The sequence below is a fragment of the Cupressus sempervirens genome, chromosome 9, assembly GCF_028749045.1.
Source record: "Cupressus sempervirens isolate cs-2001-9-10 chromosome 9, ASM2874904v1, whole genome shotgun sequence".
Lineage (NCBI taxonomy): Eukaryota > Viridiplantae > Streptophyta > Pinopsida > Cupressales > Cupressaceae > Cupressus > Cupressus sempervirens.
In genome coordinates, this window is record NC_143126.1 from 422,534,294 (window position 1) to 422,606,382 (window position 72,089).

The 72,089-nt window shown below is 35.0% G+C and overlaps 2 long non-coding RNA genes across 2 annotated transcripts in view; both read right to left on the reverse strand.

Moving 5' to 3' along the window:
• Positions 1-10,587: 10,587 nt before the first annotated feature.
• LOC149539097 (uncharacterized) lies at positions 10,588-36,217 on the reverse strand. The gene is made up of 4 exons (XR_016355875.1): positions 35,691-36,217; positions 11,149-11,235; positions 10,957-11,023; positions 10,588-10,816 (listed from the first exon to the last, which is right to left on the reverse strand). It is a non-coding gene; the product is annotated as an uncharacterized LOC149539097 (long non-coding RNA).
• A 27,547-nt stretch (positions 36,218-63,764) lies between these two features.
• LOC149539098 (uncharacterized) overlaps positions 63,765-72,089 on the reverse strand; it is a 32,730-nt gene continuing 24,405 nt past the window's right edge. Inside the window, exon 2 of the long non-coding RNA XR_016356161.1 lies at positions 63,765-64,170. This is a non-coding gene — a long non-coding RNA (uncharacterized LOC149539098). The remainder of the gene's footprint in view (positions 64,171-72,089) is intronic.

Here is a 72,089-nt window from a genome sequence, read left to right on the forward strand (position 1 = left end):
CTCTATTTATTGGGCCCTTAGAGTGGTCTATTGTGCAAGCTTGATAAAATGGTGTTTATTGTTGTTTTGTTGAAGCAGTCCATTATTGACAATTTTAGGTCATTGTGAGGCTTGGTAATGGAAATGGCATTTCTTGGTTTGTGTATATTCTTGTGTGTATCTTATTTTGTTTTGTGTGTGGTGTGTGTGTACCCTAGTTTGGTATCTAGTTCTCCTATCTCCTTGAAGGTTGTGTAGGAGTTGGCTTGATCCTTTCTTGCATTGTTCTATCTTTGCATCATCCATGGTCAAGGAGTCTGATGTAGAGCCAAGGAGGTAACAACAATAACTTCACAAAGTTGTATGATTTCACAAGGTTTTCTAGGCTTCTTCAAGGCACCTAATGGCTTCACATGCACACTTTTGGAATATACCTTCAGCTAACTATTCCAACCCCACAAAGCATTTTCCTAGACTCAAAATGACATTTCTAAATAGGTTTTAGAATCCCCAAAACAATTTCATGCATAAACCCAAGTTAGCCTCCTTGATTAGGGTATTCTCTTTTTTGGATCAGTAGACCCTGTTTTCTTGATTTTTCTCCCAAACTTTCCAAAACACCAAGAAAATAAATAGGCTTTCCAGATACCCTTTTCAGATTTTTATAACATATCCAAAAATTAGATATCACTCCTTTGGAAAGATTGTACAGAACAGGGCAGTTTGTGTCACAATTAGGCCTAATTAGACCACTTTTACAGAGCAACTATGCACAATACCTCTCCAAACTCCACCAAATTCATGGAATCATCATATTTCACGCCCAATTAGACAAATAACCCACCAATTTCACTCTATAAGGTCTTTTGATACAAAACCCCCAATTTCATGCCTCAAAACCCTCAAATCCTAGGGTATCATCAATCTAGGTCAATCACTCACTTCCAGGACCTAAAATTTAGGATTCACCATTCATTCAACTTATCTTCAAAGGTTATAAAATAAAAAGTATACCTTATTTAGCCAAATGTAAGGCTATGTAACAATTAGCACTCATTTAGGTACCTAAATCAATCCTTTCACCACTCAAACTTGCATATTCTTCACTTTAACCTGCAGATCTTCATTCCTCTTGCATATTAACAGTTAGTCAGACATGTTAGCACTATAGGTTCCATCCCATGGATTAGTTGTACACAAATTAAATGCATCTAAATAAGAAACTATCTCTAATCTACACCTATGGCTCATTTGTGTTCGTACGACCTATACCTTATCATTGTACGGACTGTCTCTAACATGGATAAATATTTCTACCCATGAATTCATCATCTAACTGCAATAAAAGGTGGCCACCAAGCCCTAACATAGTGAAAACAAGAGGGAAATTGAGGGGACAGTCATAGTGGGAATGATTTTCCTTAATGAGGGCAGGGTTTGAGAGTTGAATCTTGTTTATGGTGTTAAAACATAGAGGTCTATAACTTGAATTGGTCAAGTAAGGCATTATATGTGGGAGATTGACCATACCCTAGAAACAAAGGTTTTGAATGCATGCTTTGGGGCTTTTGGGGCTAATGAAGCCATAGACTGAAATTAATTATGTAATCGTCTAATTGAAGGCATTTGATGAGCCTATACAAATTTTGAAGTCCATACATGAAGTATTGCTATATGTTGCTTTGTAAATGCACTAGTTGTTCCATTATTAAAGACAGGGTCATTGTGAAGAAACTTTGATTTTTGCCAAAGGAATCCATCCAATCTTGACATATGTTTTGTATAAGGATAAAGGGTACCTTAAAAAGTCATTGGTTCAGAGAGTCACTTGGGAAAATCAAAAGATATCTGCCAATTTACCTTGCTGCTATTATAGAAATTGAAAATTGTCATTGACAACATTTTGGCTTGCTATGCATTTTTGCTCCAGAGGTGTTGAAACTTGAAGATGATGTTTGGAACATGTTAGATAGGCTAGAAAAAACCTATTAAAGCCTAAAAACATCCTAGAGTTGACTATTTATGGGATTTTCCTATCAGGACCTAGAAGGGTCACTAGGAACACAACCACAATCTTGCTCATTTTGGGTGGTTACTTGGGTCCATCACCCTATCCTCTACACCAAAAAGCTTGCTAATCAATCACATACCAACCACATCTCATCAAAAATAAATAAATCAAGTAACACATACATGAGGTATGCACAATCACTAACCATTCTATGCACTTTTTTATCACATCAATACATGGAACACTAGTGCAAAGCACCTAATCATTTTTCTTGTCTTGATGTATAAAGGTCTAGGGATAGATCTAATGATCTCCCTATGACCATCCACATTTGTAATGGACACAAGACCCCATTGTGCAACTATAAGCCTTGGCCATCAATTTGTCCAATAAAGTGGATTTTTGATAAATTCCATGTTTCTTAGGTAAGTCTAGATTTTTAGAACATTATTAGGGTCCCTAGGAGTTTTTAAAGTCCATTTGCAAACAAATTTGTAATAAAACTTGTCTTAGTGCAAAAATTACAAAAATTGCAAAAAGTTGCTTAGCAACTTTTGCAATTTTCTTGACAACTTTTCAAAATCTAACTTCTAATGGCTAGAACCATTCAAATCGTCAGTGCCATTAGCTCTAGGTGGGTGGGTGAACCCTAGTGACACCCTTGTTCTTTCCACAGAGACCATCCATCATCTGTGGGCACCTCGTATCGAGGAGTCTCCAAGGTGCTCTAAGTGCATTTCAAGGTTGATCTTTCGAGGGTCATAACTTGGAGCTCGTGAGGGCTATCAATGAACTATCAAATGCTACAAGATGGTGATACTGAGGCCTAAAATAACCTATCTCATTTTTGAGAGATCACATTTTATTTGGATTCAGCACATTGATCTCGCTTGATTCCAAAACTCGTAGTGTGCCTTAGTTCATCGGTACACCACAGCCTAACTTTGAAACCATTAATCTTGGCATTGAATCATTAGTGCCATTATCTTCAGGTGGGCGGCTGAACCCTAGTGACACTCTTGTTTCACCCACGGAAACCATCCATCATTCGTGAGCACCCCATACCGAGGAGTCTCCAAGGTGCTCTAAGTGCGTTTCGAGGTCAATCTTCCAAGGGTCATAACTCGAAGCTCGTGAGGGCTATCGATGAACTATTCAATGCTACAGGATAGTGATGCTAAGGCCTAAAATAACCTATCTCATTTTCAAGAGATCACATTCTGTTTGGATTCGGCACAACAATCTCACTCGATGCCAAAACTCGTAGTGTGCCTCAGTTCATAGGTGCACCACAGTGTAACTCTGAAACCGCTGATCTTGGCGTCAAATCATCAGTGCAATTAGCTTCGGGTGGGTGGGTGAACCCTAGTGACACCCTTGTTTTGGCCATGGAGACCATCCATCGTCCGCAGGCACCCCGTACCAAGGAGTCTCCAAGGTGCTCTAAGTGCATTTCAAGGTCAATCTTTCAAGGGTCATAACTCAGAGCTCGTGAGGGCTATCGATGAACTATCAAATGCTATAAGACAATGATGTTGATACCTAAAACCACCTATCTCATTTTTGAGATATCACATTTTGTTTGGATTTGGCACAGCCATCTTGCTCGATGCCAAAACTCTCAATGTGCCTCAGTTCATAGGTGCAGCATCGCGTAACTTTGAAATCGCTGATCTTAGCATCGAATCGTCAATGCCATTAGCTCAAGGTGGGCGAGTGAACCCTTGTGACACCCTTTTTTTGGCCACAGAGACCATCCATTGTCTGTGGGCACCCTGTATCGAGGAGTCTCCAAGGTGCTCTAAGTGCGTTTCAAGGTTGATCTTCTGAGGGTCATAACTCAGAGCTCGTGAGGGCTATTGATGAACTGTTGAATGCTACAGGACAGTGATGTTGAGGCCTAAAATAGCTCGAAGCTTGTGAGGGCTATCGATGAATCATCTAATCAAGTCTCTTAAGTTGATATATTTTGAGGTTTTGTTGAAATTGAAAAGTTGTAGTATGAGGATAGTAACAAAGTGAAGTGCTACATGATGGTAAGTCTGGACATGTTTCAGACACTTTTTGTGGGGTCCGTGACCCACCCTTGGATCTTGCCTTTGCTTCTCGTGTGTCAAGTTAGGACAAAGAGGAAAAGAAAGATTATGTGGAATCTAATAAAGTTAATTCCTCTGTTGGAGAAAAGGTAGGGTCCTCAGAACAGAAGACCTGGTCTTCACTTTTCGGCAGGAAACCAACTGGCAAATCTTCCTTCTCGTCGGTGACTTCTAAGACTAGTTTGGAGAAAGGTGAGTTCTAGGTCTTTATCCCTGACCCCTTAGTGGATTTCTCCATTTCCTCCATGGATTTCACGCTGGTGGGAAAATTTTTGGGGGCAAGACCAGGTCTTGATTCTCTAAGGAAAATGGTTAAGAGGAAATGGGCTATTCGTGAGGAGGTGGACATTGCTCCCATGCCAAATTGTTTCTTTCTATTTATTTTTAACTGTAACAAAGATATGAATTTGGTTCTTTGTGAAGGTCCCTGGTCTTTTGGAAAATGTTCTCTTACAATCAAAAAATGGGAGCCTAATATGGTTTTATCAGATTCCTTTTTCCTTTCTACCCTGATTTGGGCCAGACTTCCTAGACTCCCTCTCAAATTCTAGCATGAGGATATTTTTAAGGGCATAGCCAATTCCTTTGGTGAACTGGTTGCTCTGGATAATGCTATTGCAACCAGATCAACACTCCAAAGTGTTAGACTGTATGTGGAGGTGGCAGATCTGAATCATCTCCCTGAAAAGGTGGATTTAATCTCTAAGCTTGGTAAGAAAACTCAAGTAATCATTTTTGAAGATCTTCCTAATGCTTGTTATGCTTGTAAGAAATAGGGTCATTTGGTTAAAAACTGCCCCTCCAAGAGTAAAACCCACTTGAGTAGTGAGAAGGAAGTGAAAAAGACTAAGGTTCAGCAAAAGAAGTTTTTGAAACCTAAAGACATTCATCTCAAAGGGAAGAAAGAGACTAAGAACTCAATAGCTCCACTAGCTATTGTGGATATTGTCTGTGAGCTTCTTCTAGAGGATGGGGCTAGGCTCATGCCTGAGACGGAGAACATAAACTCTGAAAAAGAAGTGAATGGATCTCAACTTGATCCCATCTTGCCTAAACGAGGTATAGATAACCTGCCGAATTTATCAAAGAAAATTGTTCTTTATCAAAAGATGGAGGATAAATGGAGGATAAATGGCTGAATATGGAGCTCATAGAGAGGATGATGTAACTTAGCCTAGGGAGATGGAGGTTTTTGCCCCTTTACTTTCCCAGGATACCCTTTTTAAGGACCCTCCTATCTTAGAAGCTTTCAAAGAAGATGGAGTAATCTCAAAGCTTAAATTAAATTTAAGGAAAAGGGTTGAAAATAAGAATAACATAAAGGGGGTCGAGACTCGAAGCAATAAATTAGAATTGCATACTAAAGTGAATCCCAAAGCTTCAACCCCGGTAAAACCTAGGAGAAAAATGGATCAGTAGTCCAAGGTGAAACCAGATGTTGGGTCTCCGGATGGACGTGGAAGGAAATCTTCTAAGAAAACCAAGGAGTTAGAAAGCTTGCAGAATATTGCTGATGGTTGTCAAGCAACTATTCTGGATTATACCCCTAAAACATGGAAATGAAAATTATCACTTGGAATATTAGGGGGCTGAATAGTTACCATAAACTAGATGTTGTTAGGAATTTTGTTAGAGAACAGAAAACTAATTTTCTTCTACTTAAGGAAACAAAGATGAACAAAGAGAAAGCAGAGTAGATAAAATCTTTTAAAAATTACTCTATTAATGCTAGTAGTTTAGAAGGTGCTTTAGGGGGAACCATGATGCTATGGAAAAAAATTGCTTTGTTGGGACTATTTTGAGGGCTAGTAAATACTTTATGATTGCTAAAATTACTAGTGCTGATAAAAAAGAGGACTGTTATATTGTGAATATATATGCTCTCAACACGAAAAGCCAAAGGAAGAAGGTTTGGGACTCTATATCCAATTTTAAAATCATGGATTACTCTAGTAGGTGGATTATCATGGGAGACTTCAATGTCCCTCTTTATGACCATGAAAAAATGGGAGGTAATGCAACCCATCTCAAAGGAAGAATGGACCTTAGGGAGTTTATAAACAAAGAGGGCCTAATGGAAATGGATCTTCAAGGCATTAAGTTCACTTGGAGTAATAAGAGAGTTGGCAATGATTGTATTCAGACAAGGCTTGATCATGCTCTTATCTCTCCTGATTGGACAAAATATTTCATCTGCAAGTTGTAAACCCACCAAAAAATTGGTTTTGATCACTTCCCTCTTATTTTCACTACTAATAAGATTAGTCCTAAATGAATTTTCCTTTTAGATTTGAGAAGATGTGGAGGTAGCACCATCAGTTTGAAAGAAAAATGGAAGAATGGTGGAACATCAAAATTGATGGTACTGCTCTCTTCAGAGTGACTTCTAAACTTAAAAATGTCAAAAAAAAAGTCAAAATTTGGAATAAAAGATGCTTTGGAAACATTTTTGAGGATAAATCTGTATTGAAAGAGGATATCCAAAAAATCCAGGATATAATTCAGAAGGAGGGATATTCCCCAGACCTTCTTTTAGAAGAAAATGAAAAGCTGACTCAATACCATGACATCATTACTAAAGAAGAGATCTACCAGAGGCAAAGATCAAGCTTGATATGGCTGAATGAAAGAGACAAAAATACCAAATTTTTCCATCTATCCACTCTGAAGCATAGAGCCAAATCTCATATTTCACATCTTACTAAGGGAGATTTGAAGATTGAGGAGGATAAGGACATCATGGACGAGATGGTGAATTTTTTCTTTGGTCTTATGACAGTGGACCCCAACATCAACATGGAACACCAGGCAGAATTCCTTAGAGTGATCCCCACTTTGGATTCAAAGGATCAAAACAAATTGTTAAGCTCAATTCCTAAGAATGATGAAATTTTCAAAGCTATTAGCTCTCTAGGAGGAGAAAAAGCCCCTGGTCCTGATGGCTTTCCCATGTTTTTCTTTTAGAAACTTTGGAAAATTATTGGAAAAGATGTTTGTGATGTGGTAAAGGAATTCTTTGGGGCAAAAAAAATGCTTAAGGAAGTCAATTCCACCTTCTTCTGCCTGATTCCTAAGAAAATTGGAGTTGACTCACTTGATCAGTTCAGGCCGATCAGCCTTTGTAATTCTTTCTATAAAATTATATCCAAAGTGCTTACTTCTAGATTGCTTCTGGTGACCCCTTTGATCATTAGTGACCAACAAAATAGCTTCACCCCAGGTACACAAATCCTCAATTCTATGATTTTTTCTCATGAGAATATTCATTCCTTATCTTGTTCTAACAATCAAGGTTTTGTAATGAAAGTGGATGTTGCTAAGGCTTATGATAGAGTTGATTGGTCTTTTCTCTCAAACATTTTGCTTACCTTTGGCTTTGACAACAAGGTTGCTGGACTGATTCATCAGTTGATCTCTACTTCTTCTATTGTTGTTCTGGTTAATGGTAGTTCTTCTCATTTTTTTAATCCCTCTTGGGGATTGAGACAAGGGGACCCTTTATCCCCCATCGTCTTTGTTATTATGGCTGATTGTTTGGGGAGGTACATTGGGGATCTAGTGCATAAAGGAGTTATTAAGGGATTACAACCCTCTTCCCATCCTCTTATATGTTCTCATGGCCAATTTGTTGATGATACCATCTTTTTGGGGAAATCTGAAGTTAGGGAAGCCAAAAATTTGAAGCAAGCAATTAATCTGTATTCTTCTACCTTAAGCCAACTAGTTAACTGGAATAAAAGTGTTGTGTTTTTTCTCAATACCCCTATTCTTAGACAACATAAAATTGTCAAAATCCTTGGTTGTTCTATAGGGTCTTTACCTTCTTCCTATCTGGGTCTTCCTTTAAGCTTGAAGGCTCCAAATTCCTTCTAGGAAGACCTTATTAAAAAATTTAGTAAGAAGTTGGCTGGTTGGAAAGGGAACCTTTTAAGCCAGGCTGGAAAATTAACTCTTCTTAAAGCTTCTTTCCAAAGTATACCTACTTATGCTTTAAGTCTTTTTAAAATCCCCACTAAATTTACTGAGGCTATTGACAAAATTCAAAGGATTTTTTTATGGATTGGTGTAGAGGAAAAAAAGAGAATGCCTTTAATTTCTTGGGACCAAGTTTGTAAATCGATTAGGGAAGGAAGATTGGGCATCCAGAAGATCAGAAGCATGAATAAAGCTCTTCTAGCTAAACAAGGTTGGCATGTCTCTCATGGAAACAAAGAGTGGAGTACCATTTGGAAACACAAGTACCTTCTTAATTCTATTTCTCTTCTTGATTTCTTCTGTTCTTCTGATGTTGCTCATCCTTCCTCCATTTGGGGAGCTGTGCAGGGAACAAAGAAAATTCTTGGAGAAGGGTGCTCTTGGAAAATTGGTAATGGGATTAGGGTGAGATTTTGGGAAGATTTCTGGCTTAAGGATCACCCCCTAATTGAAGATGTTCAAGATATGACACATGTTGACTTATGCAAGCAGAGATATGACACTTTTGTTAGTCATTACTGGCAGAATGACTCTTGGGTGAACTTGAAGGACATTGATCAATGCTTCAATCACATCCAAGTTTCTCTCAATGCTATTTCTCTCCATCCTTCTTTTGAGGATGAGATTATTTGGTATGCTGATCCTACTGGGAAATTCAAAGTTTCTTCTTTCTTTTTTTCTAAGGAGAAGGAAAATCTTCCCTTTTGGGTGTAGGCTTGGACTAAGGGTCTCATTCCTAAAATTAACATCTTCTTTTGGGTCCTGCTTCAAAATAAAATTCTGACCCTTGATAATTTGCAGAAAAGAGGTATAAATTTGGTGAATAGGTGTATTTTATGCAAGAATGGATTTGAAGATAGAGACCACTTGTTTTTGAACTGCTCTTATTCCCAGCAAGTCTAGACTGAGATCCTTATGTATTGGAATTTGACCTATGTTCATCATAACAATAAGGAATCTTCTTTGAAAAGCTGGCAATGCCCTACTAAGAATCCCGATGTTCAATTCCTATGGAAAATTACTCTTTCTCATCTCTAGTGGGGTATTTGGAAAGAAAGAAATAATAGAATTTTTAGAAATAGAGAGGTTCCTGGATGGGTGCTTGGTTAGAATATTATTAGAGCTTTGAAGGAGAATTTTAGATCTCTGAAGAACCCTGATAAGACCTTTCCTATTGATAATCCAATGCATTCCAAAAATCCTAAACTTCAAATTGATAACCCAAGATTGACCATCACTTGGAGCTCCCCCCCATATGGTTGGATTAAAGGAAACTTTGATGGTGCTTCTAAGGGCAACCCAGGAAGTGCGGGTTGTAGAGGTGTGTTGAGAGATCAAAGTAGATTCCTGGATCTACAATGAAATGATGGGTTTGAAGAAAAAGGTTGAAAGTCTTCAACATAATCTGGATACTATCAATGTCAAACTTATCCAACTGGAAGGGCAGATGGGAGACATCCCTAATAAACTTAACAACTATGAGCAGAACCTCAGAATGCTAATCAAGGAGAGTGGCACTAAGATGGAACAGGTCACCTCGAGTATTTGTGTAGCTATTGCAAACCTAGGTAAAAAGGGCTAATGAAGATATCACTTTGGCTGAGGGTCTGAGCAAAAGAACAAGGCAGAGCTCGAGGAAGAGTGCAATGAAAGTTGTTGCTACTTTGGCTGCTGACACCATTCAAGAGATTGCTACAATTGGTAAGGAAGCTACTAAAATGATCTTGGAGCTGCAATAGTGGCTCTGGGTCGGGTTCCCTGGTTTAGTTTCTACTTGTTCTGGTTGTTGGTTGGGGTCTCTGGTCCTGGTTTTTGGTTTCTTTCATTTTGACTGTTTGTGGTTCCAGGTCCCTATAAAACCTATTTAGTTTGTTCTTGGACTTTTTTTGTGGTTTCAAGTCCCTGTAAAACCTGATTTTGATACTGTGCTTCAGTTTGTTTTAGGTTTCTTTTACCTGGTTGGACTTTATTGCTTTATCTTTCTACTTTTTGTAAAAGGGTTTTGGGGTCCCTTCAAAACTTGCTTTTACCGTAATCTAAAACAAAGTGAAGTGCTACTTATCAAAGATTATGAATCTATGAATGACTTGGTGGTTGAGAATAGAATCCATGGTTGAGGAGTGGAGTCATTAACTATGTTGAGATTAGATTTGAAGCCAAGAGTTAGTTTCAAGGTTGAAGGTGGAGTTTAAAATCAGATTTGGGGTTATCTAAACCTTGTGTAGGATGTTAACAAGTGTGTTTATGTTATGATAGCACTTAAATTTATACATTGCATCCAAATTTGATAATAAAGGTTGTTAAAATATTATTCAAAAATTATTACATTTGAATCAAATATAACAAACATAATCAAAACTAATGATATTCCATAAACATGAACAATACACATGATCCATGATAAATTGAACATTACTAGATACTAAATTAATATGTATATCATTGTGCACATAAATGAAAAAAAAAAATATCAAAATACATGTATCCATACAAAAAATTTTATGCAAATATATATCAAAGATCATGTATCCATAGACAAAGTACTCAAATATATATCAAAATACATAGATCCATATACAAAATGTGGCTAATCATGTCATCAGAATGTGTATAATATCAATGTTTCTGTATACAATGTGGCATATGCCATCTCAAAATTTCTCATGATGCATCCTACGAAAACTATATTATCCTAGGGTGTTGGTGGATGATCAAAATGCAACCTCTTCACTGCACTAGGTGGATCAGATGCCTCCTACATAAACACAAAAAAAAAAACCAAAAGTTAGACTACTAAATTTATATGATTCTTTATATCTAACATTGAATTAATCAAATGCATAATGATCTTTTTTGTAATGAATATTTATACTATCAAAATTTTATAATAAATACCTCTCTTGTCGACCTCCTGCATCGGTCAGGAGTCCTCTCGTATGCCATTGGCAATGATGGTACGTCACTGATTGTGGGTTGTATATGTTCAAGTATGTTTGTCAGATTAATCTACAATTTAAACTATAACACTATAACTCATCAATGCTAAATTTATAACATATTTAATCATGAATTCAAACTACAACTTACTATTGTAGGCTCCACCTGAGGAGAGAGTGGCCGCATCATCAAATCTACATAACTCTCTCATTGGACCTCATGTGCACTAGGAGTCTCCTATGAGATACAAAATAGTAGTTGTTAATATCACAAATATTAGTTTTGAATTTATTTATGAAGATAAGTGATGCAGGAGAATTCCATGCTCATCGGGGGAACATTGAAGATCCAAGGCATTACAGATGTCATGGAGCATCTCTTAAAGTCAATTGGGCAATCCCTGCACCAATTATGGCTCATGGAAGCATAAAAAGTTATAATGTTGGACTCATATGTGGAAAAAAGTTGTAATTGGGCATGAGATAGGATTTTAGGATTTCATATGGTAGATGAGTCATTTGATAGGTTCATGTAGGTTTTCATGATCATATCTTGTCATTAGACAAGTCAAAACATTCAATAAGCCCATTAAAAGCATAGTTTAATAGTTAGAAATTTGAATAGTAATGGTTATGTGTTTTTTGGAGGGAAACTCCATAATTTAAATTTTATGAAGAGTTAACAAATGAAACTGATTGGAGGTGGTTGAGGGGGTTACTAACCATCCCTTGAAACTTATAAATTGTGATTGTACGGCCTGGAGGGTCATATTTGTACGAACTATCTCAGAAAATTGAATGAAAGTGATTGGTTTTCAAGAGGAACTTGAAGAATCCTTTGTTTTGTAAGTGCTTTCTGATATTGGAATGAGTGGTAATATCATCTTAGATATCTAAATGCATGGTGAATGCTGAAGGAGAAGTTCTAGAATTGAGTTTTGGGGTTTGAACAAGCAGGCCCTAGTTTTTAAGCCATTTTAAGGAGGGTTTTGAAGTTGGGTGTTTAGGAGTGTGACCAAGACCTATAATCTTGAAAGTCCTTTGATTTAGATCATTAATAGAGACTATGAAAAAGGATTAAGTCAGATTGCAAGTTTGAAGGGTACTTGCTTTGTAAAAGTGGTCTAATTAGGCCTAATTCTAAGACAAACTACCCTGTTCTGTACAATCTTTCCAAAGGAGTGATATCTAAATTTTGGATATGTTATAGGAAAAATCAAGAAAATAGGGTCTGCTAATCCAAAGAAGAGAATAGCCTAGTAAAGGGAAAAACTAGTCTCTTTTGTATCTACTGAAGATTTGTGGGTTTGGAAACCTTAGAAACATGTTGGTTGAAGTTTTTTAAGGTGTGTAGAGGTGGAGGAAACACTTGGTGAATGTAAATCCAAGTTTGGAGTCTTTGGTGGCATTGTGTGCACTGGGAACACCATTGAACATAGGGGTTGGGTCCATATTGTGCTTGAATTTGCAAGTTTGTGGTTAGATCCTCCATCCTCTGCATCAAATGGTATCAGAGAATCAACGAGGTCTTTTGGGAGTAGTTAAGTTGTAGGTTTTTTCATCATAGGAGTCTTTGTCATCCATAGTGTGCTGGTCCCTTTATCAAAGCCTTGTAGTGCCTAATTCCTCCTTGTGTGTCCTAGAGTTGAAAGGTACATAAGTGGTGTCTAGAGATTTCTTGGTGAGGAAAGATAGAGAATCAGTGAGTTGGCCCTTGGGAAGGAAGAAAACTTGTTGTGAAAATGCCTCCTAAAAATAAAATGGCTAGAGAACTTGAAGAATTGAGAGAAGAGGTGGCAAGAGAGAAAAGAGAGAGGAGAGAACTTGAAGGATCTAGAGTGAGGGAAGAAAGACAGATGAGAAGAGAGAGGTTGCAACTTATTGCAAGGATAGAATCCTTAGAAAAGGAAAGGCAAGAACCTAGAGGAGAAGAGGTTAGAGGAAGAAATCATGGAGAGAACCATGAAGAAGAAGAGGTTGGTAATGCAAGGCAAGAGCATGAGACAACAGATGATCCTAAAGAAAGGAGATTTATGAGAATCATTAAGGCAGTACAACGTAATGGTGGGAAGAACCATATTGATTTTCCAATATACCAGGGTAAGATGGATAGTGAAAAAGTGCTAGGGTGGATAGAGGCCCTTGAGAACTACTTTGATCTTGAAGACATAGAGGCAGATAAGAAGGTAAAAGTAGAAAATGAAAGACTAAGAGGAACAACACTCACTTGGTGGACTATTGTTCAGAATGAGAGAGAGGAAAGGTGATGCAAGGTACCTAACCTATGTGGTAGGGGGGAACAAGTATCTATGTTGCCAAACACCTTTCCACTCCTTAAAAGCGAGGATTCAAGTAGATTAGGAAGTTGGAATAAGTTTGGTCCATATTTTACAAGTTAGTCTATGTTTTGTAATAAAAGCACATGTAAGGCCCACGAGCATTTTGGTGTGGTTATAAACCAAGTGACTGCATGGGACCAAAAGGCCTTAGAATAGGGTATTTATGTAAGGAAACTCAGGTGTGAAAATAGCTTCCTACACTAATCTCATAAGGAAAGTATGATGCAAATCCTATTAAAATCTTCTACACTTACAGATTCAATATCATGTAAACAACAATATTGCAGCCAACCATGCATACAAAAAATACACAGAGAAAGGAACACATAACACAAGGATTTTTCGGTGGGGAAAAAACTTTCGGTAAAACAACCCCACCCCTTCAGAACCTGCACAATGTATTATCTTCAACACAAGGTTACAATACACTTGCAATGCAAGTTCAACATCAACAACAAAAGACTCCAATAGCTACTCACGGTACCAACAATACACCCTTTTCGCATCGCCTCTCTTCACAACCCTAAAAATGCTTATAACATGTGCTTCACTTTAGGGCTACTCCCAAAGGTAAACCATATTAGGGTTTTACCATTGTTTGAGAAAATAGGAACCCCAAAATTTTTTTTGGGGTGATGCCCCAAACCCCACTATTGGGGTAGAGTGTATAGTACTCAAATATCTTAGTTGCCACATGTCTTCAGCTATCATTGAATCTTCCTAACATAGCTCTTACGTGTCATAGGAATCTATCATAACCGTTTTAGTCATGATCTCCTTACACACAATTCAAGATGTCGACACATCAACATTATTTGCAAGAAATACATTTTACAAAATAAATAATAATGAATAGGAATTATACAAGGTTGAGACACCTTATTCCTGACATTCTCTCACTTGTCGAACACCTTGTAAGAGCAATAGGAACATAACATGAACTAACCACTATAGGCCAAAAGGCCCATAGACTCTGAACACCATCTAAACTTCTCAGTGCCCATTGGTTTCATTAATGCATCTGCAAAATTCTTCATAGTATCTACCTTTTCCAAATTTACCTTTCCATCTTCCACCATATCTCTCACAAAGTGATACTACACATCAATGTGCTTCATTCTGGCATGGAAAGTTGGATTCTTTGCAAGGCAAATAGCACTTTGACTGTCACACCAAATAGTAATTTGTTCTGCATCAACACCAACATCAGGACATAATCTCTTAAGCCAAGTGGCTTCCGTACAAGCATGAGTAGCAGCCATGTACTCAGCTTCTGTAGTGGACAAAGCAACCACAGGTTATCGCTTGCTCATCCAACTGATGGCACCACCAAACATAGTGAACACATAAGCACCGGTGGATCTCCTGTGGTCAATATCACCTGCCCAATCTGAAGCCACAAACCCATGATACAAACTGAATGCTGAGATCCAGAAGAGTTATCATGATAACATATGGAGTAATCTGATGTACCCTTCAAATATCTGAATACTCGCTTAACTGCATCCCAATGTATCCGTCCATGATTAGCCATAAATCGACTCAGGACTCCCACTGCTTGGGCAATGTCTGGTCTAGTACAGACCATAGCATACATAAGACTGCCAATTGCACTAGCATAAGGTACTTTACTAATGTCGTCCACCTCACTAGTTGATTTTGGACAATCATCTACAGATAACTTTGTTCCCATAGGAATAGGAACACATAATGTTCTACAATCTGCCATGCTGAACCTGTCCAACACAAACTTCACATACTTACTCTGACTCAACCAAAGTTTTCTGTTAGACTTGTCTCTACTAATTTTCATACCCAAGATGTACCTAGCTGCCCCAAGATCTTTCATCTCGAACTGTGCTAACAACTGAGATTTAAAATCAGATATCATACCCTTACCCTTCCCAAACAACAACATATCATCAACATATAATGCAACAATAATAAGGCGATCATTTTCAATTCTGAAATAAACACAATGATCTAATTTTGATCTTACAAATCCAATTGACAAAACAAAGGCATCAAACTTAAGGTACCACATCCTAGGAGATTGCTTCAAACCATATAGAGATTTCTTTAATCTACTAACTAAGGATTCTTTATCTTTAACAATGTAGTGCTCAGGCTGTGACATATAAATCTCTTCCTCCAAATCACCATGAAGGAAAGTTGTCTTCACATCCATGTGTTCTATCTCTAAATCATATGATATAGCAAGAGATAACAGAAATCTAATGGATGTCAACTTTGCAACAGGAGAGAATATTTCACCATAATCTATTCCCTCTACCTGTGAATACCCCTTTGCAACCAATCTAGCTTTGTACCTTTCAACACTAACATCTGCACATAATTTCTTCTTGAACACCCATTTACAGCCAACAAATTTTCTCCCTTTAGGCAAAGGTACAAGGTCCCAAGTTTTTTTTTTCTCTAATGAAGCCATCTCATCATCCATAGCCTCAATCCAGGAACCTGCATCTTCCATGCCCAAAGCCTCTTTCACATATCTAGGCTCATCAGTGTTAGCAATCAAAGCAAAAGCACAACTGGAATCTAACATAAAATAACCAAACCTTTCTAGTTGCTTTCTTTCTCTCATGGATCTCCTCAAGGGCTAAGGTTGAGGTTGTTCTTCCTCTTCTTCTAAACTATCAGAGCTACTAGATCTCTCCTCATCATTAGACCCAACATGGTCTCTTTGTTCAGTCTTCTCAGGGGTAGGAGGCAACTGAACAACATCTTTTTCCTTTTCTTTTTCATTTGGTTGTAGCACAATAGGAGAAGATGTTAGGTCTCTAAAAATAACATTTCTGCTATACAACACCTTACTAGTCACAGGATCCCAAAGCTTGTATCCTTTCACACCAGCACTGTACCCGATGAAAATACATTTAACAGCTTTGTTTTCCAACTTAGATCTTTTCTCCTTTGGAACATGTGCATAAGCTTCACAATAAAAAACACAAAGATGTCTAATTGAAGGCTTCTTACCAGACCACACCTCCATGGGTGTCTTACCAACAAGGGCTGATGTAGGAGATTCGTTAACCGGATAGCAAGCAGTGGCCACAGCTTCGGCCCAAAACCTTTGTTCTAAACCAGCTCCACTAAGCATTCTCCTAGCCTTCTCCATCAGTGTCCTGTTCATTCTCTCTACAACTCCATTTTTCTCTGGGGTATAAGGAGTTTTCTTATGCCTCTCAATACCTTGTTCTTTATAGAACTGTTCAAACTCTGCTGAGCAAAACTCACCACCATTGTCAGTTCTCACACACTTAATCTTCTTACTAGTCTGATTCTCTACAAGGGCTTTAAATTCCTTGAATCGACTAAAGACTTGTGTCTTATTTTTAAGGAAATAAATCCATGTCCTTCTACTATAATCATCTATGAAAGATACAAAAAATACAGACTTGGAGATTGAAGGAACTTTTACAGGACCAAATAAATTAGAATGAATAAGATCCAAAACATCAGAAGATTTGTGAGAACTAGAGTAAAACTGAACATGATTTTGTTTACCATATACACAGTGTTCACAGAAGTTGAACTCGAGATTGCAATCATTTAACCCCTCAATGAGATTTTTATTTTTCAGGGTTTTGAGACCCTTCTCACCAATGTGACCAAATCTCAAATGCCACAACATTGTCTTTTTTGTAGGAAGCTTTCCTTCCAAAGTGTTTGCACCCTTAGGTACACTTGTTGCACTACCATCAGAACCACTAACCACAGTCTTCTTTACTACTCATTCAAATGGTGGGGATGAAGTGATAGCTACTATCTTCTTTGAAACAAAAGAACTATTACACTGAGAAATGTGTGCATCAAGCTTAAACAAAGTACCTCTCCTAGTACCCTTATCAAGCACCATAGCTCCTCTCATCATCTTACATCCATCTTTAGAAAAAACAACTTGCACACCTACATCATTCAGCATACTTACAGATAATAGGTTTTGTGCCAAACTTGGAATGTGCATAACTCCATTCATTTCCTTTACTCATCCATCAGGAAATTTGATAGTGACCCTTCCGTATCCAACTATCTTTAAGTGAGAATCATCACACAACTACACCTTTCCACCATCAAACTATTCATATTTAGAGAAATAGTTTCGATGAGAGGTCATGTGAAAAGATGCACCTGAGTCAACCAACCACACATCATCAGATGCATGGGCTGCCAAAGCTACGATGAATGCATCGCCATCTTCTTGAGATTTTTTTAGAACCAGAATTTGAGGCTTTCTTCTTCTTCTTAGGCTCTTTATAGTCTTTACGGAAGTGCCCAATCTTATTACAGTTCCAACATTTTGCCTTGGACTTATTGGAAGTCTTTGACTTCCCACGAGATTTGGATCTACCCTTATTGTCAGAGTTATTGTCATTTTTCTTTCCTCTTTTCGTGGATCTCCCACGAATAGCAAGGACTTCTTTTTTTGAAATGGAAGCCTTTCTCTGCATCTCCTCTGATAGTAGAAAAGACACCACATCATCCTTTTTGAAAGTGACTAACGTGCTTCTGAGAGCCATCACAAGATGGTCCCATGAATCTGGTAAAGAACACAAAAGTGTGTAGCAGCGATCCTCCTCCTCTAACTTGACACCAGCTGATGTCAACTGTGCAGCCAGTAGATTAAATGCATTTAAACGATCCGTTAAGGAACCACCTTCCTCCATTTGCAGAGAATACAACTTCTTCCTTAGGAACAACTTGTTCACCAAAGATTTTGCCTGATAAACGGCCCCAAGTCTCTCCCACAAACTATATGTAATTTTCTCATCTAGAACATTCAAAATGACTGCATCAATTAAACAGAGTCTTATGAGACCCTTAGCTTTATGGTCTTTGATATCCCAATCTACTTGAGCTATAGTTGCTGGTCTTGTAGCACTTGTAGTCGCTTCCTGTAGGTCACGATCTTCCAACATGTCTTCCATCTTGAGTTTCCACAACTCAAAATTAGTGCCATTAAATTTCTCCACCTCCATTCTTCCATATGATGAACTCGCCATCTCAATCTGCAAATAAGATTCAGGATGCTCTGCACAAGACTCCCACTCAACTTGAGATTAGCTCAAAAAACCCTACCCAACAACTAGGATCAAAAAGTTGATCAAGCTCTGATACCAACAATACACCCTTTTTGCATCGCCTCTCTTCGCAACCCTAAAAATGCTTATAACATGCACTTCACTTTAGGGCTACTCCCAAAGGTAAACCATATTAGGGTTTTACCATTCTCCGAGAAAATAGGAACCCCAAAAATTTTTTTGGGGCGATGCCCTGAACCCCACTATTGGGGTAGAGTGTACAGTACTCAAATTTCTTAGTTGCCACATGTCTTCACCTATCATTGAATCTTCCTAACATAGCTATTACATGTCATGGGAATCTTACTATATATTATAATATATTAAATATTATAATATAAGTGAAAAAAGGTCAGAGCGGATTTTGAAGCGCTTGTAGGCATCTTCATACTCTATTTTTTTCACATCGCCACTTTTTGGCACACCATGATCCTGCACATACCTAGCATAAGAAGGATCTCTTACATGTATGGTGTATTTTCATGCAAGAAACATTTTGGGTATTCTAGCACTTATGCTCTGATGCTTATGTTTGCTTGCTACATTAAAAGGAATAGATGTTCTTGTCATCCTAGCTTCTTGTACTTTAATGCTTAAATCTAATCCCAACAATACTAAGAAAAATGTCATATTCATATTCTCATGATTTCATTTTTAGTGAGGGTTGTATGGCATTCCTTGGTCTAACTAAACACTCTATAATGAAAAATATCTTATGAGTTTAGTAACCGGTCCTAGGGATTACATATATCATAGAGTTATATCTCATACTCAAATTACAGTAGGGTATAGCTTTGGTTACTTATGTACTTGCATTCTTCAACTTGAGAGGTTGGTGATTTCTTCCATGTATCACATTTTACCTTAACTCTCATGTCCCCTTTTCAAATAATTAAAAAATAATAATCTTTGCTAAGGCAGGCAGGCCCAAGAAAGTGAAGTTTCGAAAAAAAGGGGGTTAATCTTTGGAAACCGTTGGACTAATAAATGAAAATTATTATTAAAATATGTTTCATTAACCTCTCTTGGATGTGAGTTACAGTTATGCCCTCTTTTAAGGGGTTTTGAGGCATTTTGGGGGGGATTCCAGAACTTGATTTTTTCTCATTCTTTGTTATTCTTCAGAGGCTGCCAAACCTGTGGAGAAGGAGACCCAAGAACGAGAGTTTGCAAGTTTCTAGGGAGACCCAAGAATGGGAGTTTGTAGGTTTCTAGGAAGGCTAAGGATGGGAGTTTGAAGCCATTCCATGTGCATGCTCATATAGAGTTTGCCTTTGTGCTGAACAGTGTAGATTTGTGGGTTTTTGGGTGTGTTTTTTTGCATGAGTTTGGTGTTTTCAGTTGAGCATTTCATATCAATTTTGGTTGCTACTGTATTTCATACTTTAATCTGTTAAAATAGAGCTGAATATATGTATTGGGACGTGATTAAACTTTTCATATAGTTTATTAGTGTTTTTGTGGTGTTTCCGGGCATTTTTGTGTTAATTTCGGGAGCCCGATGAGCATAGTTTTTGTCCTACATTTGTGAGCTGTTGTGTAAAGGATATTTAGATCTGGAAATATCATTTTTTAGGCTGTTATGCTGCTGAAATTTTTGTAAAAATTTCCACTTTCAGATTTATTAATAATAGGTGAAGCTGTGAATCTTTTGGCACCATTTCTGGCATACTCGATTTGGGGTTTCTTGAGAAATTTGGAGGATCTTTGTGATATTAGTTGTTTGATCTTAAAGATCTGATTAAACATTGGAAATATCATGCAAAATTAGAAAAGGGGACATTTCAGTGGTATCAGAGCCATGATCTTGCCAGCCTGAGGGTTTGTAGAAGTTTGCATGTCAGTTTTGAGAACTACCCAAATCTTGCATGTCATAATTTATGGTTGCATGTTTCTTCTAATCAGTTGCATGTGAAAATTTATGGTTGCATGCTACTTCTAATCATTTTCATGTTAGTTCTTCGTGAATTTGGTGGTTGTAGAAGTTTGCATGTCAGTTTTGACAACTACCCAGATCTTGCATGTCAGTTTTGACAACTACCCAGATCTTGCATGTCATAATTTGGTGGTTGCATGTTGCTTCTAATCAATTGCATGTCAAAATATATGGTTCCATGCTACTTCTAATCATTTTCATGTTAGTTCTTGGTGATTTTGGTGGTTGTAGAAGTTTTCATGTCAGTTTTGACAACTACCCAGATCTTGCATGTCAGTTTTGACAACTACCCAGATCTTGCATGTCATAATTCGGTGGTTGCATGTTGCTTCTAATCAGTTGCATGTCAAAATCTATGGTTTCATGCAACTTCTAATCATTTGCATGTTAGTTCTTGGTGTTTGAAGAAGTTATATCCTATTGGGGTTACACTCTACTTTATCCAGAATGGATAGGTATAGTACAACGTCTCAGAGGAAACGATCTTGGACAATTGATATCCAAAGTCAAAATAGTAGAAAGGATGGTTATTTAGACATTCGAGATAAACTTATGAAAATAAGCCATGACATGTCTGAACAGTTGGTTGAGCACCACCGTATAATGAATGACATGTTGTCTGACCCAGCTAAGGTGGATAAGTTGACTAGATTTCTATTTGGAAGATTTTCTCATAGGACAGATGACACAATTCCCAAGAACTTGCATGAGGAGTTTGAGAAACTAGCTGATAGCCAGGTAGAGGTCTCAGATTCTACTTTGCCACAGGAGGTGGTGGGAATGGATATTACACAGATTGATAGTAACGGTCAACTTGATACTCAAATTGAGACAATTGTTTACAGGTCATCAAAGGGTGATGCCACAGGTATTCAGGATGGTATAGTTACAACAGGCAGTGACTACAGTGTAGTGTGTTCAGATGATGATTATGAGGACGTTGTTGTGCAGGATGGTGAGATACCTCGTAGAGATGAGCAGACATTGAGCATTCATGACTTTGCTGAGAAAGAGTACCAGGCACAGTTAGATGCTTCATCACATGAGGTTGAGGCTGGTAGTACTTCACATGATTTGTCCAGCCAGCTAAAGGTGAACAAAGATAGTATTGTGACTTCATTATCTCATCATGACAGGTATGTGGAGTTAGTTGGTATTGGTCATATTACTCAGGTGAGGAGTTTGCTTGAGTTACCAGGTGATTCTAGTTTACGGATATGGACTCAAGATTGTTATATTGGCATTTGGGATTCAGTTGACTGGAGATCTTTAACACTTTTTGGTAGCAGTGTTTGTTTGGGTGCTATCATGGATTTGATTAGCAGATTACACGGTGTTGTCTTTTCTTGTGCCAGTATCTTGTTTGATGTTGGTATTAGTTTTTATACACCAATGTTGGGCTTTGTTCATATATCCAGTCGACCATACTTGTTGGAATGTGTTGATGATATTTAATATTTGGCAGTGTGTATAGATGAGTCCCAGAATCATATTGGCATTGATGACATCTAGGAGGATGCAGTGGGCAGTTTTGAAGACTTAGTTTCCTTGGGTATAGAGGAGTTGGACAGAAATGCTAATTTTTTTGATACTCCGTATGTTGATATGAGTTTTAGATTTGATTCACAGGATATGGATGGTAATACTCTAGAGACTAGTAACTTTGAGGATACTCCTTTAGACAGGTCATCAAAGGAGGTTTGTAGGAGACAGTCAAGCCAGTGCCATCATGTGTCTAATCAGTTGAGAGTTAGTGACTGAGACATTGCTATCACTTGCCAGCATTTCGATGTTGCTCGTCAGTTGTTAGTAGTTTATGGATGGGGTTATCCTACTAGTGATGAGCAAGGAGGCAGTTATCTTTCCTTGACAGAGTTCCACTCTTTATGGGAGGCTATCCAGATTCTAAGACAGGATTATATGCAGTTGGTAGCCGACAGAGATTATCTTATGAAGTGGGGCAGTACAGCATATGATGCATTGTTAGCCAAGGAAGATAAGGTGAGTGAGCTTACTGAGCAGCTTGAGGTGACTTCTGAGATTCTTGAGAGTACACAGTTGGCTTTCAAGGAGTCACAGTTTCATTTGGCTAAGGTGACCATGGAGTTAGACCGACTACAGTCTTTACTTGATTCTATACAGTCACAAGCTGTGGTGTTTGGTGATTCGAGGATGTCCATGGCCGAGATTATCAAAGACAGTGGAGATGGGGATGCATCCATTCTTGATACTAACATTGGCATATCAGGTTCATTCCCACTAGAGTCAGGTTCAGTTGAGTTGGGTGTTGTAGCAGATTGTTGTATGCCTAACATGGTGGTGGCCTCTAGTATTGATGGCATAGAGACTAGAGATGTATCAAAGATCATGTGTGATGTTGGTGAGTCGGTAGTTGGCATGGTTCCTACTAGTAATACTACTCCCTTGGTGATATCTTCGGAGGTAGTAGTCAATTCCAACATGGTTAATGATCAATTGCAGTTAGTTTCATCTGGATTACAGTCTAAGCCACTAACTGAGATTGGTGCATTCTATCAGCATTACACTGTGAGGTATGCTCATCAATTTACCTTTGATGACCATGTTGATGAGATAATGATACAAAGATGTACTTTGGTTCCTAGTGCTTATCATCAATTATGGGACACTTTGATGCCTCAAGATGAGAGTTGTGATGGGCATGACATGGTGATAGGTTCTGCAGTTGACAACTTGATAATATGTGACTTAGAGTAGGTGTTTGGGAGTGATGCTTCAGTGGGTGTTGTTATTGATTCTACTCCTTTGGCTATGACATCTCCTGACTTAGCTAGTGATCAGTCACAGTGGGTTGTATCACTTGTTCATGGTGAGTTGTTGACTGAGGTTGGTTTTTTTAATCAACATTATATTGCAGGGTATGTACATCAGTTAGCATTTGATCCTTGTTTTGAGGAGTTTATGGCGGGCAAATTTGGTTTGGATTCCATTTCTTACTCTTTATCTTGTAATGTATTTTCACCATCAGCAGTGCATGGGAGTTATGGTTATGAGATAGTGGCCAGTGATTTGCAGAGTTGTGTTGACTACAGGAGTTTTACAGTGTGTGGATTCTCCATACTTGGCACAGTTTCATTTGAGAGCATTCACCATTGTTGCAAAGTTGGATTGAACATTTCGTATAGGCCAGTGGGATGCGTTGATGGTATTTACTGTGTTGGTAGTTTGATTTGTTCACTTTACTTGGATTCTGATGTTCTAAGAGTTTGTGTCTCATGGGTTTTTGACTATGGTAGTGGATATTTTGGAGTTTGGTTGAGCTATAATTGTCAGTTTGATTATGGATTCCTCTTGGTCATATTGCAGAGGATATTGCAGGAGCCTGTGTTAATTGGTAGTAGTATAGTTCATGACTACATTTGGGATCCAGGTCGATTGATTGGTTTATTGTTCAGCCATTTCTTGAGGACAAGCAATGTTTGGGAGGGGAGGACTTGTCATGTCCCCTTTTCAAATAATTAAAAAATAATAATCTTTGCTAAGGCAGGCAAGCCCAAGAAAGTGAAGTTTCGAAAAAAAGGGGGTTAATCTTTGGAAACCGTTGGACTAATAAATGAAAATTATTATTAAAATATGTTTCATTAACCTCTCTTGGACGTGAGTTATAGTTATGCCCTCTTTTAAGGGGTTTGGAGGCATTTTGGGGGGGATTCCAGAACTTGATTTTTTCTCATTCTTTGTTATTCTTCAGAGGCTGCCAAACCTGTGGAGAAGGAGACCCAAGAATGGGAGTTTGCAAGTTTCCAAGGAGACCCAAGAACAGGAGTTTGCAAGTTTCTAGAAAGGCTAAGGATGGGAGTTTGAAGCCATTCCATGTGCATGCTCATACAGAGTTTTCCTTTGTGCTGAACAGTGTAGATTTGTGGGTTTTTGGGTGTGTTTTTTTGCATGAGTTTGGTGTTTTCAGTTGAGCATTTCATATCAGTTTTGATTGCTGCTGTATTTCAGACTTCAAGCTATTAAAATAGAGCTGAATATATGTATTGGGACGTGATTAAACTTCTAAGATAGTTTATTAGTGTTTTTGTGGTGTTTTCGGGCATTTTTGTGTTAATTTTGGGAGCCCGATGAGCATAGTTTTTGTCCTACATTTGTGAGCTGTTGTGTAAAGGCTATATAGATCTGGAAATTTCATTTTGTAGGCTGTTATGCTGCTGAAATTTCTGTAAAAATTTCCACTTTCAGATTTATTAATAATAGGTGAAGCTGTGAAGCTTTTGGCACCATTTCTGGCATACCCGATTTGGGGTTTCTTGAGAAATTTGGAGGATCTTTGTGATATTAGTTGTTTGATCTTAAAGATCTAATTAAAGGTTGGAAATATCATTCAAGATCAGAAAAGGGGACATTTCATTAACTACACAAGCATTTGATTCCTTGGTCACTCTTTATGAATTTGATGAAGCACCTTTCATGACCAAGAAAACTAGAATCCTACATAAGATGTTAGTACATATACATTTTGCATTACCATATCTTTCATCTATGCATACATCATATCTCATAAATCACATTTGTATAGTAAGAATCTATCTCATCTACATTACATATTCATACATCAAATCAATTTGCATTGATCGCAATCATATAGCTACACATCTAATGTATGAACAACTATAAGAAAAAAAATGTGACAAATGCTATATATACATATTACTAAAATGTTAGAGATTTAGTAGGAATGATTATGTGTGTGTGTGTGTGTGTGTCTATGTGTGTGTGACCAATGGAGTCAAAATGCTCATTGATACAAGAATGAGTGCTACTCAAGCACTATCAATCTCAAAAAATAATACAAAAATGATGCGACTACATCATGATTAGAAGTAAAATAGAAGAGAGAAAACTAACTGCATCCTTCTCCTTCATCCTTGGGTGTAGCAGGAGGTGGAGGTGCATATGCTCTAGCTAGAGGGTGTGCACTCTCTAATGCATTAGCATACTCAAAAAACTGAGGCACCTACTTTTCCACCTCTAGGACTACTCCAAAAAAAGCTGCATAGTAATATGCTACTCTTGTTGTCTATACACAAGCCCCATCCCGCTGCTGCTCCAACTACTCTCAAAGCTTGTGGATCTCTTGATCTTGCTCTAATAGGCATATATCTTGAATATCTAGTTCAATCTCTAGATCTCTCAGCCACCATTGCTCTACCCTCACTTGATCCATTGATCTCCTAAGGGCATACTAGGTTTGTGCTAGAATATCTATGCCCTATGGCTTAGGAGTAGGTTGATCTTGCATATCCTCAACACTCACACCCTGCTTTACCTACTATGAGGGTTGGCCCTCCACCCTCTATCTCTAAGAATCACCTTTGATGGAACCCAACGTTCCCATCTCTCGTTGATAAATCCTATGTCTAGACATACTATCACTGACTCCTAGATCCACTCTCATCTATCAAGTTTAGATCAAAACCTATGTAGTCCACTATCTCAGACCCTACTATTGTGGTCATTGTGGTATTTGAAATTGATGTACTGGTACTTCCATCCCTACTAGATCCATTAATCTAGGGAAGGGATGACCCAAAAAATACTTCCCATACTTGGGAGTCATCCCTCCATCTATGACTACTACCATGTAATCAAAAAAAGTCAAAGTGATATCCCACACATCGGTCATAGTCCACCTCAGATCTAGCCTTACTAACCACCCATTCTTCACCTCCTTGGTGAAGCAGGCATATTCATATTACTCATGTACTTCCTTCACATGCAAGTCAATAGAAATTGCTGAATAACATGTATAAATGACCAATTAGAGCCTGAGAAGTGAACATATAACTGAGCTATGCTGAGGCTTCATTTCTTCCCTTTGTCTCTCGCCATAGCCACAATAGTAGTGCAACCAAATTATCTAACTATGCCTACCACTACTCTGTCTTACCTAGAGTAGTTTGGGTCATCTACCCTCTATATCTACAAATATAGGGCTCATTGGGTTGTTTCTCATCCTCACATATCAACCTCATGATTGGTAGGTGCTCCGATGCCCATACCTATAGAACATTGATACCTACTATCATGGTCACTATCTCTATATAGATGTTCTCGTGCATCTCATGAAACATATGGTCCAACATACACTGACCTGACTCAAAATATACTGGATGCTCTAGCATCCTCTATAGCAAGTGACCCCATCCACACTCTAGCCCATGCTGACCTCTATCAGGCATCAAATAACATGTAAGTAAAGCTCCCAAAACCACTACCAATCTTTTTGTCAGATCGTATACTTGTACTAGCTCCTCCCATGGGATGACTCCACCCATGATAATATCATCTTGAAATATGACTCCTAGAGCCAATCCCCCTAGTTGTGGCTATGTATCATACTCAATCTATGGCCTATGGAAATGAATCCATAGAATCCTACAGATATCGTTAGGTGTGATAGATGTGCTCCACCTATTCCTCTTTCTTTTCCCATCTATTGATCTTGTCTCATAGCTCCCATCTCACTTCTCACTAAACCTCATCCCTACAACCAGTTGTCTAGTCCACATATTTTCTCTATCCTTCCACACTAGCCTTTGGTCTATATTTTTGTGCAATGTGCATTTGATATAGGAGCCATCTAGCCACCTTGTTTAACCTATTGTAACATAAAGCTATCTCCATGAAATAGAGGGTTAGATTGAGTGAGGGTTCTCTAGAAGCCCTTGGATCATCCAAGTAACTTAAATCCACCATAGGGGAGTGTGGGTACATAGTTGAACCAAAGGAAAGAGGGGTTAGAAACTAGGACAACATCTCTAAGGTCCAATTGGTTTCAATGACTAGGGAGGCTCTCTTTGAATAATCTAAAACTTCCACAACTTTATCATTGGAATCACAAAACTCATCCTTTTTGTTCTTGGCTTTACAAGGAGGAAGGGTCCTAACCTTAGAAATAGAGGGAGTAGTAGTATTTTACTCAAGAGCAAGGTGGGGGGAGGCCTGAATCGTCATGTTCTAATGAAATCATAAAGCTTAAGCAAAAGCCCTTGATGTTTTGCCAGTGAACCTTTAACTTAACAATTTTCAATTGACAATGAAAGGGACGAGAAAATCCAAAAGCAACAATTTAGAATCTAGGCCATTCCTATAAAAATGATTCAACATGGGAAAAATCTAAGAATGAAATCTCTTATAGCTACCCTCACAAGTGTCAATTGGATTAGAACCTTTACTAGGGTCTTTCACACCCTATCCATCACCTCTTTGTTAAACCCACAATGTAATTTAGAGATTTTTTTCCTAGCTCCCTAAATCTCTCCAGAGCATCCTTGAATGGCATATTATTCTATCTCATAATTTTAACACATTACATAACAACCTCAGTGATGGAAGAGATGGACTCTAGAGTGATGATAAATGTGACAAATCTCATTGTGACCTTTCCATCATCCTAGGAAAGTGAATCTTTCTAAGAAAGTTTGTGGTTATAACCTTTTATGCCTGTGATGTAATGAGTTAAACCACCCTTCTCAAGGATGTCCCTAAGCTCCTTTCCTTTTTGATATTCTCGCCACTTGTTAGGCTCAATCTGATAAGGGTATGAACCCATCCTTCTATTGTGAGGAACAGAGAAAACACACACCACCTTAAGAACACACAAATCCATAAACAACAGCAACAATAAAGTCAAGATTTTTGTCACCACCACTTTCAACAGAAAAAATTGAAATGGCAATCCAAATCATTAAAAAATCAATGGAAAACAGACTATATTAAGAGTAATGATGGTCATATCATTACTACACAATTTGGACGTGATCAAGGCAGATTCGATCGTACACATCAGTAGAGATGGATAGAGGGTTGTCCCAAGATTTGCATCCTTTCATAAATTTCCCCATGCTATTCTATCCTCTATCATAAGAAATATTTACTATAGGGAACGTGACATTTAGCAAGCTAATTCTCATCTTTAAATGATGCAGCATAATAGAGGTCTGCTACAATCAAAAACTTGTAAAGAATTTGTACAATAAGGTGCACCTACATGTATAAAAATCATTACATTAGGTTTTTAATGCATAAGATTAAATGTGTTTTGCGTAAAGATTTAGGAAATTGTTAATTATTGAAGGTATAAGTAATAAAATAATATTTTATATGATAAGTGAAAATATTTATGTCAAGTAAGAAACAATCTAAACAATCTGACAATGATCTTGGCCAAGCTTTTGTAATTTGCAAGATGTAATCTACAAACACTTATTAATTCTTTAATTCAATATAGTGAATTATTCAAAGTAAAGATAAAAGATAGAAATTCAATTATCAAGGAAGGCTGTCAAGACAATAGCTATTACACAATACAAGTAATCAATGAGTTCCTCTCAAATAATGAATTAAATTGTTCACGACAATTTGTAAATTTATTAAACTATGAAGACATTAGCCTTTTACGGGTTTTATTTTTAAAAAAAAAAAAATGTGAATGTTTAAGATATTTTTCATTGATTATTAAATTAATTTTGTTAATGATTTTTATAGGAATAAGAATGTTTTAGTGAACATTTTTACTACATGTATTTAACAAGTATGTTTTGGTAACCTCCAACCTTTTTGTTATTTAGGATCAGTCCGGTCTTTTTGGTTGCTATCTAATACTTCAAAAAAAATGTTTTGAAGATATTTTAAGGGATTTTATTTCTAGAGGATGATGTAATTTTATGTAGATCTTAAAACTAATATATATTTAAATTAAGTAAAAATTTGATAATAATAAAAGGAAAAGTAAATTAAAATAATTTTATTTTCTAAGATAACCTTGAGGTAAAAATAGTTTTTTTTAAAAAGTTTTCTAATTATTTCATTATAATAAGTTTGGTCAATAGAACCCAAAATTTTGGAATAAATAAATTGAGTGAAAAATATTGAATATTTATATTTCTATTGAAGATAAACAGAATTTGAGGTTGCGTTGCAATACATAATTATTTAATAAATTAAAACACATCTTCACTTAATCCTCTTACCAATCAAAAAGGGGGGGTGGGAGGGAGGAGGGGGGGTGGGAAAGAAGAAGATAACATAAATTGTATTAGTATTGACATAGTGTAATTGTTAATTTTTTGTGTTTTAGTTATTCTCACCAAAGTTCAAACCTAATTTTTGTGTTATGGTTAAGTGTTTATAACACAAATAAGGTGCACAATTGGTAACTCTACTAAGTCATAGTTTTAAATTATTAAAAAAAAAGCATTTGAATAAATAAATGTTAATTTTTGTTGTTTTCTTATTTCAATAAGATAAAAGGTGATAACTATAATTTGTATATGTAACTTTTCTTTTAGATTTTATTTGTGTATATATCTAATAATCAATGGATTTGAAAAGATCTACGAAATCATTCCATTGAGATGAAATGAATCTCAAGAAATTAAAGGGAAGAAAATTATAATAATTACAACTAAAAAATATGAGGTAAAATTTTTAAATAAAAAAAAAGATTTCTACCAATGAAAAGAAGATTTTATTTGTTAAATTAATGTTATAAAAAATTATGAAGCAATATATCCTCCAACCTTTTTTTTTTGTTAATAGTTGTTCTCTTAACTTTCATATAGAAATGAGAAAGACAATCAAATTTTAGAGGCTCTTGTTAAGGCTAGTAGGAAGCCTCCATATTAGCCTTTGTGATTGTAGATGAAACAATAAGTAGACTATCCTCAAAGAAGAGGTGAATTGTAATAAGGCCAATGAGGTTACTAGGAGGGAATTAAATACTATACAAATGACAACTATTTACTTCTAGGGTAACAAAAATAGAATATTGAAGGATATGGAGGGCATTTTTTATTTCATCAAGGATATGCTCAAAAGGATCACAAAATCTACTTATATATCATAAGATGAATTAGTGACAATGAATTTGTGCGCAAGAGGGATGGGAATGTAATGGATGCTAATAGTTTTATGGACCTAGGTTGTAGAAAAAAACATAGAAGTTAATGATACTCATAATGTTACTCTCTCTTTGAAGAGGTCTCTTCTAACAATGGGTCTAAGATTCATGGATAAGATAGATATTCTCAAAAGGGAGTGGTAGGTCATGATGTGTGTGTATGAAGAAAAATAAGTTATTTTAAGAATATAAATTATAGGTAATAAGATGATTCCTCTCTATGCCATATTGGTTTTACTGATTTATTTTTAGTGTAGAAAAAGAAGAATTGCAGAAGGGTTATCTTTTATTGAGGACATAAAATAAGTATCCAAAACTATATTATTGTTCATTAAACTAAGTCAAGAAGGGCCTCACTGCAATCACCAAAGATAGTAATGTTGAAGAGTAATATAGTTCAATATTGTTAATCACTAAATTAGAAAGAGTCAAATGGCCTCCTGAAATAATTCACATGGCCTTCTAAATTCTTACACTAAGTTTTTCCTAAAAATTGAAAGTAATTTCAACCTTTCATTAATGACCACTTGAGAAAAATGCATATTGTCAACTTACAAAATTAAAATTATTGAATTAACCTATATGATAGAAGAGATTGGTTGAAAAATATCATTTAAGATGATAAAGTAAATATAAATTTTTAAAAATATTTAGATTTAAAAAAAAGGTAGAATTAGCAAACATTACAAATTCACACACTCAAAAAATAAAATGGAGATTATTAAAAGTAGATTTTTTTAATCCAAATAAAAAAGGATAGAATAGAGAGAAAATGAATACATTTTATAAAGGTAATCCTTTAAAAAAATTATTGAAGAAATCTCTCCAAACTATTAGTGATCTAAGAATTAAGTAAAGTTGTATAATAAAGCCAAAAAAGGAATACATTTTATAAAGACATGTCCATCAATACTTACTAAAAAAAATGTATTCAAATTAACAGTGACAAAGAATTAAGTAAAATTGACTACCAAAACTTAAGCAATGATGATAATAATCAAACAATAAAACTCGCATGTTTCATGATTTAATTACTATAAAATAAGTGATAAGTATATCTTGAGTATTTTGAAAAAAAGAGAGGAATCTTTAAAAAGGATAACAAAGGAATTCTAAACAATATTTCACAAAGGTTACGAGGAAGAACTTAAATGTGCAAGTGCAAAAAAAATTATTAAAAAAAAAATTATAAATATTAGAATGAAGTATAAAATAATCATCCATCAATTTATTTGTGTTAGATTTATATTTTAATAAAATGGTAACATTGCAAAAAAGAAACTCAAACTATGTATTATCACCTCAATTGTTGAAAATAAAGAGGCATGACATACTAAACAATCTCAATAAAATAAATTTTAGTTTGAAATAAAAATAGTAATACATATGTAATGAAAAGAAATCACACAAAAAAATCTTTCTAGGTACCTCATGTAGAAGTAGTTGATATAATTTGGGTATACAAGACTAAATAAAAAATTCATGAAGACATTAGTAGTTTTTCTTTTGTTTTAAAGTAGACCATAAACACATTGAACAAGAATGCATTGATCATTCTTAAATATTTTCATTTTTTGCATGGATAGATATCATCAATGTAACATAAAATTTGATAGCACAATATCTTAGATAGTTTGCCAAATAATTGTAAAAAATAACATATTAGTTTTCTTTATGAAAACTAGTTACCACTACATCAAAAGTTAGAAGTATCAAGAATGTACCACCAAAGAGGCTAGGTAGTTAAGACACCAATAGAAAGGGTTAGGGGTCATGTGTAAAAAAAATTCCCACCCAAGCCAATAGTTCCATACTAAACACAATCACACATGAGACAAGTACACTATCAAGGGTGGGATTCAATACTTCCCCATCAAAGTTATTAATTTTGTTAACAAAAATTTGTTGCAATGATACAAAAAGCTCAAATTCTAAATGGCAGTCCCATCAAAGAGGTTTTGGGAGTTATGGTCCTAAAGGAAAGCATTGTGAGTCTTACATGACTAAAATTGTATGGATACATGATCATTAAATTAAAACCAAATTTGATACTTTAATAGATTAGACAGTGCATGAAATGATCATGAAGAGCCTTGACCAATAATTATATGTGACATGCCCCAAATATTTTGAAATGTCTTTTAAACAAGATATTGTTTATGAATTTAAGAAGGAATTATATTCTTTCAAGAAAATGATAATTACATGACATACCAATTTTGTCTCATAACTATTGTAGAGTTTTTTTTTGTAAGAATCACTTAAATCCTAATCTTTATATCAAAAAATATGGTGGAGACTTGTTTTCTTAATTGTCTATGTGAATGAGCCTATATACACCATGAACAATTCAACTTAATTCAAAAAGTTTCAAAAAATTATAACCAAAATAATTTGAAAGAACATTTTTTTAATAGACACATGATATGTGGCAAAATGTCCCCCTAAATTATTAGAAATAATTTTAAACATTATAAAAAAAATACATTTAAATTTATAAAAACTAAAAAAATAGAAAATCCTACTTTCTTGATTGAGATTACAATTTATCAAGCTATTTTTCTCTCCAAATATCACTACACCTCTCTTATTAAGAGTTAATTTAAAGTCCTTTCCATTGGAAAGCTTCGTAAGATATTGGTAAAAGAAAAATCCATTAAAATAGAAATAGAAATTTGTTGATAGCAAATAAAGAAATTTAATGTCTTTGTTGTCAATGAATTTGGCTTATTTAGCATCACATAGTTTTTGGTAAAAGTAATGAAGGTTTTTCCAAGGATGCTCTACTCCTATGCTATTTTAACATATGGATTATCAAGTTGAACCTTAGAGAAAATATTGTTTGGCATTACCTACCCGAAAGCTCTATTAAAGCCAACTTTGATGGGGGATTCAAACGGTAATTGTATTGATGTTGGGACTTGTCCACTTTAGTCTGAATCTAGCGACATGGTTGATGATAGTTAAGTCCTCCTTGTTATTAAACTAGCCAAAGCTACAAAATCCAACTCCCTTTGGGTCAAAGGTGATTCAAAAAACATTGTAAATTGCCTCAATGAGATAATGAAACCCACATGGACAATATCGTCTATTATCAAAGAGGCTAGATTGATTTTAAATAACTATGAGAAAGTAATTATTTCCCATGTTTATAGAGAGGCTAATGCATGTGTGGATAACATTGCCAACCTGGGAGTATGAGAGCAAGGAGGGATATCATGGCAAGATAATCTCATGAGAGATTGCATTTTGAGGGGCAAGATTTATGAGGACAACACATGTTATCTCATTGGTAATTAAAAAAGGCACGAAGAATTCATTAAAAATGTATAAGAGTCACAATAATTTACTGAGGTGGAAGGAGGGCATTAAGAAGTGCAACTAATCACATGCTTTCTATGTGATTTTGATGCCTCTTCCCCTTAATCACAACAGTTTGTAGAGACATCTAAATTGCATATAAGATAAGTTTTCTCGTAGAATAATGGGTGGTGTGCCAAAAAGGAAGGATCCCAACAATTTCAATGAGTGGAGGGATGAACTACTAGTATGGGAGCTACTAGTTCATAGTGGTGTGATGTTGTATTTGGAAGGTCTCCATGGTTTTTATTTAGAGGCAATGAAGGAATTTTATGAAGGATGGAAGGAGCACAATGTCACTATGTATGGGGTTTCTTCCCCCCTTAACACCAAATTCATCTTTGACATCACAGGACTACTAAATGAGAAGAATTTTTTCAATGAAAGGAATACAACTAGAGAGGTGCTTAAGAATTTTTTGAAGGATAAAATAGACAAAAGACCCTTATTAAGATGGGCACTTCTTTTTCCTTTAAGAAAATCAAACCCTTATGGCATTGTGTTTAGAGTTGCATGAGACATTATTTCACCCAAGATGGTAGGATTCAAGAGGGTGCACTGCTTTTATTTTGTGTTTTTGAATTACTTCTGCTATGGGGAGAAAACTCCTTTCCCCTACTACATTTTGCACTCCCTAAACCAAATCATTGCTAGTCTTAGGAAGAAATCATCCCATTCTTTTCTTTAGGAGGGCCTTATTCTCCTCTTTGTAGAGTATTGTAAATTCAAAACTCCTATTGTGAGCCGTAATATGAATTTAGAAAAGAGAAAAGTCAAATCCCCTACTAATAAGAAGAAAAAAATGAGGAAAGTGATGATACAAGAATGGATACAGATGAGGAGGAAGAGTCTATGACTCTCAGGAGGATAGGGTTTCTAATGATTTATAGGGTGGAGATGGAGATGGTATGGAAAGAGGGGAAGAGAGTGATGATACCCCTCCCACTAAAAGTAATAAGAATCCCTCTATATCCCCCTCTAGAAGGAAGATTTCTAGAGAGGACAAGAAGGAGGAACATATTGGGGATGTTTCTAAAGAAAAGAATATTAAGATAGAGGACTCTCCAATTAAGAACATAGTTGGGTACCTAGTGTTCGATTTTGAAGATGATCCTACAGATAATACTGTGAAGGAGAAGAAAAATATTCCTTCTATTTCTATCCAAGGTGATCTTGATAGCATTGGTAGGGTGAAGGATAAAGTGGAGGCCTTGATTTCATTTGATAATTGGGTCATCAATGAGATTAAAGCCATCAAGGAGGAAGTAGGTAAAATAGTCAAAGGTTTGCAACAAGAGGTCAAAGCAAAGAAAAAACTAAAAGATGTTATCCCGAGATAAATTTAGGACTTAAAGATCATTGGAGATAGTTATACCAAAATCCAAGGCCTACTCCAAAAACTCATCACTATTAAAGGAAAAGTGGAAGTTGAGAGCATTAAGGTTAGGGAAGATTGCACTAGAGAGTATAAAGGCCAGGACATGGACATTGTGGGTTGACCTAGTAAAATAACAAGAGGGAAGTTGAACAGAAAGGCAATTGTTGTTGCCAAGACAATAGAGAGCGATCCAAAGCTTGCTGAGGTCCATGTGGCCAAGGTCTTGAAGAAGTTGGCCTATTTTTGGCTTTGTTTTCTTTTTTGGTCTTTTTGCTTTCGCTGGTCTAGTTCGTGTGCTGATTAGTTGCCTCTGACTAGCTATTAGTTTTTTGAAACATTTTGTTTTACACTAGCATAGTTGTAATTTTGGACATCATCATTTTTATCTTTATATTTTGAAACTATTATGTTTGGGGTCCCTCTAAAACATATCTTTTTACCTTAATCCAAAAAAAATCCAATAGTCTATCATAATATTTTAATGTTCATCTGTCTATTGTTTTACAAATACTTTGATGCATTTAGTCAATGGATTGAAGCCAATATTTAATGATTTCAATTGCAAAAAGAACATGAAACAAAGATTTTTAAAAACTTAGTATTTAGATGCAATAGAAAGAAAAGACGATCACCGGTTTCTGTGTAGATCGGTGTTGTTGCCGTCGAAGTGTTGTGATCATAACGTTGTCTCTTGCAAATACAGGGGTACTGATCTGCCTTCTTTTCAATCGGATCGAAGGAACCTTTATTAACTGGAGAAGCCATCGCCAATCTATCCTCTGCAAGGTAATCGACGTTGGGGGAGACGTGAATAGTATCATTGCTATTGCTGACACGGAGAATGACCCGCTCTAGATTCGAACCCAGATCCGATCCATTTCCCTCGATCGCCATTATGCAATCGCTTTTTCTACTCACCTAACAGGACACCATAGGGTTAACTTCTTGTATCGTTGAATATCTGAACCATTGTCGTGTTTTGTTAGGGTCTTGTGAATTGAAATGGCAGACCCTTCGAAGACTTAGAGACTCGGGTCTTCCAAGTCTTCGCAAGAGTTAGACGATCCTCGAATTTGACGGCCGACCATTGGTGCTTCTGTCATTTATTATGGATCGCTTTCTTTTGTGTAATAGCTGTGAGGATAGGATCAAATTAAAAATATAATATGAAAAAGAAATTATTGCATGTTTCAAGATTTCTCTTTTACTAAAAGTATGCATTTGACAAATATGTCTTCTATTTTATTTTATTCTTCATGTCGTGTGACAAAAGATTTTATTTTATTTGAGTCTATAAATGTATGGGTTAAATAAAGATATAGGATTCTTTCAAATGTGGTAGATGATAAAAAATGTGAAATCATACATATTTGATGATGTTAGTTGCTAATACAAAATATTTCTCTATTTAAAAACACAGTGTAATTTTTTGGTCCTAACTAATAATTGATGCATCATTAGGAAGGAGAATTGAAAGGTTTAAAAATAGCTACGCAAGTGACTAGGAGAAACCTCAATATATCACAAGGGCATAAGAGTGTTAATCTATGAATATTAAAGTGTAGTCATATTCAAATTAATATCTAGGAAGACTGTAATTTATTCATCTTTTATCAGTCCATAAAAAATATAAAATTCTTTGTTGAATAATGTAATCTACAATATTGAAAATTTCAAGGGAAATATCTTTTGCATCACCATTTTTTTTTGCATACTTTGTCAAAAATATTTATTTTAGTTTCTCCCTTTATAATGAAATCCAAGTTAAGACTCCTAAAAGTAAAATTTTAGAAGTAGTACTTCCAATTCTTGAGATCATGCAATTGTATGAGAGAATACAAAAAGAACTTAGCATATTGATTACATTGAAATAACTATATTGATCAAATAAGAAACAAAAAAGATATACAAATAAGAGCCTTCTTGTGGTCATCATGAAAAACCACTATATTACAAGTCTTGTGGTTTCTATCTATTATATTGTACACATGATTGTTTTTAAGGTTTTACTCTTTAATCAATGAAGGGTGTTACACTAATATATGTAATAAAAAAATTGAAGTTAATTTAAAAATAATAAATTGTTATACTCTTCACAAAATTTTGATCCATGAAATAAAATAATGAGATTATAATTTTATATGTTAAATATATTTTATTAAGAAGGCAAGGCAAGACCCTTAACCCATACAACAATAAACAATATAAAATCTAGGATCATCGTAGGCCATTATAGCCAAGTAGTGAGCTAGCATAGCACTAGCCATTACAATATAATGTTGGACCTTCCATCAAATAAATAAAATATAAACATGTTCACATTGTTACTACCTTTACCATAATCAGAGTCTACCATGTTTGCATAGATACTTATGCTTTAACTACTAATAGATAATTAGAAATTCAACTAGGGATATAAAATACTAGTTAAAATGCCCATATTAATCAAATGGTAACTACAATTCTCGTCTATTATAGAGTACTAAATGTTATAGTAAATATAATGAGCCCTCCAACCAATAAACTTCAAACCAAAAAATAGTATGGAAAAGAACAAAACTCATCCTAGACATTTACGGCCCATTTGGCAATGGGAACACAAGTGGATTAGGCATATGTAAATTCTTAAAATTTTGAATTCTTTGTTTGGAAGCACCAAATTGGAATTGGAATACAAAATAAAATAAGAATACATATTCCAATTTTGGCCCAAAAATGAGGTTTTGTACCTCCAGCTAAATAGGTGGAATTGGAATACATAATCGTACTCTAGTTTTATTTATTTTAGAAAACATAAATTTTTGGGTCCATGAATTCCCCATTAAATTCTAGCTAAACCAAATAGAGAATAGGAATATGTACCCCATTTTCTATTCCAGAATAAGTATTGTAGAATAGGTATTCTTATTCCCCTATTCCTATTCCCATAGCCAAATGAGCCCTTAGGATTTCTTAATGGCTTCCTAGTTATTCACAAGTCCATTGAGGTCCTCCATCAAGTCCTTGGGGTCTGAAGAGTCATGGTCCTACTCATGATTATCTTCCTTGATTAAGCCAATTTTCTTCAACTTTATTTTTCTGGTGATAAAGAAAAAGAGAACTTTCTTCATCATTTCTCTCTTAATTTAGAATGTAGTAGAAACCATGAGGCCAAATTCAATGTTAGTAATAGCATTAGAGAACATGTGATTTAGGGTGTGTATCTTGCTTTGGATTTTTGCTATGCGGCCCATCAAATTCTTGTCAATTTTGTCCAAAATAGAGTTCATCTACCTGGGGTTTTCTTCTATTGTCTATATAGTTATTTAAAATTAAATATTCACTTTTAATAAGTAAACCTAGATTTTGTAGTACATGATCTTTAAAAAAATTCCAAATCATTGAGTACAGGCCAAATTCAATGTTAGTAATAGCGTTAGTGAACATGTGATTTAGGGTGTTTATCTTGCTTTGGAGTTTTGCAATGTGGCCCATCAAATTCTTGCCAATTTTGTCCAAAATAGAGTTCATCTACCTAGGGTTTTCTTCTATTCTCTATATAGTTATTTAAAATTAAATATTCACTTTTAATAAGTAAACCTAGATTTTGTAGTACATGATCTTAAAACATTGTCCAAATCATTGAATACAACTCAAAACTAATTTATGAGAGCCTGAAAAAATTTAAAAATTAAATTAATATTGCAAAAGTTATAAGTGGTATACAAGAGGCAAACACTTTATAAAGTAAGATAAGTAGCATAGGATATGATGTTGGCCAAGTGACTAAATGTTTCTCATAAAAATGCTTTAGTAATGTGTAAATTTTAAACAAAATTTTAATTAAATTTCAGACATACAATAAAAAAAAATTATCAGTAAGAGGTTGAAGCTAGGATTAATTATTATTATGTGTTGTGATTAATCATTATTTATTATGTTCCAGTAGGCTCGAACTCATGACCTCCCAAATAAGATGCTCACAATTGATTGTTATGTTGTAGGCTCTATTGGTATCTCTAATCTCTACTGCTTATTAGTGCCAATCACTTAGTCATTTACAAGGTAGAGTTAGATAGTCATCACTTTGACCAAGCTACTCTATATACGCTGAGTCATGTATATAAGCTAGTATGTACTGAGCAATTGTGTAGAAGCTGGGTATAGTATGGTATATGGACCAAGCTCATTCAGAGACCAAGAAAGTTATTAGAAATCAAGTATAGTTCCAAGTATATAGGTATTGAATGATATAGTATGTGCTAAACACAATATATGTTGAGCATCAGGAAGTTAACAAAGGTTGAGCGACAACAATGTTGAGCACTAATTATAGTAGAGGTCAAGCAATGTAGAAGTTTTATAAAAGTTTAGAATAGAACAAAGTTTCAGAAAAAATGATTATTAGACCATCTTGGAAGGTATATTTAAGTTTTGAAGAGGTTGTTATAGAACATTTAACACTTGTTGAGGTTGTTACAGAACATTTACATGGTGTGGATCACATATCCCCATGTGTATGTTCAATGATCACGATGAAGAGGCAAAACATGGAAACATTCAAAAGACTCTTCATGGAATCATTATAAAGCTATGATCTTAACCTAGATGAAGCATGCATGTGAAGAACAAATAAGGAGATCAGAAGTCATTCAATGTTTCTATTCATCTAACATAATAAGTGACTTATTTATAAGTAGTGAAAGCATAAGGGAAAGACAAAAGCATCAAATTAGTTAGTAAGGAGGAGACTCAAAATCAACTTGTAGAGAAAACTGATAGTTAGGTATTGAGTCAATTTTAATAGACTTAAATAAGGGTAAATCTCTTAACAATGTGGTCTCAACAGATCTTTTTAAATCTCCTAATAAAGTCCTTACTTAGTTGTACTTGTGTAAAATCATCTCACCAAGTGAAAACCTAATAGTTTCTTAAGTCTTAAACATGAAAAACTCCTCACAGAGTAGATCATATATTATGGTCAAATATTGTAACCTTAATTGGTTAACTTTATTACTGTATTAATGACGATTTATGGGTGCCATCCCCACCCTAGTTTTACCTTCACCTTGGAGGGCTTATGGGTAACAAATATTGTGTTATGTGCTATTACTTTCATGCATGTGATTGAATTGATTTAGAAGTTACAAATCAAGTTTGCATTTATGATATTACATGCATAAGTTATTATTGGATGTAAATGAATTTGAGAAAATGTGTAAATTGTTATAGATCTTGATTCAACACAACCCCCCCTCCCCCTCCCTCTCAATATCCTGTTTACTCCACCATAGATCTATAGGCTCTTATCTTTTAAAGATACAATAATTATGTTCTTTTCTCTATGTGTGTGTGTGTGTGTGTGTGTGTGTGTTGCCAGAAGATATTTTTTTGAATAAAATTATTTTAAATGTTTTTTATTAAATGAGTAAAAAAGAGGGTGATGAACCCATGATATCGAAAGAACCAAGAAAACTTTTGTATTCTAGGCCATTACAACCAAGCAACTGAAAATACCATCTCTAACACAAATTGCTAGAGACCCACCAAGGAAGCAAAACCTAATAAATAAATAAAGTAAAATACTACTAGTATCTAGTTCTAATTTATTAGCCCAAACATTGTTGATGATAAAAAAGATAACTGAGTTTTAGAGTATTGGTGATAAATTGACCCAGACTTAACATAACAATACTTAAACTATCCCAAAATTACAAGCAGGAGCATAGTAACCATTAAAAGCAAGAAACTAAAATCAATGAAAATGGGTAAATGTACAAAGTTGTGTCACCTTTTAGGATAACTTATCAGAATAACTCAATTTGAGTATTTATATCTAAAATTATTATTTTTCAAAACATATGATTAGATAAATTCACTCTAACCAAGTTATATATAGTCTCACACTTTTCCAATTGGAAATATTTATTAAATATATGTTTTATACTAGTTTTTACCCAATTAGTAAATGAATAAAATTATTTCAAAAAAGTGGCATTTCAATAACTCTTACTATTTTTTATGAATTTTTTTAATAACATATAAACAACATTTTATAGAACTCAAAGTCAAGAATATTCTCATATACAGTTTATAATGTTTTAATTAGATATAGTATATTATAATTGAAAAATTCTACAAGCATGTATTTTAACACTAAAAAAGACATTGATTTTGAGAAAGAAAAAAATATTAAATCATATCAAAAAAAATTAAAATTATATGACATTCTAGAGGAGAAAGTCCTCTTCAAAAATGTATAATTTTTCTCCTGGTTAGAATAGATTTGTTTTGGAAAATGTGGTGGGAGATGAAGACTATCGATTTAAGGTGAGTTGAAATTTGAATAATTATAAAAGAGAAAAAATAGGTCTAAAGCCAATTTTTATTTCTGATTGTTCTAGCTATTTATGTTATCTTTAACATAGCCTAAGATCAAAAGGAAATAAGTTTATTTCCATATAGTTTTATGGTGGGAACTAGACCCCTAATTTTTAGCATTTTTTAGAAGATAAAAAGGTATCTATAAAAATTAGGAAAATATATCAATTCTTATTCCAAATAATTATTAAAAGACATAATCCTAAACTTCATCCCTTTCTAAACATTTCATTAGTTTACTTCATTTAAAAATTCAAAATAATAATACCAATTTTATGTTATTGAAGGTGATCAATTATACTTTTGTTAGCTTTTTCTTTACAAAAGGGTGACATGGTTTTGTGCTTATAACCGCATAAAAATAGAGAAAAAAATAAAACTAGTGCCAAGAATTTGAGTAAAGTACGTACAATCAAACTCACTAATGCATGGACAACACAACACAACATTTTACAACCCCAACCAAGGCTTTCACAATTATTCACATGTGAAATAATGAACATTGGGTGAAGGTGGGTTCTCCAAACAAGATACTTTCATATCCACATAAAGACATAATTTTGGAATTGCAACATGCCTCAACAAGGCTTTCTGAACACATGCTTCTCTTCACACCACCTCACTTATATCTCCAATAACACAATAGAAAGGCATATGGCTTCAATGGAGCTCATACTCCATGAAAACTATCTCCCCTCCAAGAGAAGAATTTATCAACTACATTGTTGAGCCCAACTAGCCCTTTGTTGAAGGCTTCTCTTCCTTCCCAAGGGTGATTGAAGCCTTCACACCCAAAAACAACATTCATTGCACAAAAAAGGAAAATAAAGAAAAAGCAAAATGCAACAAATAATTCATCACAACATAAACAACATAGATCACATTACACTTCTAAATGAACATAGATCCAACATTATTATGCAAGCTTTAATGAAAAATTATGGAATGAGCACAAAACTTGGTCCAAGAAAATGGCAAAGTGATAGTTGTTCTAGAGCTCCCTTTTCCTTAGCTTTCTCCTCCAATAATAGTAGTTGTCTCTAAACTTAGAGAGTGGGTGAACACTCTACTAGTTTGTCCCCAAGCCCTCTAAAAAGGCTTGAACCTCTATCCTAGCCACTATCACACTTTTGGCAAAAAAATTAAGTACACCATCTCTTACACTATTGTCCCCTCTAAACTTGAGCAAGTGGGAGTGTGAGGATAAAATTATGGGGCAACCCCATTTTCAAAACAATGAAAGAATGCATTATTTAGAGGGTCTCCAAAGTTAGGTAGCTACTTAAATGGTGAAATCTAGACCCCTAACATGTTTTTCATGTATTTAGATAGCAACCAAAAAAGGGGGGCTGATCCCATGGTATAGGGGGCTAGAGACCAGCTGATAGTGGGTGACTTATTTTCACTAAAATGTTATACTATCACATGGGTGACTTAATTTCACTAGAATAGCACATTGAGACCACATTTAGGCCCTCTAAAGTCACTAACAAGTTTGAATTTGAAATCCAACGTGATGATGACCTTTCCTATCACTCTCCCAAGTGGGTGTACTTAAATATTTAATTGGGATTAGATTAAGGTTAAGTGACTTCATGCCGAAAATTGTAAATGACATGTCATCTACACATGGACAATACAAGTGTCAAGTAACACATTAAAACACATTACAAAATACAATGACATGTCTCTAATTGCTCATGAGATTAATATTATCACACACATAAAATTCATGTTTATGAAGTGAAACCCACATTACAATGAGGTTTCAAATCTTGCAAAGATTCACCTTAGCTTTACCATGTAAACATGAGCTTGAACCTTATTTTTCCATTTAAATTTCATGGTTCAATTTCCTACACACTAAACTCGAGAATCAATAGTCCAATGAGAATAATATAGAAATACATGTACTTATATGCATGAAAAATTAATATCACATAGTTCACATTGGCTAGCATATTCACTTATCACAATTGACTTTCCTCTCTAATAATTTTCATATAGAATATTCAAAATATTGAACTATCAAAATCTACATATCAACATAAATCTCTACTTAACATCACTAAATTAACATTTTGAGTACCATCACAATCCATTTTCTATTATATTAATGAAATACTTAAACCATAACTATTAAATCATCAAACATATAAATTAGGTCCTAGTACATATCATGAATAAAAATCATCCAAATGTAAACACCATCACTAGTATCTTTTCAATTTGATTAAATATAGGGAAATTACTTATAGTATCTCATCATCATTATGAGATAAGCAATTATGTTAGATAATTAGGATGCTTGCATAATCATGTCAACACATGTCCAAAATAAATCATCAGATAAAACTATTACATTCTATTAATCAATATAATTTTTCCTAATGAAACATCAACATATTGGTTTATCTTCCCACTACTCACACAAAAATTGACTCATAATGTTTACATCATACTTAATCATAACCTGTAAACACTTATCCAATTCTAATAACAACTTCCTCTCACAAGGGTTAGTGTTGAATCGTGCTAATGGAGCATATGACACTATGAAGTCCTCTACATAGTTCTGGGGCTAGTACCATGACCTCCCAAGCCTTGATTCAATAAGGTCTCAATATATCAGCCTAATATGACCATAACATATTACCTTACGTCCCTAACTTTCTTAGTGTTCTATCATATCCATAACATTTAAGGTTTATAATAAGGCACTGAATAAGAGGCCTTACATAAGAGGCCTTCCAACCACCCTATATTCTTTTTCATTTGCATGTCTCCCAACATAGTTGATAATGGAAGTCTATCCCCAAATATCTATTTTCTTCCATAGTTTCTAGTGCACTGTCCTCAAATATGGAATTATGTTGCTGTTTTCTTTTCTTTAAGGAATAGACCATGATCTTAGCCTTAGAGATCTTGACTTCCATCTCCATCTCCATGCAAAATGTCTCTAAATTACTCAAATGTTTCCTTAACTCATGCCTTGTTTTTGGAATGAGGATAAGGTCATTGGAATAGAGAAGCAATCTAATCACATAATCAACTAGCCGAATTCCTTCTCCATTGGCCTTTTTAAGTCACTCTTTGAACTTATCAATATAAAGGCCAGGCAATGTTGGGGATAGTGGACATCCTTGTTTGACTCCCACATTGTTCTGAAGCATTCTGATATGCCCTCTTTAATTCTGATTTTTACTTTAACCTGTTCATAAAACTTATAAATACCAATCTTATATGCTTTTGGAACTTCAATTCTTGCATTCTATTCCATAATATATCCTTAGGGATGGTATTGAAAGCTTTCTTATAATCTAGGAAACACCCTTCTTCTCCCACACTCTCAATGAAATATCTTAGAATGATGGCATGATGGATGGTGATGCAACGAACGACCACAATTTGAGAGACCGCCTCTTTTTCTGACTTTTTCTTCCCAACCAACTTTATGTTCACTCGCTGATTTTTGTGAGAAAAACAAACCCGTAGATAGTGATTGTTGTCTTCCTAATGATGCAACTCGGCACTATACCGGATTTACAAAGCAGTAGCAAATGCAGTTGGCTGCATGGGTCCGCCAGGTCACATCTTTCCAGTGTGTTGTATAAACAGATTTGAACAAATAGGTGAGAAGCAATGGCGAGAACAACTTGGGGCCGCTAAAGACGGCGTTGAGCGGCTGTAGACGGTGCTTGCTCAGTTCTTTAGTCATAATTGCAGAAGTGAGAAGTTGGACTTTCTAATTGTTAACACAGTTCTTGTGGTAGGTGGTAGGTAGGTGGTCTTGTTTAAAAATATTTAAGCCTCTCTTTTGTAATACATATGTTTTAGTTGTTTAGACATTTTCTTGTAAATCACAGATTTATACATCGTACATGAGACACACACATCTTTCAATCTTATTTGTTGAAAGTATATATATTAAGTGTATGGTTTCTATTATATACTTTTAGTTGTAGAACACAGTATAAAGTTTAATTTTTGTCAATCAATATTATGATAAAAACTTTTTTCCAAAAATAACTTACAATTTCTCCCTTCCTTTTTTGTTCCCATAAAGATAATGCTTATTCTATTTAATAACACTTATGATATTTCATAACTAATAGTTTTATGTATATTCTATTCATGTAGATTTCTAGAGGGCTTCAGGAAAATATTCAAATATCTACGAAAGTGTTTACAAATTATTTAAATTTGTCATTCATATGACCTTATTTTTCCCTATTTATATTACTAAATTATTATCATATTCATTCCTTATAACTTTATATTCTAAACAAGCATTGCATTTTTGGTAAACAAAAATTGAATTTCAATTGAAAAAATAATAATTGTTCTCTAACCATAGCTTGTAAAATGACATAACTTCATGTCACTTAAACAAATCTTAGATTAGAGTAATAAACAAATATTAAGATCCACAACACCTGACGCAATGACAACAGATTTGCTCTTGAGGAAACTCAATAAGGAAAACCCTAGTGAGAGTCTAACACACAAGATCAATTGATGCAAGAGCATCCAGAGGTATAAGGGCAATCTTGTGTCACCCAAAAAAATGTACTTAGACTTAGTTTCTGTTTCATGTCTTTACATTTTTGGATACCCATTTGGGTCAAATAAAGGTTACAACTCTCATAGTTCAACTACCAGTGTGCTAGAAAATCTCAAAAAAATAGGAGCATGCAATTTGGCCATCATTTTGGTGACCTAGAAGGCGTGAATTGGCCAGATGAATGTAAATGTGATTTAGAGCATTCCAGAAAAAGAATCAGGTCAAAAGGCCCCACGGTTTGAAAGTTATTATAGTTTTTCAAATTTTGGAGACCTCCTAAGAATGCTTCAAAGTCAAGTTAGGGGCATTAAATGACCTCGAAAAGGGCCAAAAAATGGGGGACAAGCAAAGCTCCTACATGGGGCTATAGAGCGCTTTGAGATCTTTTCGAAAATGTAAACGGTTCGTCAATCGAAGCTACGGTTCAAAAGTTATGCCTCTCGAAAGTTTGGGTACCGTTTCTGGATTCTTCTAGATTTGCACCGACTTTTAATGTAGCTTCTGGAACCTTCTATTTGGTCAGTGGATGCCTACTAGTACTTTCTAGAATGTACTCCTAGTCCTTAACCCTCCGAGGTCTATTTTAGGAGATTTTTAGCATTGTAAAAGGCAGTTGGGAGTGGAGTTTGAGAGGAGGTACTGAAAGGAGAAATTATCTCCAGATTTATGCTTATGTAAGCCCTTAGGGCATGTTTTGAAGTTTATTTTCTCTATACTATTTGTACTAGCTTATTTTCTCAGTTAATACAATTTCCCTTTTCTGTTGTGTCCATTCTGTTCGTGGGTTGTGTTCCCATCAAGTGGTATCACAGGAGGTTTTCCTGAGTGTGTAGATGGAGCGTCGACTATGAGGCAGTTTGCACCAGGACTATGTGGTTGTGGGTTCGAGTTAAAAGATGCCTCCACGAAGAGAGCGTTGTGGAAGGGCTAGAGCTATTAATCCTGAGGAGGTTAGAGCCCTCCAAAGGCAGGTACAAGCATTGCAAGAGGAGCTCCGTAGAGGAGCAAATGTTGCCGCTGGTGACAACAGTGAGGATGAAAATGAAGAAGAAGTAATGGAACTAGAAGGGGAATTTGATGGGGAAGTTCTGAATCATGCAGAGGAAAGGCTTTTTAGGGCCATTACTAAGTTTGGGAAAAGACCCACAATTGAAGTGGGTGTATTTTTAGGAAATCTGAAACCAGATGAGTTGATCGATTCGATCAATGAACTGGAAGAATACTGAGTATGAGGATATCAGGGACCCAGATAGGGTTAAGTTTGCAAAGGCCAAAATGAAAGGCCATGCAAAAATCTGGTGGCAAGAGGTCCAATTGGAAAGAAACAGAAGAGGAAAGGAGAAGATCACAAGATGGGATCGCATGGTGGACAAATTGAAGAAGCAGTTCATTCTTGTGGACTATGAGCTTGATTTGTTTAAGAAGATGCATGGGTTAAAGCAAGCAGGAAGATCAGTCCAAGAATATACAGAGGAATTTTACCAACTCTTGATTAGAGCAGGACATGCACAAGCAAATAAGGAGAAGGTTGCTCGTTATATCAGTGGATTGCGACCTAGCATCCAAGAGGAATTAAGTCTGGTAAGAAAGACCAGTGTTGAAGAGGCATACCAGTTTGCCCTATGAGTTGAAGAGAAGATGAATAAAAGGTTTGAAGGAAGACAAAGAGGGCGTGGTCAAGGAGGAAGGGGAAGCGGTAGATCATATGGAGGCCACAATGAAACCCAAAATAAAAATGAAGATGTGGGTACTAGCAGGAACCAAAGGAATGAGGGTTTCAACCGCTCCCATGATAAAGACTTTGAAAATCAAAGAGGAAGAGGTAGAGGACATGGACAAGGAAGAGGAGGCTTCCATGGTACCTATTTCCATTGCAATGAAGAAGGTCATCGTGCCTTTGAATGCCCTCAACGACAAGGAAGGATAGATAGGAGAGCTGAGGGCCAGGCTAGGGTTGCTCATGTGGATAAGGATGCATAATCATCACATTCAGAGGATGCAGAAAGAGGAGAGACCTTGGTAAATGAAAGAGTCCTACTAAGTGGTGAGATTGAACCAGGACAACGGAGGAGTTTGTTCCGTACCAGATGCAAGTGTCAGGATAAATGTTGTGATGTGATCATTGATGGTGGTAGCACTGATAGCTTGGTATCAGAAGAGATGGTCTCTAAGCTGGAGCTCAAGAGGGAGAAACATCCCCAGCCCTATCAGATTGCTTGGGTAAAAGATGATCATAAGGTCCCGGTAAGTGAAAAATGTTTAGTAAAATTCAAAATTGGGAGTTACCATGATGAAGTTCTCTATGATGTTATTTCGATGGATGTTTGCCATCTATTGTTGGGTAGACCATGGTAGTTTGATAGACATGCAGTACATGATGGACATGCAAACACATACTCTCTGACAAAGGATGGAGTTCGCCACAAATTGAAGCCCATGAAAAAGGAAGGTGAAAAGGTATGTAGCAGTGCTAGGATTTGTCTTGTTGATGAAAGGAAGTTTTTAGATGGCATGAAACATCAGCATATGTGCTATGCTTTGATTCCTAGGAAAGATAAAGAAGGTAGTAGTGAAATGCCACTTGAAGTTTCATATTTACTAGGGGAGTTTGGAGATATTATCTCTGATAATGTTCCAGATGGATTACCACCAGTAAGGCAAATCAGTCATCAGATAGATCTAATTTTGGGAGCTAGTTTGCCAAACAAGGCTGCTCATAGGATGACTCCTACTGAAATGGAGGAGCTAAATAGACAGGTTCAAGAGTTGTTGAGGAAGGGCTTGATTTGAGAGAGCCTAAGTCCATGTGCAGTACCTGCAGTACTTGCACCAAAGAAGGATGGAGAGTGGAGGATGTGTACAGATTCTTGAGCTATAAATAGGATCGCCATCAAGTACCGATTTCCTTTACCAAGGATGGATGATATTATGGACTGCTTGAGTGGAGCTCAGTACTTCACAAAGATAGATCTGAAGAGTGGTTATCACCAGATATGAATTCGAGAAGGAGATTAGTGGAAAATAGCCTTCAAGACCAAGGAGGTCTTTATGAGTGGTTAGTCATGCCCTTTGGATTGACAAATGCCCCAAGCACCTTCATGCGGCTCATGAATGAGGTACTTAAGAAGTTCTTGGGAAAATTCGTTATTGTTTATTTGGATGATGTTTTAATTTTCAGCAAGACTTTGGAAGAACATTTACTGCATATTCGTAGTGTCCTTGAAAGGCTAAGGGAAGAGAAACTGTTAATTAATCTGAAGAAGTGTAACTTTGTGAAAAGGGAGTTAGTCTATTTGGGGTTTGTTATATCACCTGAAGGTCTCAAAATGGATCCAGAGAAGGTAAAAGCCATCTTGGAATGGCCTACTCCAAGGTTTGCTACTGAGGTAAGATCACTTCATGGTCTGGTTAGTTTTTATAGGAAGTTTATTAGGAATTTCAGTGGCATATGTGCACCCCTAACTGATACAATAAGAGGGGATCGAAAAGAGTTCAAATGGACTACAGCAGCTGCGAGAAGTTTTGAATTGCTGAAGAAGAAGGTAACAGAACAACCTATGTTGGCACTTCCATATTTTAGAAAAGTGTTCTAGGTGGATTGTGATGCTAGGGGCAGCGCTATTGGGGCTGTATTAAGCCAAGAAGGTAAGCCTATTGCATATTTTAGTGAAAAATTGAATGATGCAAAGAAGAAGTATTCTATTTATGATCAAGAGTTCTATGCAATAGTTCAGGCCCTAAAGAAATGGAGTCATTATTTATTGCCAAAGGAATTTGTTTTGTATACTGATCATCAGGCATTACAGTACCTAAATAGCCAAGGTAAATTGAATCAGAGGCATATGAAGTGGGTCAAGTTCTTGCAGAGTTATACATTTGTGTTGAAACATAGAAGTGGAAAATCTAACAGGGTTGCAGATGCACTAAGTAGGAGATAGTTGTTGCTCACAATAATGCAGGTTGAAGTAGTTGGGTTTGATGAACTCAAGAATTTGTACCCTGAGGATCCTGATTTTGTTGAAGCATGGAAAGCTTGTAAAGAACCTGTTGCTGTAGATAGAACCAAGTGGTTAGACTATTTGATTCGGGATGGCATGTTGTTCAAGGGTAGTCAATTGTGCATTCCAAGGAGTTCCATGAGAGAAAATCTGATTAAGGAGAAACACAGTGGAGGGATGGCAGGACATTTTGGTCAAGATAAGACCATTTCCATTCTTAAAGAACATTATTTTTGGCCTCAAATTTCACAGGATGTGAAGAAGTTTGTACAGAGTTTCCAAGTTTGTCAAGTTGCCAAGGGGTTTAGTCAGAATACTGGCCTATATCATCCATTTCATGTTCCATCAAGACCATGGGAGGACATAAGTATGGATTTTGTTCTTGGATTGCCAAGGACACAAAGAGGTAATGACTCAGTATTCGTGGTGGTTGATAAGTTATCCAAAATGGCACATTTCATTCCATGCCACAAAACTCATGATGCTATCGATATTGCAGACTTGTTTTTCAAAGAGGTGGTAAGACTACATGGTCTTCCAAGGAGTATAGTTTCTGACAGAGATACTAAATTTGTGGGATATTTCTGGAGGACATTGTGGAAAAAGTTGAGAATACACTTGAAATTCAGTTCCACGCATCACCCACAAACTGACGGCCAAACAGAAGTGGTAAACAGGAGTCTGGGCAATTTGCTGAGATGTTTAGTTGGGGATAAGCCCAAGGGATGGGATTTGATTCTACCACAAGCAGAGTTTTCTTATAATAATTCTGTAAATAGGAGTACTAGAAAATCACCATTCCAAATTGTAAATGGGAATAGCCCACAGACTACACCAGAATTGAGGAAGATAGAGCAAGGGGAGAGGACAAGTGCTGAAGTAGAAGAATTTGTTGAACGTATCAAGCGTCTACATGAGGAGGTTCAGGCACACATTACCAAGATGAATCAAGAGTATAAAGCTAGGGCTGATCAAAGGAGAAGACATAAGGAGTTCCAAGTAGGGGATCTAGTCATGGTGCACTTACGAAAAGAAAGATTTCCAGCCGGTACTTACAACAAGCTGAAAATGAAGAAATTTGGTCCCTACAAAATTTTGAAGAAACATGACTTAGGAAATGCATATGAAGTGGAGCTGCCAGATGGTATTCACATTTCTCCCATTTTCATCATTGCAGATTTAACTGAGTATCATGATGATGGTGCACATGAGGAGCTGGTGTTAGAGCCATGTCCAATTCCTACTTCTAAGAAGGAGGAGATAGAAGACATTCTAGATCATCATGTGGGTAGGAGTACCAGAAACAGGTAGTATGAAGAGGATTTGGTCAAATGGAAAGGACGACCAATTGAGGACTCAACTTGGATTTCAGCAGCTAAAGTTTTCCATTTGGGATTTCCTCTACCATTCATAAAGTGACAGGGTCACTTTTCAATCTACCTTGAGTGTCTGATGCAGGAGCATCCAGAGGTATAAGGGAAATCCTATGTCACCCAAAACAATGTACTTAGACTTAGTTTTTGTTTCATGTCTTTACATTTTTGGATACCCATTTGGGTCAAATAAAGGTTCCAACTCTCATAGTTCAACTATCAGTGTGCTAGAAAATCCCAAAAAAAATAGGAGCATGCAATTTGGCCATCATTTTGGTGACCTAGAAGGCATGAATTGGCCAGATGAATGTAAATGTGATTTAGAGCATTCCAGAAAAAGAATCAGGTCAAAAAGCCCCATGGTTTGAAAGTTATTACAGTTTGAGGGTTTTGGAGACCTCCTAAGAATGCTTCAAAGTCAAGTTAGGGGCATTAAATGACCTCGAAAAGGGCCAAAAAATGGGGGACAAGATAAGCTTGTCCATAGAGCTATAGAACACTTTGAGAGCTTTCTGAAAATGTAAACAGTTTGTCAATCGGAGCTACGGTTCAAAAGTTATGCCTCTCGGAAGTTCGGGTACCATTTTTGGATTCTTCTAGATTTGCACCAACTTCTAACGTAGCTTCTGGAACCTTCTATTTGGTCAGTGGATGCCTACTAGCACTTTCTAGAATGTACTCCTAGTCCTTAATCCTTCGGGGTCTATTTAAGGAGATTTCTCACATTGTAAAAGGCAGTTGGGAGTGGAGTTTGAGAGGAGGTACTAAAAGGAGAAATTATCTCCAGATTTATGCTTTTGTAAGCCCTTATGGCATGTTTTGAAGTTTATTTTCTCTGTACTGTTTGTACTAGCTTATTTTCTCAGTTAATACAATTTCCCTTTTCTGTTGTGTCCATTCTGTTTGTGGGTTGTGTCCCCATCATCAATATCCAATATTAAATGTACTACTTTGTTAAGAACATAAAAAAGGAAAAATCATGCACTTACAACCACAAGTTGACAACCTATAATGCCCCACTTGGGAAGCTACTAAGATAACATAAAACTTCTAAGAATCATGACAATTTTTTTTTAAATGAGTTTAACCCGATATCTAACCTCAATATAATAAAATATCAACATCACATCCTCTAAGGTTGATTGATGTCACTACTCAGCAATGCTTAAACAAATTAACAATTATAAATGTTAGAATATCAATTGATAGTTCTAAACTCATTAAACTATATAGGACTAATTATTTTGATATAATGACAATAATCAAATGCATCTCTATGACTGATTATTTCATTCAATTATAATTATTACATCACTATGGTACCTCATTAATGACCACAACTTCAACATCACCATATAATAGGAGTGTAAGTTTACAATACTCGGATCCATTTTACATTATATGACATAAATAGCATAAATGTATAAAATAGATGTTGGAATGATGTAGATCTTATCCAAATTGATCTCAAGTCAAACATGAGCATTAATGGAAAAATATTTTCCACTAAGACATGGAGAACCTTGAGACTAAATCATTTATTCTAGAAGATAACATAAGGCCCCACACTAGGCAAAAAATACATCATAGGAAAATAGTGACATGAAACATTACATGACAAAAGTTCAAGATTGTAATCTTACTTACACAATTGTGGGCACCAAGTTGTACAAGAGTCATACTATAAGGCTGATTGAAGGAATACCAAGATACATGCTCGAGATTGTCATCACATAGCCTCTCTCTTAGGTTACTCTAGTTTGGTAACTCAGGAACCTAACCCATGAATGAGACTTGAATGGAATTGAATATTCCTTTCATTAAGGCAAGGAAGTTTCATTATGCCAATTTCAATAGGCATCTTCTCCTAGTCCTATCCATAGCTTACAATAACACCCAAGACATGGGTGTGGCTCAATAATTATTTAATTTAATTTTTAGTTAGTCCAATTCATTTATTAGGTTATCACTTCATTTTTAAATCTTGACAATGGGGAGTTAATTAGTTATTGGTCAGATATAACTTCAAGCCACTTAAAAAAATCTTAGATCAAAGCAATAAACAATAATGTAAGATCCACAACACATAACATAATGACACCAGACTTGTTCTTGAGGAAAACCATGAGGGAAAACCTTAGTGAGAGCCTAACACACAAGATACATATATAATATGAAATGTACTACCTTTTTAAGAGAGTAGAAGTGAAAAATGATGCACTTACAACTGCAAGTTGACAACCTATAATGCCCCACAAGGGAAGCTACTATGATAACTTTAAACTTCTAAGAAGGATGACAATTTTTTTAAATGACTTTAACTTAATATCTAAAATCAATATAATATAACATCAACATCACATCCTCTAAGGTTCCTTGATGTAACTGCTTAGCAATATTTAAACAAATTAACTATTATAAATGTAAGAATATCATTTGACTATGCTAAGCTCATTAAACTATATGGGACTAATTTTCTATATAATGACAATAATAAAATGTGTCTCTATGAGTAATAAATTTATTCAATTTTAATTACTACATCACTATGATACCTCATTAATGAGCACAACTTCAATATCACCATATAATAGGAGTAAAAGTTTACGATACTAAAATCCACTTTATATCATGACATAAATATCATAGAGGTATAATATAGATACATAAATGATGTAGATCTTATCCAAATTTTTCACAAGTCAAACATGAGCCTAAATGGGAATGGAAAGTGGGAGCAAAGGGGGAAGCAGATAGGGAAGTGCGGCTTTTTAAAATTAAAAACCTGTCTTGGGAAAGATTCCTTTGGTTGGGCAGGATCAGAAACTTGGCCTAGGGCATAGATTGTGGGAGGGGATGGAGATTGTTAGGGGAACTCAGAGATCAAAGATGTGATATTTAATGGAGATGGGGACCCATGTGCCCATGGAAAGGATCAAGACAAGCCTCTTTTGCCCTCTAAGGTGGGTTTTCCCAGGGCTCATTCAGCTAAATGGTCTTCTCTATTTGGAGTTAAACCAACTAGTAAGTCTTCTTTTCCAATAGTTAAAATACTCACTGGGTCAAAGAAGGGGTCTTCTACACTTGCAATTCCGAATGAGCTTGTAGATCACAACATTGCTTCTATGGCCTCTACCTTGGTGGGTAAGCTTATTGGGAAAAGGGAAAATATAAATATTGTTAAGTCTTTTACATAGAAGAAATGAGACCTCAAAGGATAGGTCACTATCACTGCAATGGCCAAAGGATTCCTATCTTTTGAATTTTCTTGCAGTGAGGATATATCAAACATCTTGTGTGAAGGACCTTGGGTTATAGGTCACTCGACTCTGATCCTCCAGAAGTTGTTTTTGAAGCTAGATTTGAATGACTCATTTTTCATGCAAGCTCCAATATGGGTTAGACTTCCTAAGATGCCTTTGGAATTTTGGAATGAGGATGTGTTTGTGGGAGTGGCAAACTCATTTGGTGAGCTTCTTTCCATAGATTTGATAATTGCATCCAAATGAAGACTAATGTATGCTCATATTTACATTGAATTTTGGGAGGGGGAAAATTATTTGGAGGTTGTGTGCTTCCATTCTAAACTCAGATTACATGTCCAGAAGCTAGACTATGAAAGTGTAGCTTTTACATGCTTTCATTGTTTGAAATTAGGTCACAAGTCTAACCAATTCCCTAAGGCAAAAGCAGAAAAGAATAGGAAAATATAAACTTCTATATCAGGAAAAGAGAAAAAGATTTGGAAAAAGGAGGACATCAAGGATTGTCTTGTAAATCAAGAATTGATAGTGGAAATCCCTATAAAATAAGTGCAAGAACTAGATCAGAATGGATCTAAAGTTGGTAAGGAGAATGACTTTGAGACCAAAGAGTTGGGTATCCAAGCAAAGTAAATTTTGGTCTTAGAGTTGGCTATTCCCTAGGACAATGAGGTGGTTAGTGAGGGAGATAAAGGGCTTAACAAGAAGATTTTTATATTATCATCTTAAGAGGAAAGGGTTCAGTGTGTGATTCCTATGCAAGAAATCAGTAGAATTTCTTCTCTAGTGGAGAATAGGGGAGGAGAAAAATTTTGAATGATGAAGTGAAGGTTGTGTGGGAACCTCAAGAGCATACCATGAAGGTTCCCTCATCTCCATTGAAGGATCATTTGGCTTCTTCTAATTTGGAAGAGAGGATTATAGATATGGTTAGATTTTCCTCCCCTTGAAATATTTCAATAATAGTAGAATGGTTTGATGATAATAAGGGGATTGAGATAAAGGCCAAAATGAAGAATAGTAGGAATCCTTCCCTTGTGTCACCAACAATGACCAGAATCCATGTAAGAGAGGATGTGGGTGTTAAACCAAAGCTAGCAGGTAGAAAGACTTCAAGCCAAGTCATGCAAGAGGAGACTAGAAGGAATTTGGCAAATGGGAGCCAAAGAACCATATTGGAGTTCTTTGGAAAAAGGAAATGAAGATAATATGTTGGAATATAAAGGGGCTAAATGGGGCCCATGAAAAGGAGATAGATAGGAACATGATTAGAGATCAAAGACCTGATTTTATGTTGATCCAAGAAACAAAAATGAAGAAGGATCTTCTAGGTAAGATTTCCTTTAGTAACACCATGGCTAGTGAGGCCACTAATTCTGAGGATGCATCATGAGGATTGATTACTCTATACCACAATAATCATTTTAAAGTCACTTATATGCATAATGATGTTAATACTCTATTATGTAAAGTGTTTCATATGAATAACAATGATTCATGGTCCCTTTTGAATGTGTATGCCCCTAATTCTAAGAGGGAATAGAAGGATTATTGGATTAAGCTTTGCTCTATTATTCAGAACAGTAATCTTAATAAAGGTATTATAATGGGAGATTTCAATACTCCCCTTACCGATGAGGAAAAATTAGGGGGTTTGGCCCCAGATTTGGATAGTAAGTTGGATATTTCAAACTTCATAAATAGCTTGACTCTCCTAGATGTTGATCTTTCGAGTGGAGTTTTCACTTGGTCCAATAAGAAAATTGAAAGTGAGTGCATCTAGGTTTCCTTGGATAGAGATCTCATCTCTTTGGATTGGTTGAACTCTTTCTCTTGTAAGCTTTACCTTCTCCCTAGAGTTGGGTCTGATCATTCCCCCATTTCTCTTTTGATTGCTTCTCTCGAGGCTAGGAGGAAGTATTCTTTTTGGTTTGAGAAGATGTGGATATCTCTTTTGGACCTTTTGGAAAGGATTTCCTCTTGGTGGAATATTGAGGTGGAAAGGACTACTATGTTTAGGGTTTCTAAGAAACTAAGTAATGTTAAACATAATATTGAAGTTTGGAACAAGATAGATGCTAGTCATATCTTTTAGGAAAAAGAGGAGATGTTAGACAAGCTTTAGTACTATTCAGGATATTATTTAGTAGGAAGGATATAATGATTAGAATAGGAATATTGAGATGTCAATTCTTACAAATTTGCATAACATAATAAGTAGAGAAGAGAGTTTTTGGAAATAAAGATCCAGAATTAATTGGCTTAAAGAGGGTGATCAAAACACCAAAATTTTCCACCTTTGTACTCTTAAGCATAGAGCTAATAATACGATCATGGGAATTAAGAAGCGCCAGTCTCTTTTCACTCGAGATAATTATATGTCTGCTGAAGCTATTTCTTTTTTCTCTTCTCTTCTTTCTTGGGATCCCATGTTATCTATGGTGGATTAGAATGAAATTGTTTCATCTCTCCCTCAGTTAATTTAACTACACCACAATAAAATGTCGAGGGTGATTCCTAAAGCCAACAAAGTTAAACAAGCTTTGTTCTCACTTCTAGTAGATAAAGCACCTAGTTTGGATGGTTTTCCTACATTCTTCTTTTAGTTGTACTGGGAGGTGGTTATGAGGATGTTGTCAAGGTAGTGTAGGAATTTTTTGGGGCTAGGGATCTTCTTAAAGAACTCAACTCTACATTTTTGGTCCTCATTCTCAAAGTTTCAAGGGTAGATTCAATGGATCAATTTAGGCCCATAAGTCTTTGTAATTCATTCTACAAGATCATTTCAAAGATTTTAACAACCAAAATTCTTAATGTTCTTCCTTTGATCATATCTCAATAACAAATGGGTTTTGTCACTAGAAGAAAAATCTTGGATTCTATCATTATGATTCATGAAGTCATTCATTTGTTGGAAGTGAGAAAAAGGGAAGGACTACTTCTCAAGTTGTATCTCTCCAAAGCCTATGACAAGGTGGACTAGACTTTCCTTAGTTCTATTCTCCAAGCTTTTGGCTTTGATCATGAGGTGCATAAACTCATTTCCCAACTTATTTCTACCTCTTTGCTTGCCATAATGATCAATGGAGCTCCTTATAATTTCTTCAAACCTTTGAGAGGCTTAAGGTAGGGGATCCCCTATATCCTATCCTATTCATTATCATGGTTGAGTGCATTGGTAGGTTGATTCAAAGAAAAAGATAGAAAGCGATAATAAGAGGAATCGAGCCTTCTTTACGGAATGTTTCTTTTATCCATCAACTGTTTCTGGATAATACTATCATGGGAGGGGAAGTTTTGGTCCATGAGGCTAAAGAGATGAAGAGATTACCAGATGTGTATATCAGGGGATTAGGCTAGCTCATTAATTGGATAAAAAGCTCTCTTTTTTTTATATTAATACTCCTATTGAAAGGCAAAGGAAGATTACTAGCATTATTGGGTGTGGGGTTGGTAACCTTCCAACAAGCTATCTTGGTCTCCCATTGGGAACTAAACTACCAGATTCCTACTAGAATGTGATTCTTGATAGGTTTAGTAGGAAATTGGTGGGCTAGAAAGGAACCACTCTAAGCCAAGCTAGAAAATGTCTTTTGGTGAAATCCACTCTTCAAAGTCTTCCAATATATGTGCTGAAGTCTCTTTGGAATACTAGCCAAATATGTTGATAAAATGGAAAATATCTAGAGAGATTTTCTATAGTTTGGTCTTAAGGAACACAAAATATACCCTCTTGTGGCTTGGGATAATGTTTTCCTCCCCAAGAGTTATGGAGGGCTTGGAATTAGGAAATTATGACATCTAAATAAGGCTCTTCTTGCTAAGCAAGTATGGTGCATCTTCAATAGCACGGGGGAATGGAGAGATGTTATAGTGGAGAAGTATATTAGAAGGCCTTCTCTAAGGTTTGTGCTCAATGATCCTAACATCCTAAATGGTTCGATCATTTGGAATGGTATTCTTAAATCAAGAGATCTAGCTAATTCTATGTCCAAGTAGAAATTGGGAAATGGGGAAGACATCCTCTTTATGAAAACTAGGCAAATATTTGTATTAGGCAATTTGGATTGAAAGTTAGAGACTACAAAATAGACCAGGGATGGAGAGACTTGTTTATCATATCAAATGATCTTAAGCCATTAATGGTGATACTAAATTTAATGATCGTGAACAATAAGAGGGATGAATTAATATGGAAGGATAATTGTAATGGTTGCTACTTAGTGGCATTGGGGTATAATTCCCTTTGGAACCTGAAAGAGAAACCTCCTTGGTCTAAGCCCTGGATGCCTAGCATTACCCCTAAGATTAATATGTTCTTTTGGCTGATGTTACAAGATAAAATTCCCACTTTGGATAATTTGGCAGAGGTTAGTATATCCTAAATAGATGTATTCTTTGCAAGCATCAATTAGAGTCGATTAATCATATTTTTTTTCATTGTCCATATTCCATGGAGGTTTGGAATTTGCTTACTAAGAAATATGGGGTTAGTTGGTGTAAGCTAGATAATGTTTTGGATTTCTTTTGTCAATGGGATAGTATCTATAAAGGCACTAATTTGCATGCTATTAGCTCCTAGACTTTGCCTTACTTCTGCTAGGGAGTTTGGAAGGAGAGAAATTATCAAAATTTTAGAGACAAGAAGGAACTTGCTTATGTGCTTGTGGATAAAATCAATAGAAATATGAAGGAAAACTTCCAGATAAGAAAGGGGCAAGATATTAAAGATGGAGGTAGAAATAATGAAAAGGAAAAGGACAAGAGAACAAAAAGACAGAAGGTGAAATGGTTACTTCCACCTGAGGGTTGGCATAAAGCCAACTTTGATGGAGCAACTAAAGGGAATCCTAGTCCTTTGGGATGTGGAGGCATAATTAGAAACTGTCATGGTGGAGGAGTTGTTGCTCTCTCCTACCCCTTGGGAATCTAGACAAATCATTATGTTGAAGCTAGTGCTGCTCTCCACACTATTAAATTAGCCCTGGATGTGGTTATTAAAAATTTATGGCTGGAGGGGGACTCAAATAATATCATCAAATGTATCAAAGGTGTTCTCCGCCCTACCTGGACAATTGCAAATATAATTGAAGAAATTCGCACAACACTTGGAAAAATTTGAATGCATTCATGTGAGTCATGAGTACAGAGAGGCTAACTCGGTGGTCCATTGGTTTGCCAATGAAGCAGTAAAGAAAGACATAGTGATGATATGGAATACTAGCAGGAATATTCTGGTAGGTGTAAAAAGCCTAATTGATCAAGAGAGGATCTAGGGGTATGAGTGAGATCCTAAGTTTATTATGGAAATTAATGTAATTATGGATGCTAGCCAAAGAAATTATGTTAAATATGGATGCAACAAGTTGATGACATCTTCTATGTCAAGTCAACATGTTTTATGGATTGTCTTCTTCCTTTACCATTTTTATGGAATTGAAAGACAAAGAGGTGAAAAAGTGGTATCAAACAGAGGACACAATGGATTGAGGAAGGGAAATAGAGGATGGTGTTGATGAGAATTGATAACGTTCAGGTTACAAAGATGGTGGGAGAATGGAGCAAGAAAGAACTAGTTGGTGAAGGGGACAAATGGAAATAAAGAGCTAAAGTTTGGGAGAAGCTTGAAAAGGGTGGAATAGCAAACTATATCACCAAGCTTCATGAATATGACCCAACAATTACCAATCTTATGGTAAATTCATGGAAGGATGGTAGGGTCAAAGTGGATAGCGTATTGTATCAAGTTATTGTGGAGGTCATTGGCCAAGTCATTGAGATTCTAGATAAGGGTTTAAAGTTCTATAGAGACAAAAAGATGTCTACGAATGCGGTTAAGGATTTCACCAAGAATATGAAAGAGAAAAAGGAACTAGTGAAATGTGAGACCTACTATGAGATGGACTCGATTAAGAAGCTCTAGAGATATGTGCTAAGGGCCATTATTGATTATATATCTATGGACACTAGATTTGATAGGGTTAGGACTGGATCATTTTGTTTTGCTTAATCATTTTTTATATGGGGTTAATGTTTCCTTTCCTTTTTATTTGTATTCTTCCATGAACAAGAGCATTACTGGGCATAGTAAAAAACCTACTTCTAACATGGCCTTGCATGAGGGTTTCCTAATCTTGATCTATGAGCATTTAAAGGTTCAATCTAGGAGTAAATCCTTGTCTCATGTAGTGGCTGCTTTAGACAAGACAGGTAGCTCTAACTTCTTTTCAGATACAGAAGATGTTTAGAGTATAAGCTCTGAGGAGGAGGAAGATTATCTCTCATCTAGAAAGAAGCCAAGGAGAAAAGAAAAGGAAAGTCTTCTTCATCTAAAGTTCCATGTAGGAAAAGCCCCAAGGGCCATGGGCCCAAAACTGCTAGTCAGGGGGAAGAAGAGTATAATGAAGAAGGTGACGATATGGATACAGATGAGGAAAATAAGGGTGAGAAAGAGGTAGAAATAGAGGAGCCAATTGAAAACCCTAGAAAGAAGTAGATGAGGATGAAAGAGGAGGATAAAGCCTTAGAGGGGAAGACATATTTTGGTTAGGAGATTTCTGTGCTTCCACCCTCTCCAAACCCATAGGAGCATGAAAAGGAGAAAATGGAGGAAGGAAGTGGTGAGGTGGTTATTAAGAGATAGGTGTCTAGCCTGGAAAATTTTCAATGTTAGAACCTCAAAGATGGGGATTGTGAGAGAAGTCATGAACCCTCAAATCCTTGCAGAAAAGGAGAGAAAGCTCCAAATGGAGGAACTAATTGATCTAGCACTAGTGGCTATCATAGAAAATGTGAGGGAAGTGGGAATTAACCTACTTAACAATACAAAAAATAGCATGATAGATAATTTTAAATCAATTAAATGGTTGTTTCATGAATTGGAGGAGGTTAAAGAAAGAATGGGATAGTTGGAAAGCCAAGGCAAGAAGTTTGAGAAAGGGAATCTAACAAATCAGGGGGATGGTATTAGGTTGGTGGAAAAAGGGATGCAAAATTTGAAGAATTACAACCACAACATGGCTAAGTAGATTATATCTATTGTGAACTCTCTCAATGAAAACATTGTTACTTTGGGTAGAAAGTTGAAAGCTAAGGGTTTTCTAGAGGACAATGAGGATAAGGACAAAGCTGAAGACAAGATGGATGAGGAAACCATGACAAACATAACCCATAGCTAGCTGGATCAGACTTGCTTGAAGAACTAGGAGAAAATGGCTAAGGAGTTTCAGAAAGCCTATGAAGAGGTGGAAACTATGTGAGACCTTGAAAGGAAGATAGAGGAGTAAGTAAAAGATTATCAATTTCCATATTTTTGTATTTTAGGTTTCTTTTTTTTTTCTTAGTTTGGTTGTCTTTTTGCCTGTCTTTTGATCCAACCTTTCTGTTGGCCATAGTTCTATTTGTAGGCTTTAGTGGTTCTATTTAAAGCCCTCTTATATGTAATAACTTTTGGGTATCAAGATCCCTATAAAACCTATTTTTCTAATAAAAAATATGAACCTAAATGGAAAAATATTTTCTAGTAAAACATGTAGAACCTTGAAACCCAGTCCTCTATTCTAGAAGATAAAATATGGCTCCACACTAGACAGAAAACACATAATAGGAAAAATAATGACATGAAACATTAGATGACAAAAGCTCAAGATTGAAAAATTACTTACACAATAGTGGACACCAAGTTGTACGAGAAGCATACTATAAGGCTAATTGAAGCAATTCAAAGATTCATGCTCAAGATTGTCATCACATGGCCTCTCTCTTAGGTTACTATAGTCTGGTAAGTCTAGATCCTAACCCATAAGTGAGACTCATGTGGAATTCAATATTTATTTCATGATGATAAGGAAGTTTGATTATGCCAATTTTAATAGGTATCTTTTCCCAATCCCATCCTTAGCCTACAATAACACTTAGGACATGGGTGAGGCTCAATAATTGTTAAATATTCAATTTGTAATCCTTCCAATTCATTTATTAGGATATCAATTTATTTTTAAAAATGACAATGACTTACTTAGGTTTCACCACTTTGGGCCATCACTTCCATTGCAAGTCACTCCCTCAAGCATGCTCCTAGAAATCCATCCATTATGTTGCAAGTTGAAAACCAAAAGAGAATAATAAAAAACCAAGTAGAATTGAATAAAATCCAAAAGGCTTAAAAAATCCATGGTACTACATAAATATAGGGTTAGAGAAAACAAACTCAACATCATCAAGGGTATCCAAAAATTTCATCATAATGAAAGAGGGATTCCAAGCAAAAAGTATATATACATCACTAATTCCAAAAATAAGATACGAGGAAACATAACTAAGTCCCTCATATAACCTCTATTATTCAACTAAGCCAAAACATTCATATTAATAAAACTCCAAAAGAAAACATCAAATTAATATTTTCAAAATTAAAATCGAATAAAATAGAATATCCAAGTAAAATCATGGTTGTGATGTGACCTCAATTAGACAATTACAAAAGATCAAAATATAACAATAATATCGTGCATTTGATGAAGAAATTAATATGTTATGCAAGATAAAACCAACACAACGAGTCTAGTGTCCAATATACTCAAGAAATACTCAATGATGGATACCTTACATATATAACATGATAAAATAGATACTAGAATGTTCATTTTCTGACAGAAATCTTGAATACTCAAATCTTGTAATTTTCTATATTAGATAGAATTATTTACAACCAGCTTCAATACTACTAATACATAAGTTTAAATAAATCGAACTAAGTAAAATAAATCAAACTTCCATATTTAACTTATAACTTGAACACCTATGCAAAATAGATTAGTAATATCGTATATCTAAGATGACATAAATAATACCAAATATTTAGTAATTTTAGCTATTACCAATAAAATGTAAAACATCTTTATTTTCTGGAATCAATTTTCATTTTAATATTATTCAATTCTAATTTTCTTATTACAGTAACTAGTATATGAAACTACCAAGCACTATCAGATATAAAGTTATTCTATATCATCGAATAACGGAACCTCATAGAGGAAAATATAACAGCATGAATGGCTGAAAAGAATTGTTTTGGAGGAAAATAAAATGTATTGTTTCAACAATATTTTAAAGTGAAAACAGGACCGACTTCGAAAAGAGTTGATGCTTCCCAAAAATTCATTATTATTGAAGTTAAACTAATAAATCATGGATTTACAATGTAGGCATCATAACAATATATGCAGATTTCTTTCTAACAGTTTAAAATTTGAAGTGGCTTTGTATATTTGAAACGTGTATGGTGGAACATGCTTTTGACTCCACACTACCAAGAAATAGTGATCAGATCTGACGACAATAAACCCGAAGGATTTGGTTTAAAATGTAACCACAACACCATAACTGTGGTGCCTCAACTTGGAATTAAATTGTAGTTCCATTAATCTAATGGAGCTAATTTTAGAGACAATGCTAGATAGAAAAATAGAGGGAAGGCTTGATAGCATATGAATACATTGATGAATTACCAAAAAGGCTTGATCGCATATAAATACATTGATGAATTGCCAAATCTGAAATTAAGAAAAGTATGAATGTCATGTTACATTCCAAGAAGACACAAAACAAAAAAGACGAAGAAAGAAATAGCGTACTCCTCAATAGAAAAAAATGCTAACATGCGACAAAGCTATCACCAAGGAAGAGAGAGGCAAAAACAAAGCCAAACAATGATAATTTAGAAAGATCAGCTAAGTACTTATTCTCACTCTAGCGGTGCTAATTTCAAAATTTTGTTCTATGATTTGTCACAACTATTATATTAAATTCTTATTTTTTTCCATATTGATTAATCGCAATAGAATTCATGCTTCAATGTTTGGCAACTAGTGGATAACAATCTCTTATGTGAATAGTGGCTGGTAGATTTTGAGAAAAAAGAAATTAATAGAAACATCCATTGATGGTGGCTAAAATAAAAATTTGATAGTTTAAATTCGAGTAAATAGATTTGATTTGATTAATAGAGAAGAGAGGGAAGGTGTAGATGATATGACCTTTCTTGAAATGCAATTCAAACAATTCATATGATTTTAACTTTTTGTTAAAATGGAGCTCAAAAGTAAGCTTTCTACTTTTCATAATAGACAACTATTCAATTTGAAAAATATAATAAATTGACAGAACTATAATGAAATCGTAAAAGTGTATCATATACTGAAATAAATTTCATCATAACCTCAAAATTAGAAATTTTAATCTTCACCATAGTGAAAGAAGCTGAAAAAGATGATACACCTAAAACAATTGCCAATTCTCCATTGACTACTATTATGGGTTATAAAAATAGTTCTTACATAATCCATAATTTAACATTATATATCTTTTAACAACCTATAAATGATTTGATGTATGATGGATGCAATTGTATTTTGTTTCTTGATGTATAAGAAACAAATAAAAATGCATCCCTAGAGAACATTTTCTTAAGATGAAGCATCCATGAAGTAAAATTTGTAAATGACATCTTTGCAAAATGTATTGCTCAAGAAGAAGATCCCCAATTACAAAAAGAGATGTTCCCTAAAAGATTGATCTCATGTACGTATAAAGCTTCCTTCTCTAAGAACCCTAGTATTGTTGTAGTATTGTTTTGTGTCACTTGAACTAATATAATTAGATGGTCTATTTAAACTCGTTAGAATCTTTTTTTAAAATTGCCAAAGCTCTGGTTATGTAATTACTTCTTTCCATTAGTTATATAATTAATATCAATTTTGATGTTCCTTCTTGACGAATCCTCCATTGCTAGCATGCAGTTCCAGCACTCTAAATAGTGTTATTGAGTTTTGAAAATTCATTCAAACCCTACATCAAGCTACAACAAAATTCATGAAGGATTTAGTCTATTGATCTGACACTCAAAGGACTTAAAATGCAATCGTTAATGAATTTTTTTTATACTACTGTTTCAAAACACTTATAATCTCTAATGATGACAAAATAATGCCTGGGTTTTAATTTTCTTAGAAATTGTACAAGAATAATGAAAATAAGACCACCCTATTTGGGAAATAGGACAATTATACCAGAGTAGGCTCACTTCTATCCATATTTTTTGTAGACCATTTTCCCAAGAAGGAAAAGCTTCCAATCTCTCAAATTCCAATCGATAAACTCACTTCCCATAGAAGCCTCCCTAATCCACATTGTCTATGGAGGCAAAATTTGTGGAGTATTTGAAACTCCAATTCTCAAATTAATTTCATCTCTAAAAGAATGAATGTAATGCAACGAAAATGTTATAGAGTAGAACTCTGCAATGATCATTCCAAGCCCAACTACCCCATATGTAGTTCAGGCACCAAGGTCATCTTCTTGCTAAACATCCTACAATTAAATTCTAGTAGGGGGCTCCTAAAATAATGTTGCCCCTATTATTATATTTTGTATAAGCCATACTATTCTATGGCTTAATAGTTTTAAAAATTCCTAATAATAAAGCCCTACTATTATATGGTAGAACTAAGAAAGGGCTTCATAATTTGTGTAGCGGCATTGAGATTGAACTGCTTCTTCAGACCAAATACAAAGAGACAGGGAAAAATTATATGGTCATGATTTAGGTTAAAAGCATGGAAAAAAAAACCCAAACAAAAAATCTTTGAAAAGTAGTTACAAGTCCTCATTTTGGATAGCTTTTCATATTTAGAGAACAAGTGAGAGGGCATCGAATGATTTTCACCCATGCTATGATTTTTTATTCAAATGGGTAAGATGTAAATCATTCTTCTTAACTATATATTTTTGATGGAAGGATATGACATTTATAATTTCAATTGGAAGAATCAATGAGTCATCAAAAGCATGAAGAATAGTGGTTAAGAAAGAAAGAGGTTTGAAGGATCACCAATGGAAACTTTGATCTTTTACCAGTTTTCTACTTTTATTAAAATAAAATCTTCAACAATTTATATCAAAATATAAGTATAAGTTTCCCTGAGTTCTTTGAAAATATTTGCAGAGAAAATGACACAATGTCTGGCTTGAGGTAGTCTTTATATAGGATAATATTCCCTCTTCTTCAACATAGAATTGAGGGAAAATTAGCACTCAAATCTTGCAATACAGTGTCATTAGAAATGAATGATTCTTATTTATTAAAAGAAAATAATGAACATAGATTTGAAGGAATGGGATGTGGAGAACAAAATTGTTTTGTATTTTAACTTACATAGAGATCTCAATTTTCAGAGAGAAGCATAGTGAAGACTCACACAGATACAACCAAGTATAACTAAAAGACACTCCTCACAATTTTAGCACATGAATTCGTACACCAAACTCCTCATTTACTTCGATAGAAACTCGTACAATGTAATCTTTTGAAACAAAATATCTTCTTTTGTGCATGGCCAACATGTTGATAATATTTTGAAACAAGTTATCTTCTTCAGTGCATGGCCAACATGATGATCAACTGATAAGTGTCAGTTGCATGCTTTACAACTTTTGTAAATTCATATGAATAAAAAGAAAAGACTACTAGAAAATTAGCATCTAACAATATAAAAAGTACAATTTAATTTTAATTTATATGTAAAAATATAACATTTAAAAAAAGTATAGATATTGGTAAAGGTTTTTTTCATTTAGCACATCATTCAAGAATTCAACTAGCAGTGAAAAAGCTAGTGAAAACTATAGTCTCTGCCTTGATAGGGACTAATAATGAATCTTATGATGTCTCACTTTCTAGATGTTCCCATTATAAATACCATTTCTTCTATGATTTTTCACAACTATTATATTAAATTCTTTTTTTTTTTTCCATATTCATTAATCATAACTTTTGCAATAGAATTCATGTTTCTATGTTTGGCAACTAGTGGATAATAATGAATCTTATGATGTCTCACTTTCTAGATGTTCCCATTATAAATACCATACCTGCAATTCTAAATTGTAAGGGTGAATCATGTATATACAATAGGCTAGAAGTAAACTTGTATCTAGATCAATCTTTGATATGCACATTTTCTCATAAAGAACAAAGATTTGTTTCAAGAAACACATTATTAATGTAATTTGTTGAGTATTGGTTGGTCACTTAAAAGGATTTGAGTCCATGAATTATTTTGACAAAATTTGCATTGCATCTTGTCAAAGTTTGAACATACAATAAATGTATCAAGTGCCCTAAGTGCATAACAAGTTCAACAAGATGACAATAAGGGATGATGGAAATCTGTACAACCAAATATAATTATGGTGGAAAAATGACACACTTTAAGATACTCCACCAAGAGGGGTATTAGAAGAGATACTAAAAACTTTCTTAAAGAAAAATTAATAGGAGTGATTACATTGATAAAAAAAAATCAAGGATACAAATTCAATGCCATATTGACAAAAGAGGAATCATGATGGCTCTAATTTGTGACTTGAGTTGGTGAAAATAAAACTCGGGGACATGAGAGGAGATATGTAAATGAACAAAAGAATTCTCCTAATGAAATTCTACAAACCTCAACTAGAGTCTGGATTCCTTGATCTAGACAGTGGTGTTCCATTACTCTTTCCAATATTGTATTCCTATTAGCTATAAAAAGAATTAATATGAGCATTGGCTTTGATAGATTAAGTGAACACATGATAAATAATAACTTTCGTAACTATTCTAAGATTGCACCAACAATAATTTCAAAAATATCATAGAATGAATGGGTGTTGTGAGATCACAACCCATCAAAAAAAAAATGCATAAACTAAAAGTGAAAGGAACATTTTGTACTATATTTTAGCAATTAGGCATCACTAGCTTCCTTAATAGTTGTATTCTCCTTAGAGGATATCACTAGTTGAGATGCAATGATAACAATCATAACCAAACCAATAACCATTCCATATCACATTATCCTCTCCCCCAAAAATGATAATTAGAACCCAAAATATAAGTTGCTAATTAGCATTATCTTCCTTCATATCGAAAGTGTCTCGCTCAATAATTATTGTAAATATTTTATTTCTTATTAATAAATAATATTAGTGATTTTGTATATTTTTTATGGGTAATGGTATGGTTGGGTGTTATACTTTTGAGTAACCTAGAAAACTCAATCAAATAATACTTGTTGAAGTCCACATAGGCACTATGTGGCACCTAGTACAACCTAGGTTGTATGTGTAATACCCCTAAAATTGGTACATTGGTATTCTAAACCAATTTTGGTGCATCAATCTTACAACATCTATTTGTTGATCAAATTAAATCCTATTGTACTAGGAATTTTTTATTCTAATCATCTTTACTTGAACTAAGTGTCAAAGACATAAAATCACTCAACTGTATTAATCATGTACTTTATTTAATTCCTAAATATTGATTGAAATTAGCAAAATTAATCTCCTAATTGAACTAATTTAATTATAAGTCCTAAGTACTTTAATTAAATTAAATCTAGCCTCTTTAGCTAAAACACATAAAAAAGGAATTAAAATATATTGATTTAATGACACACACAGATATATATATATATATATATATATATATATATATATATATATATATATATATATATATATATATGTCATAAGTGTTGTAACTAATTATTTATTTAATTAAAATATTCTATTATGATGTCATGTTTGAATCAATCAATATTCTTTTCTAGTTCATCTCATATCAAAAGGGCATTAAATATATTGATTAAATCAAATATGCTCATCATAATGGTTGAAAATAATTATTTAGTTAATTTAAAAAATTAATTATAAGCACATATTTGAATGGATCAATCTTATATCCTATTTCATCTCATTCAACTCCACCAAAAATGGAGGACTCAATCTCACATCTAATTTGAACTGCACATTTGGTTTAATCTTGATCGTTGATCGGGTCCAAGTTTCTATAAAAGGGATCCCCGATCTCTCACTTGGGAGGATGCACATGAAGAGTATCAAATCTCTATTGGATTGATCACTCAAGTTCTTTTCATTTGAATATCCTTTTCCTTACATGCTCATCATTTAGATTAACAATGCATTCATTTAGCTTAACTTTCTTTTCTTCATTCTTAGATCAATTTGAAATTCACATAGACTAATCTATATCTTCGCATTCAAAAAAATAAAATACATAGATAGATTTTATTTTCATTCATAAATCCTTCATACTAGTTTGGTTTGGTTATTGAGCTCTTAATTCTAATAGTGAATAGTAAAATCTCGTCTACTTAGAAGGCAACAGATTGCCTTGTGTAGACATACCAAATGAATAATCTCATGTTCATTTTGGGATGTTACTAACAAATAATAATCATGTTGAAGTGTGTGTGAATTTAGAGGCCCACAATTAGCACTCACATTTCTAGTGTCCACCATGGGGTAGAAAAATTAATTTTCTAGCCTCATTTTATTCATTATTTTGACATTTGGATTTTTCCTGTACAATATAGTGAATCCTTGCATGACAAGATCTTTTCTGACATGAAGAATATGAAACTTCATGCCACTCTTTGAAATTTCTTTTACAAGAAATTGTATTCTTGCACAAAGAAAGTAATTTCTCACATGGTAGAAAGAAAATCCTTTCATGGAACCCTCTACATTCTCATGCAAGACTTGACATTAAAATAGGGAAAATTTGTATTATAAAGTCTCTTTTTCATGATTTATTTGATCTAACTCTTATTTCTAAAGCATATGTTTTATGATTTATGATTTCTAAAGCATCTTGACAATGGTTTGTAGGATGATTGCCAAAGACACCTTGGAATAAACATACAAACAATACTAATGGTTTTATTGTAGGACATTTTTAAAAATATCTACTTATCAAAGAACAAATTCAAACCTACTCAAACGATGTGTCCATTTTAATGCTTTCCTATACATGTAGTTTAATAGGGCTTTTGAATTTTGTAGGGCTTTAGACAAAGGAATAGAGGAGTATGCTCTTTTCTTCTTGGAAGTGATGCCTAAGAGTAAATAAAAATCCTAGGCACCTTTGAAGGATGGTACCCAAGGGAGGTAAGAAAGGAAATGGTTCTCCAAAGAAAATCCTTTTATGAAGAGATGATGCTTTTTTCCTTTTACGAAAATCAAAATCTTAGAAAAAGACATGTTGGGTTTGATAAGATAGCTCAATTATGAATATGTTATGTGTGTTCGAGTAAGGTGACGAGGTAGAGGACTATGCTCTTTTTCCTTTGGGAAAATAAAAAACTTGGACACTTGAATCTGAGTTATAGTCTGAGTCAACCTCTAGAGTGCCTATCAGAGTGATCCAACCTGTGAGAATAACCCAAGTGGGAATGCACCGAATGCTGATTATTACAACTCACTTTAATAAAGAAGTTTTGTAGAGAGAAAGAGTCATAATCCATGTTAATTTCTTCTAGTTGATTTTGATATCACATATCAAGAAGAGGCTCTGTCTATTGCATTGGGCGACACCGCCCCCAATATTGCTAGTCAAGTGTGTGGAATTTTAGGTGTCAATGTAGGCTATTGGCCTTAACCTCATTTGTGAGGTCACTAGGGATTAATATGAATGAAATCCTAGTAAAAAAATTTTAGTCATTTGCTACCTAGTTCACCTCTGAAAGGGGGCATAATCTTTGTGGAAGGAGGGGGAAGAATCTCTCCTATAGATCCTCACCATAGGCATGTACTTGAACATTGGAAGGTGGTATACGCCCTTGACCCCTACCACAAGCGTGCTCTTTGATGTATATGTTATTGATTTCTTTGAGTCAATAATTTTATTTTATGGTTTTGTGAGGTGAATGCATGCACATAAGTTGTGAGTCAATGATTTTGTTATCCCTACCATTTCAAGTTATACAGATAAAAGAGTATCTTTTTTGAGTCTACAAAATTGTCCAAATTTTCCAAAAAAAAAGCTCAAGACTCCCTTGTCCCTCCAAGTTTCTTTGTCCTTAGTCAGATTGTTTACTACTATTTACATCCCTTGTTTGAGAATCAATTGTATACTGGTGATCCAACATGGTGTCAAAATCTAAAAATAATGTCCGTGTTTGACTAAAAACTAAAACACTGTCAATACTCTATTGTGAAACAGTCAAATCTTATCAAAATCTCTTCAAGTATAGTCCAAACCTATCAGTTTGTCCTTTATTCACTTGTTTCTCTACACAATTTTGCATGAGTGACTACCAATAAGTCAACCCAAGTCATTTCCTTAGGTGGTCCTTTGTACTTCCTTGCACTGGAGGTTGAGAATCCTCACATGAGAATCTACCAAAATTCTACCAATTGGTATAAAATTGTGATGCTGGAGCATCTTGGGTTACCTTGTTATCCTGCACAATTTTTTTCATTTTGCAAGTTGGTGCTGAGTTACTATAGCACTCTTCATGTGCTAAGTTACTGTAACACTTGGTGCCAAGTTATTGTAGCACTCTTCATGTGCCGAGTTATTGTAGCACTCTTCACCAAGTTACTATAGCACTCTTCATGTTCCAAG